Here is a 72,089-nt window from a genome sequence, read left to right on the forward strand (position 1 = left end):
GTTGTTGTTGTTTGTTGTTGTTTTGTTTTTTAATTTGGAGTCAAAACTCTGGAAGCTTCCAAACAATGAGATTTATTTAAGATAATTTTTAAATAACTAATTTTTAAAACACTCAATTGTCAAGAAAATAAATAGGCAGTTAATATAGAAGTACAAATAGTTTATGAACAGGAAATATGCTTAGCTTTCATCATAATTAAATATATGCAAATTAAAACAGAATGAGATACTATTTTTCACATATTAGAATGGTAAATATATAAAACAAAATTAATAGTTCAGAGATTTTTTTGTGGGTGTGAGGAAACTGGTACTTTCATACTATGTTGATTGACCTCCACTATAACTTATTGGAGGTCAATTAGACATTACAGATCTACATTTTAGGTGCAGATCCCCTTTAACCTAGCAATTCCTTGCCTCAAAAATTATCCTAACAATATGTCCACATGTGTGTGCAAATCTATTATGAACAAGGATTTTCTTTGCAGTAAGGTTTTTAATAGTAAAATGCTGAAAACAATTTCAATGTTCACCAATAGGAGACTTGTTATATAAATTTGGTTCAAAGTAATACTATATGGGCACTAAAAATGGTGGTAGTTAGGGAAGTTGCTCATGGGGCTAGATCCTTTATACCTTACATACAAAGAAATAAAGAAGGTGTAGACTAACTCACATTTAATGATCACTTACTGAGTGACTGACTGGTACTGGCCCTTTATTATTTCATTTAGCCTTTACACCAAATTCTATGAGGTAGTCTCTATTATCATTCCAATATAACAGAGGAGGAATTTGAAATACACAGAAGGATGACCAAGTGCAAACAGCTAGTATGTGACAGAACCCAGATATAAACCCAAGTTTGACCTGTATTATCCCACTATTCTTTTTTGCTTCTTCTTATATAGTGCCCTCTGTATTTTCCCATTTGAAGAAAGAACAAAGAAAATATGTACATATGCCTGGATATGATTTTAAAAGTCCTGATAAGATACCCAAGTAAATGTTAGCTCCAGTTGACTATGGAGGGTTGGGGAACTGAGCCTCCAGATAGAAGGAAAACTTGCTCTGGGTCATATACACTGAGTGGCCAGATTAGTATGATCTCTGAAAGCATAATAATCTGGCCACTCAGTATATATATTTCAGAGGCCTGGTGCATGAATTCGTGCATGGGTGGGGTCTGGCCAGCCTGGCTAGGGGGAGGGGACATGGGCATTTGGCCAGCCTGCCTGCTGGTTGAACTCCTGGTCTAGGGGACAATTTGATATTAGCCTTTTATTATATAGGATATACACTGAGTGGCCAGATTATTATGCATTCAGGGATCATAATAATCTGGCCACTCAGTGTATATTCCTTTGTTTTTGTTTGTTTTGTCTTGTCTTTATCTTTTTCATGAATTAATTTTCATTGAGTGATAACTACCAAAGCAACTAGCTTTTTAGGCTAAAAATTTATTTAAAAACAAAACCTAATACTCTCATCATTCAACAGATTGGGAAACTAAGACTGAAAGAGGGGAAGGGATCCAGTGAGTTCAAGGAACTAGTTAATAGATGAGTAAGAACAACAATCCATGGCTATTTGTTTGAGTTCTCCTTTAACTTTCTTATCCTTCTTATCCCTGACCCTCAGAGACACTGTGGGTCAGAGATAAAGGAGAGATGTCAACTTCATTGTTAATTTTTTAATTTTGTTAAAAATTGTATATATTTTTAATTAAATATTTTGACTAAAATGCCATCATAGTACTAGCTAGCAGAATTCAACAGCACATTAAAAGAATCATTTATGTCATGACTAAGTGGGATTTATTCCAGGGATGCAAAGATGGTTCAACATATGAAAATCAATTAATGCGATATACTACATTAACAGAATGAAGAATAAAAATCTCATGATCATCTTAATAGATGTATAAATAGTGTTTGAATCAATTCAACACCCTTTAATGATAAAAACAAACAAACACACACACACCTCTCAATAAACTAAAAATAAAAGGAAATTGCCTCAACATAACAATGCCATGTATGACAAGCCCCAGCTAACATTATACTCAACAGTGAAAAGCAGAAAGTTTTTCCTCTAAGATCAGGAACAAGGAAAGGATGCCCACTCTTGCCAATGTCACTTTTTATTCAACATAGTACTTGGAGTTCTAGCCAGAGCAATTATCTAATTAAAAGGCATAAAAGGCATCCAAATAGGAAAGGAAGAAGGAAAAATGTCTTTGTTTGCAGATGGCATGATCTTATATATAAAAAACCCTAAAGATTCCACCACAGAACTGTTAGAACTAATAAATTCAGTAAAGTTGCAAGATACAAAACCAACATACAAAAATCTATAGTCTTTCTTCATATATTAACAATGAACTATCTGAAAAGAAAATTAGGAAAAGAATCCCGTTTACGATAGCATCAAAAATAATAAAATTCTTAGGAATAAACTTAACTAAGATGGTAAAAGACTTGTACATTAGCCCTAACTGGTTTGGCTCAGTGGATAGAGCGTCGGCCTGCGGACTGAAGGGTCCCAGGTTCAATTCCAGTCAAGGGCATGTACCTTGGTTGTGGGAACATCCCCAGTAGGGAGTGTGCAGGGGGCAGATGATCGTTGTTTCCCTCTCATTGATGTTTCTAATTCTCTATCCCTCTCCTTTCCTCTCTGTAAAAAATCAATAAAATATATTTAAAAAAGACTTGTACATTAAAAAAATATTGATGAAAGAAATTAAGGAAGACACACAAAAAATGCAAAGTCATCCTGTGTTCATGTATTGGAAGACTTAATACTGTTAAAATGTCCATACTACCCAAAGTGATATATGGAGTCAATCAATGTCTATCAAAACCCCAAAGGTATATGATTTCACTTATATGTGGAGTCTAAAAAAACAAAAACAAAACAAAACACAAAACCAAAACAGATTCATAGATACAGAGAAGAGATGGATGGTTGTCAGAAGGAAGGGGGTTGAGAGGTTGGGTGAAAAAGGTGAGGGGATGAAGAACTACAAATTGAGATTTACAAAATAGTCATGGGGATTTAAAATACAGCATAGGGGGTACAGTCAATAATATTGTAATAATTATGCATGGTACCAGGTCGGTACTGGAAATACTGGGGGGAGCACTTTGTGAATTGTTTGATTGTTTGACCACTATGCTGTCCACCTGAAATAATACGAAATAATATTGAATGTAAACTGTAATAAAAAACTTAAAAAAAAAACACAACTAAACTGGAACTACCATAATAATACAAATAGTATTTCTGAGAGAAATAGAAAAAAAAATTCTAAAATTTATATGGCATCACAGAGGATTCTACATAACCAAAATAATTTTTTATAAAGAAAAACAAAGCTGGAAGCATCACACTTCCTTATTTCAAAATAGATTACAAAGCTAAAGTAATTAAAACAGTATGTGACTGGCATAAAGACAGACATATAGTATGATTGTGCAGAATTCAGAGTTCAGAAACAAATTAATGCATATGTGATCAACTGATATTTGACAAGGGTAGCAAGACTTGTGCTGGGAAAACTGAATACCCACATACAAAATAATGAAACTGGACTGTTAACTTACACCATAAACAAAACTCAACTCAAAATGGATTAAAGATTTAGAGGTAAGACCAGAAACTAGAAAACTTCTAGGAGAAAAAATAAGGGAAAACATTAGGAGATTAATGTTGTCCATGATTTCATGAACATGACACTATAGGTATGGGCAGCAAAAGCAAAAATAGGCAAGTAAGGCTAAATCAAACTAAAAAGTTTATGTAGAGCTAGGGATGCAGTCAACAGAGTGAAAAGGCAATCTATCAAATGGGAGAAAATATTTGCAAGCCATTTATCTGATAAGGGATTAATTTCCAAAATATATAAGAAATTCTTATGATTCAATAGCAAAAAACAAAACAAAAAAAACTATTAAAAAATGGGGAGAGGGCTTAAATAGACATTTTTACAAAGGAGACATACAAATGGCCATCAGGTATCTAAGAAGAGTCTCAGTGTCAATCACCATGGAAATGCAAATAAAAACTATAATCAGATATTACCTCACACCTGTTAGTATGGCTATTATCTAAAAAAAACTTAAGACAAGTGTTGGTGAGGATGTGGAGAAAACAGAAGCCAGTACACTTTGGGTAGGAATGCATAATGGTGTAATTACTATGGAAAACGTGTTGAGATTCCTCAAAAAATTAAAACAAGAACTACCATATGATACAGCAGTCCTACTTCTGAGTATTTTTTCAAATAAATTGAAATCAGGTCTCAAATAATATCTGTATTCCCATGTTCATTGCAGCATTATTCACAATACCCAAGTGGTGGATATAACTTAAATGTCCATGAACAGATGAACGGATTAAGAAAATATGATATATACATACAATGATATATTATTCATCCTTAAGAAGGAAGGAAATCCTGTCAAGTGCTATAACCTAGATGAACTTTCAGGACATTAGGGTAGGTAAAATAGGCCAGTCACAGAAAGACAAATATTGCATGATTCTTCTCATATGAAGCATCTAAAATAGTTAAACTCATAGAAGAGAGGAAAATGGTGATTGCCAGGTGTGGGGGTGGGGGAAATGGAGAGTTGTTATTCAATATGTGTAAAGTTTTAATTATGCAAGATGAATACATTCTAGAGATCTGCTGTGCAATAGTGCCAGTTTGGCTTCTAAGTTGTCTGAATTTATAGAATCCTTGGTACCAGAGTTATATAGCCTCTGCAACTATCCCATTAAACTAGACTTTTCTAAAGTTGCTGATATTCTTTATTACCTTGCGCTACCAATGTTGATAAAATTGCTTATTTTTCTCAGGCATGGGAATTTTCCAAGAAGTTATTAGCCTCTTTGATATGCTGGGATTTCCTTGAGTTGGATAGTTTGGTATACTTGATCATGCTTGTTGTGTGTGTGTGTGTGTGTGTGTGTGTGTGTGTGTGTGTGTGTGTGTGTGTGGTGTGTTTTAGCAGCACTCCTGTGGAGAGGACAAGAAAAAAGATATATCACTAAATGGAGACATTAGCCACACTTGACCTTTCAAGTATTATATTATTATCTTCTAGGCCAGTGGTCGGCAAACTGCAGCTCGCGAGACACATGCGGCTCTTTGGCCCCTTGAGTGTGGCTCTTCCACAAAATACCACAGCCTGGGAGAGTCTGTTTTAAAGAAGTGGCATTAAAAGAAGTTTAAGTTTTAAAAATTTGGCTCTCAAAAGAAATTTCAATTGTTGTACTGTTGATATTTGGCTCTGTTGACTAATGAGTTTGCTGACCACTGTTCTAGGACTACATAGGGAATAACTCTATTGGTTAGATGACAGCAGCTTTGAGTGTAGACACACTGCATGTATCCAACAGTGAAAGCTAAAATAAAACCCAGATAAACAAGCAACAGTGAGAAAGGCTGAAGTGATTTTTGGTTTATATATAAGGAAGTTGAGGGTGGAAGTAGGGAAAGGGAGAGAAGAAAAAATTCAATTTCTTGGGCCTCTTAAAATTTTTATCCAACTATTCTATGATGGAGTTATTTTACTTTGTTTAAATCAACTCATTTGTAATCAATCTCTTTGCAAATTAATTTGCTCCCTTTTTTTAACCTTTCCCTGTGAGAAAAAATTGAATTCAGTGCCCTATGAAATGTCTAAATTTTTGCTGTGTAAGTGGGTAATGGTGTTTAATGCTGGAAAATGTTGTCATCTTTCTACCTGTTGCAAAAAGTTTGCAGCCCTATTCTAGGCTGCATGTAGAAGATCATTACTACTATAAAATAATTTTGAGTCCTACCACTAGTGACAGGCAAATCTATATATACAACAAAGTAAATAGAAAGGACAAACACAGCTGGCCTGAACAAGTCAAAAGATCTAATGCTTTTAAGTTTTTTGTTGAAAATTTTGCAACTCTTTAAATTCGCATGACAAAGGGCATAGCTACTATTTCTCCTCCCTCCATTACAAAATAGGGAGGGAAAAAAGAAAATAAACCTAGAGGTTTAGCATAGTGAAACTATGGCGCTTCAACAAATGTGTTCAGAGTCTTCCTCACTTGTCATTACAGTCTGAGATCCAAAACCAGATGGCTTCCTTAGGACTTTAGATGGTTGGGACTCTATCCTCATGGAGAGGACCCTCCTTCCCAAATCTACTTCCCATGGAACAAGATCAACTCAACTTTATGAACAGAAGAAACACCATGGAAAAAAAGGCTAGGTAGACAGTGAGTCTTCCTTAATAAAAGTGCCTTTTGGGAACAGTTTTATTTGGTACCACTGGAGGCCAAAATGGAAATTCAGCTTCAAGTTAGAGAGAGATTTATTCTGTTGATATTTGGTCCCTGGGGTTCTAATTATTGAGATCCAAGTGTAACTAAGTAGAACACCCACCCTGCTGACAAACAACAGAGTCACACTCCAAATGTGAGCTCTGTTCACAGAGAGGTGACAGCTCATCAAGACCCTCCTTCCTCAAACAGCAGAGCAGACAAGCACACAAAAAAAAATGAAAACTGATTCTTCCTTACAGAGTAAAAGAAAAAAAAAAGAAAGGTAGACAAAGAAAGAAATAAAGAACAGGCTCCCTATCACCTGAAACCAGGGGATAGGGCAAATTGGAAAATATAAAGACCTCATGTAAAATTGCTAGAGGGGTGCACACTTTGCTTTGAATGGAATAGTTAAGAGCTGTTTATGAAAATCTACATTACTCAATTCTTTCATCCTTTAGATGCCTGCAAAGAATTAGAACATCACAAATCCTAGCAAAAAAAAGCTTCATTTGAGTTTAGCAGAGTACACCCACCAATAGACGTAGCAGTAATGCAGTGCCTGCCCAGCTTTCAAGGTTTTATTTATTTATTTATTTATTTTTTAACATGGATGTCTTCCCATTTATTATGTCTTTAATTTCTTTCAGTAATGCATTATAGTTTTAGTTGTACGTTTTTCATCTCCTTGGTTAATTCCTAATTATTTTATTCTTTCTTTTTTAATTTCCTTATTGATTATGGTGTTACATATGTGTCCTTATTCCCCCATAACTCCAAACCCCCCCCCAAGGGCTATGCTAAGCTAAAATACAAAGTATAGCACTTGACTGAGAAAAACACCTGACTTCAGTTATTTCTTATTCAGATTGGAGATAAATCACCAGAAATACAGGCTAATGCATGATTTAGCCTAATTCTGTGGTATAACTACAAAGTGATATTTTTACCTAATCAATGTTAAACTTCTGTGTAAAAAAAAACATGCTGGAATAAACTAGCTGAGCTGCAGGATCTTTGAAGGAAGAAATATGTTTTATTCTCCTTTGTCTTTCCAAACATATACATCAGCATGTAGTATGTATTCATTCTTGCGTTCATTCAGCTAATATATAACAATGCCTGCTAGGGCCAGCCTGGTGCTAGGTACTGGGGGTATAGCACTGAGTTATATGTGGTCCTGTCCTTAAGAAAGGCAAAATCTAGTGAAGCTTGTCAAATAAAACAACAAATCTGAACTTTGGTAAGTAGATAATTTATTGGAAACAATTATTGCATGTAGAGTGAAAGGGATAATTGCAATAAAGGGAAATTATTGCAATAGGGTGAAGACTTTGATCATGAGATCTGCAAGTGTCTCAATGGTCAGGAATGAAAGGGCTTTTCTTTTACAGGGAAAGATAAACAAGGCTATGAGCAAGGATGGCATGAATGTATGGAAGGTTAGAGAATGTTTTGCTTTCAAGTGGAGGCTTTAGGCTGCTAGTTCAGGCTAAAGGCAGGTCAAAATTCAGAGGTCAGGACAAAGAAAAGAAGGCTGACAAAATATGGTTGATTCTATATAGTGGGCATTTTGTTATGATTTTTCAATGGGGATAAACATTTCAGCTAATCATTGTTGAGATAAAGGATGGGAATTTGGAGGATCTATGTCTGGCATTGTTATAAGAATTCAAGGGGCTCATTCATAAGACTGAACTAAGTCATGGGGAAGAGTGGTTCTTGGCATAAGTTATTTCAGGGAACACAAAAGTGTTGGGGAATTATTTCTTTTTAAAAAATATATATATTTTATTGATTTTTACAGAGAGGAAGGGAGAGGGATAGAGAGTTAGAAACATCGATGAGAGAGAAACATCGATCAGCTGCCTCTTGCACACCCCCAACTGGGGTTGTGCCTGCAACCAAGGTACATTCCCTTGACCAGAATCGAACCTGGGACCCTTCAGTCTGCAGGCCGACGCTCTCTTCCCTGAGCCACACCAGTCAGGGCAAGGGAGTTATTTCTTAACCGTTGCTCTTTTTCCAGGAACACATGGCTCAGGCAATGCAACGCTATCAAGGAATAAGACCTGTATATAATTGAAAATGAACCAAAGCCATGGTCTTATAGAGGACTATTCAAAGAACTTTTATAATAGAGGAGAGGTCCACTAACTAGGGATGAGGGCAGGTGACCCAGTAAAGTTGATATTGTGGTTGAGCCTTGTGGAGTGATTGATTTGTCTGCCAGAATAGCACTTCCCTTCTAGTTTTCTCTCTCTCCATACCCCATGGCCCTCATGCACATACCCTCCAATCAAGAAATTCAAAAGAGAACTGTCATCTTATAGTTTAATTCACTCATTCAACAAAATTATTAAGTACCTACTTCTTGCCAGGCATTGATCTGGGTACTAGGAATATAGAGTGAACAAAACACATGAACTTTCCTGCTCTTGTGTACCTTATGTTCTAGAGGAGGAAGATGTGAAATATATGTCCTGAGTATATCTTGAATGAGTGAATTTCTTTCTCTCGAACTCTATCTCCCTTTAAGCCATTATTTAAATGTTATTGATCATTTGGTCACTAATACTTTGGGATCTCATTCTTCTTCTTACTCTGCATTCAATTATTTGTATTTTTTGTGGGTTTCTCCTCTCATCTTCTAGGCCCATATTATCTACCATGTACAGCAGTGCTTCCCAAGCTCTTTTTCCATCCCACTGGACAGCTGGGTTTTGATATTTCTATTATTAATAATAGCTCATATTAGTAATGATTCTGAAAAACAGGGGTGGAGGTAAGACTTTTAATAAATATATGTGATTACCCCTCCCTGAAATTTTGTTTTACATTTTAAGGCAGAACATGCATCCTTACTCCCTGGTTGAAAATCACTGATCTAAACTACAGTAATAGTATCCATGGAAGATTAGGTTATTGTTTAGCAAATAATCATTTCCTCCCCTCTAACCTCCATCAGAGGAGTATTTTTCCATCTCCCATTGATGTTGGGCTTGCTTGTGTACTTGCTTTGGACAATGACATGATGCAAGTATGGGCTTGATATGTGCTTGTGGGTTAGTCTTGCCCTTTGTGCTCTGACACTGCTATGAGGAGAGCTTCAGAATGGTGTTCAGAATGGTGTTCAGTTGGGCCTAAAAGAATGAGAGACACATGAAGAAGACAGAACTTAACCTGAAGATTGTAGACAAGTCCACCTAGACCCTCTAAACTGAACATCTGCAGTCTATAGCAGCACCTCTGTAGCTCATCCACAGACCCATAGCCTGGAACTGAGCCATCCTAGCCAACTCATGATGCCTACTTCTAGGTTTTTTTGTTTGTTTATTTTATTTTATTTTTTAATTAAATTTTATTAGGGTGACATTGGTCAACATGAACATATAGGTTACATATGTGGATTTCTAAGTTACAAAATCTGTATATAGCACCGTGTGCCCACCACCCAAAGTCAAATTTTCTCCTGTCACCTCATATTAGGACCCTCTTCTCCCCCAGAGGGAGGGAGGTGCTGCTGAGTTTTGAGGTCATTCTTTTATGCAGCAAAAACTGACTGGTGCCCTAATTTTATAATTATCTTAGTAACACCTTCATTATCTTCTTGCCTTCAAAATTACCTCTCCAATCTCCACAGAGTATCAGACTCTTCTTCCTAAAATAAGCAAAGTTTAGATAATATCTCTCAACTTCCCAAAAACCCTCGATGGTTCCCAATTGCCCACAGAACAAAATACAAATATCTTCACATGGAACTCAATTCCTTAATAATTGACTCCAAACTACTTCTCTCAGACTTCATCTACTGTCATACCAATTACTATATTTATTGATTTAATAAATAGCTGTTCATCACCCATTATTTTCCAGGTACTATGCTGTGTACCAGGGATATAAGATGAACAAACTATGGATCTCACACTTCAGGAGCCCTTATTTTAATTGGAGAGACAGATAAGAAAACATGCAGTTTTGATACAAGGTGCAAGTGCTAATACAAGGGTTAGCACAGGGTACTATGGGGATGTATAAGAAGGACTTCCTGAGGAAGGTAGCACTAAGATCTAAGATGACAATGGAAGTCAATGTAGCAAAGATAGGAACAAAGGATAGTTTAGGCAGAGGGATGCAGCTGTATGTTCAAAAGCCTGAGGATAATAGAGCATAGCATGTTCACATAATGTCAGCCATTTAGTTCAGTATGCCACATAGAATATTAAGGGAGAGAAGGTAATAATGACATGAAGTAAGAATAGAGAAAACAAGTAGAGGCCCAGACATGCTGGCTATGTTATACCATCCATGGTAAAGAATTTACATTTTGTAGGAGCCATGCAGTGCAAAGTTTGGGATCTATAGCCAGAATGTCTGGGTCTGTTTTCCAGCTCTGGTACTTACTAGTGTGTAACCTTGGGAAAGTTTTCAAAATCTCCCATTGTCTCTATTTCTTCATCTGTAAATTGGAGATAGTAGAAACTGTAAGGTCTGGAGAATTCTCCAAGACTCCCGCATTTGTGCCTCATCTTTGTGGGGCAACACCACTGAGCATAAAGCTTCTCAAAAAGTATTGGAGTTTGGTGACCTTTCATCACAGCCCACCCTGACACCCTCTGGTGTTAACTCTAGAGTCTAGATGCTCACTTTGACCTCCTGCCCTATGTATGATCTTATGATTGGCTTTGCTGTTTCCATGCCTCTCCTCTGGACTCGTAAGGTCTTCCTTGCACTGACCTTTTGCTTTCAATTTGTCCAGTATCCTAGTCCTGATTCTTGTCTCATTTCTTAGACTGTCTTCATCTGTGAAATTTTTACCTGTGATTCTGTCTTCTGTTAGGACATGGAGTCCCACAGTTGTTCCAACATCTGTCTTGAAGGCAATCCAAATAGACTAGTACCAGAAAAGCCTAGTGATATAGCAATGATGTCTCTCAGCAACACTGGACACAGTTGACCTCCATTCTTCTTGTAGCACTCATTATCATTGCTCCCAGGACCCCAAAGCCTCCTGGTTTTTCCTCCATCTGTCTGGTTCTGTTTTCTGTCTTTTGCAGGTGCTTTCTCATTCAAGTTACTTCAACAGCAGAGATTCTCACAATTTAATGTCAATGAGAATAGACTGGGAAGCTATAAAATGCACATTCCTGGGCCCTGCCCACAGATATTCTGATTCAGAAGGGGCCTGAGAGTCTAGATTTTAATAAGTACTTCAGGTGATTCTAATACTGATGGTGCACAGATAACATTGAAAAAACAAAGCTCAGAAACACCTGCACTTATTGCTAGGCCTTGTTTTCTCATTCTGTGATCTCCTTCTATGACCTTCAGTGTCAGTGATGATGATTCTCAATTCTATCTCTGGCTTAAACTGCTCCTCAGAGCTCTTGCTAGACAAAGTCAGCCATCTATCCGACAACTTGAAGACTTTCAGCAATTTCAAATTTAACATATTCAAAATGGAACTTGTACTCTCTTCATGTCTACCCTTCACAACCACTTCTTTCTTAGAGTTCCTCATCTCAGTGAATGATATATTCATCAGCCCAGTTGCTCATGGCAGAGAACTCTGAGAATCCTCTTTAACTTCATGTCACTCTTAACCCTCATATCTAATCTATTGGCAAGATCTTCAGAGTATACATTCAAAATATGGTTCATAATTATTTACTTCCTTCATCTTTAACAGTTTAGATCACTTTCTTTTTTTTCAGTACTACTGCAAGAGCTTCCTTACTGGTTTCTCCCATATATACTCTGATCTTCTCTTCCTCTGGTTCATCTTCAACATAACAGTCAGAAGCCTGTCTTAAATAAGCATAATCATGTCACTTCTCTGCTTTTGAAACCTTCATTGAAATCCCAAAGCATCTGGAAGTCAGAATCCCTTCACAATCTAGCCTAGGGGTCAGTTGGCACTGATTACCTTTGGGACAAATCCATTCCACCATCTTTTTTATTTTTTATGAAGAAAGAGGGACAGAGATTAATTTATTGTTCCACACTTTCATGCATTTATTGTTCTTTTCTTGTATGTGCTCTGACCAGGCATCAAAACTGAAACCTTGGTGTAACCCTCAACCTTGGTGTAATGCAACAACTTTCTAACCACTGAGCTAATGGACCAGGGCCCATCAACTTTTTGTTAATAAAGTTTTATTGAGACACAGCCACACCCATTTGTTTACTTATTATCTATGGCTACTTTGTATGCTGCAATAACAGAATTGACTAGTAACAAAGATCATATGGCCCACAAAGTCTCAGGTATTTGCTATTTTGCCCTTTGCAAAACAAGTCAGACAACTCCTCTTCTAGCCCCTACTTATCTCACCAGCAGCACATAATAAGTTAATTGTGTTTTGGGGTCTTTGCCCATGCTGTTCCCTTGGCTTCATATACCTTTCCTTAGCCCCACTCTTTAACAACTAATTTGAACTAACTCTTCAGAGCTTTAATTTAAATATAATTTTCATAGGTAAGCCTTAGCTAACTTCCCTCCCCCACCTTCTCCTCACTCTAATATGCATAAGGTTGGATTAAGAAAAACATATTAGGGAATCTAACCTTGGCGTTTAGGAGTTAAGTGAGTCTTCCAGTTCCAGTTGAACTGAGCTACACCAGCTTCACACATGGTATGATTGAAGGATACCAAGAGAGGCTTCCTGGTGCACTGCTTATCATACACCTGAAATGCCCACATTTGTTCTACTAACTTGGTATCCTCCTCTATTCCTGATATCCTCTCTTAAAAATGCATATAACTCTAAGAGCATTGACATATTGATGTGCATGTGAATTATCTGCCTGTGAATTTTGGTATGTGAATGCAAATCAGAGAGAAAGAAAAACATTAAACAGAATCACCATTGTAATGGGAATGGGGCTGCACAGGCAGTGAGTAGGGTGAAGTGGTGGCCTCATTGGACACATAGATAAGGAGAGAGGGAAGCCAGAGGATCAGTATGTCTTGCTCTAACAAACATTTTACCAATCAGCAACAAATCAAAGTAAATATTTTTATTTCTTTCTATTCTTCTCTATTTAATAGGCAGGGGTTGTTTATATATTAACACTATACTGTGACTATTTATAAGTGAAGTACGATAAAGGTAAACTGCTAAAGGTAAAACTGCTAATTTTGAATAAGTTACTAAGTAATACCTGAAGGAATACTCTTTGTGATTAAAAGGGTCAGTGAATGCACAGTAGTCAGTTTGAGGGGGTTCTAGTTAAAGTGTTGAATGAAAAAAAAAACAACACCACAATTGCATTTCAGAGTGATCTTGGATGTATTCAGAATCTTTAAAAACTAACACCCAAAATAATCCCAAACTCTTGAGGTCTGAAGTTTTTTTCCCTTTCCTTTTTTTAAAATATATTTTATTGATTTTTTTACAGAGAGGAAGGGAGAGGGATAGAGAGTTAGAAACATGGATGAGAGAGAAACATCAATCAGCTGCCTCCTGCACACCCCATACTGAGGATGTGCCCAAAACCAAGGTACATGCCCTTGACCTGAATCAAACCTGGAACCCTTCAGTCCACAGGCTGATGCTCTATCTACTGAGCAAAACCAGCCAGGGCTCCCTTTCTTTTTTTATGAAAACTTCTATCTCTATGGAATGCAATTTGAATAGGAATTTCTGAGTGCCTTTTAAAAATAATTTAGATTATCTGCAGTTGCTATTCTTAATATAGTCTGCTGAGCTATAACCTGAACTAAAATTCTTTGGAATAAATTTCAATTCTATCTAATTGAGGGTAAATGAAAAATAGACTCAACTCCAATTAGGGAAGATGATATAACAACTAACCTTTATGTTTCATTTGCCAATCTCAAGAAATAACCTCAAAATTAAAATGTAAGATTCAAATAATAAATATAAGCATGCCTTATCATTTCTAGTGTGAGGTTGTTACTAGAGTGCCATCTTCAGTGCAATGTACAGAGGAGGTTTCTTTTTTGTTTTTTGTTTTTTGTTTGTTTTTTTTTGTTTGTTTTTTTTTTTTTTGCTTTGTACAAAATTAAACATTAAAGACTTCTTTTTGGAATGCTGACACATTGAAAACACTAAAAATTAAAGGGAACTTTATGTCTCTTCTACTTTTCTAAAATGATGCTTAATATATAACTAGTAAGCATAATTTTGGATCATTGATTTGTTATTCTAGTATCTAGTAGGTATCATCTATTAGTAATTATTAGATTTAATATTTAAATGTTTGGGACAAATGTATATTTGATAGTTTTGACTTGCTTAATAAATTATTTTAGTGTATACACCAGAGAAACCTAGGAGCTTAGAGTTAGAAGTGTCTTCCAAGATCTAGTCCAAGCTTTCATTCAAATAAATTTTCTTGAATAATATCTACCCTTCTTGTCAGAATCATTCTCACTTTGGACACTTCCATTGATAAAGAACTCTATATGTTGTATCTAGCTCATTCCAGTTACAGGCTGCTATACAATCTTATGGAAAATGTTCTTATGCTACATTAGACTGTCTCCCTGAAGTCTCACCAACAGATCCTAATTCTCCCCTCTGGAACTTTCAAATAGAGCAGTGTAATGGAAATAGCACCATCCTGTGAGTCAGTAGAATCAGGGGGTAGACCAGAATGGCTATAATATGTTCTTTGACCTTGGACAAGTCACTTTCCCTCTTTAGCCCTCGTTGCTCTTTCAAAAGAAAGGGAATTGGAACCAAATGGTCTGATTTGGAAATTCAATGAGTTGTGTATACTCCCATCTTCCTATGATGTTGCTTAAACATTTATGGTAACTTTTCGCCAATAGACTTTTGGTTTAACAGTGCTCTGATAACCTTTGAGATGGAATAAAGACCATTTAGTTCAGCCTCACTTGGCTACAATAAGAATATTATCTTAGAATCTGGTCTTCTCCAATGTGATTGTATTCAAATGAGCAGCTGAAATCAGATAGGCATGTGGGATTAAATAACCTAGTTAATGTTCACGTTCTACTGTATAGCACAGTCTAGGCAACCAAGATGACTGTGCAGAGACTGGAAATGCCTGTGAACTCGAGTCCTACTTCCTTTAAAATGCACATGTTGAAACCTACAAAAAGTCAACAAGTTCAAAGGATGGTGATCTACCATGACGTAATTTTAATAAAATGCATCATTTTGTCTCTCTAAGGACACTAATTTTCTTAATTCTGATGTGTTTTTTTAAATATTTTTATTGATTTCAAAGAGGAAGGGAGAGGAAGAGAGAGATAGAAACATCAATGATGAGAGAGAATCATTGATCAACTGTCTCCTGCACACCCCACACCGGGGATGGAGCCCGCAACCAGGCATGTGCCCTGACTGGGAATTGAACCATGACCTCCTGGTTCATAGGTTAATGCTAAACTACTGAGCCACACCAGCCGGGCCTGATGCTTTTATCCAGTTTCCAATACACATTTATATGTAACAGCTAAGGTACATATAGAAAAAAAAAATGTTTTGTGAATTTTCAGGGTAAGAATTTGATATAGCAGCTGTTTCAAATCTGAGCAAAGAAATATTTTCTTAAATAGAGTTCGAGGAAAAAATAATAGCCATGTTTGATGGTAACACATGGAAAACCTGCCCACATGTCAGCAATAATATACTTATTTAATTATTGCAGGGATTCCGGAGTGAAAACTGATTTCTTTGAGTCCAGCTCAGCAGGTAAAGCATTATACTCCACTTCCAATGTAAGAATCTAAAATACAAGAAAGATCTTCCTAAGGTTAACTTTTTTACTGATAACTCTCTCTTCTTATAATTCTTTCTGTGTCAACAGGATTTCCTTTTAAATCAATCACTTAAGTCAGTGGTCGGCAAACTGCGGCTTGTGAGCCGCGGTTTGCCGCTCTGTTGACTAATGAGTTTGCCGACCACTGACCTAGACTCTTGATTCCAATAATTACAGGCTGTTGTTGTTCCTTGTGATTAAGCCCCTATCCCAGTGGTCAGCAAACGCATTAGTCAACAGAGCGTCAACCCGCGGCTCGTGAGCAGCATGTGGCTCGTGAGCCGCAGTTTGCCGACCACTGACTTAATGTATTAACTTTTCTTTATTTCTAGAAGGTACAGAAGGAAATGAGCAGAGAGAAGTGTCCTGATTCTTTCTATAAATAACTTACTTCCCCAGGTGGAGATTGCCTTCTACTTTGAAGGAGAGCTATGAGTAAAACAACTTGTAGTTGTGAGCTAGAAGATAACCAGTAAATAAAAACAAATATAGCAATGTAGAATACATATGCAATTGAAATGTTATTTGATTGTGATAGTATTACAATGGCAAATATATACGTGGACATAGAATCTTACATTTTTGTGTGTGTGCTGCCACCGAGGATCAAACAAATGTGAAAATCTTCTTAAGCTAGCCCATGCCATAGATGACAAGGTTGTTTATACCACCAGAAGAGAAGAATTTCCAGCAGAGAGAGCTTGACAAATGTGATACATCCTGCTATGAAATAAGGGGACCCATGGCAGAGACATGGCTTCCCAGGGGTTCTTGCAGGAAATTGCTTCCGAAATATGCTCTTGGTAATTTGTATAGAAATACAATTTCTGAAAACAAAACAAAAGGCCTAGCTGCTTGTTACCACATAAGACACCCAAATGCTTGTATGTATTTATTTTGCTCCCTATCAAAATTCATTATATGCACTCAGTTGGTGTAGCTCAGTGGTTGAGTATCAGCCTATGAATTAGGAGGTCATGGTTTGATTCCTAGTCAGGGCACAAGCCCAGGTTGCAGACTTGATCCCCAGTAAGAGGATGTGCAGGAGGCAGCTGATCAATGATTATCTCTCATCACTGATATTTCTATTCCTCTCCCTTCCTCTCTGAAATCAATAAAAATATATGTTTTTAAAATTCACATATATGCTATGCATGTTTCACCTTTTGTTATCATTAAACACAATGCTACTTATTGTTTTTTGCAGAAAGAACTGTATCAGGATGCCCTGACAATCTGTCAATCCACGATGTTAGTCATCCCAGGAAAAAAAAAAATCTTTGGGGGCTGGAAAGGTAACTAGCTATTTTAATTGACCAATGAATTATTTGAAAACATATGAATTACTAGTGTTGTGTTGATATAGCCTACATGTCATATAATATATTTAAAAGAAATAAAGCAGAGAGAATAAGGAAAAAGAAGTCTATGATTTGACATATTTTATCATAATTTGTATCAGTAATCAGATTCTTGAGTTCTGTCTGCTAAGCAAATACCTTTTTTCTTTCTTAATAGTCCTTAGGCTTTATCCTCCCCAGTCTTAGCTTAGGTACAGAGCTATTCAGTCAGTAATCTTCAATATACTCTTTCTTCTCTTTTTTAACCTCCATGTTCCAATAATTTCTAATCTAATTCTCACCATGGGTTCTTTATTTTGGATCTAGATATTCCTCCATGATTCTCTGAATAATATTTGTGAAGGATGGTAGCAGGTTTCAATTTAAAGTGAAGCAAAAAGATATCATTTTGGCCTCCAAATACCTACTTTTGAAAAATCTAGGTAGTCGAGGAAGAAATGTTGTATTTGTTTACATCAATTGAATAATTCCTTTTGTGCATAATTCACTGTTTCTGTGTATTCGTGTGTGTGTGTGTGTATGTGTGTTTATAGGTATACCTAGACTATCCTGTAAACTAAGAAACAATTGCATCAGCTAAAAATCAGATTATTTACATTTCTTTGGATGTTGAGCTTCACTAATTTCATGCTAATGAACACACTGAATGGCTACAAATATGACCTATAAGAAAAAACTTTTATTAATGAAAACAGCATTAAAATTACTGATTATCAACTCAGAATTTTACCACAATGGTTCAGTTTACATGGAACAATGATTGAAATATACATTGCAATTCTTATTAGTGAGAGCAGAACTTATTCTGATTTCCAAAGGTTTCCATGAGCAGTTTCCACTGTACAGCATGGCTTCCTTAGGCTGTTAACTAGCAGGATAAGAAATTATCTGGTATCTGTGAGCTGCCAACTAAGAGAAATATATTGCTCAGGAGCTTTAGAAGACTATTTTCTTCCTATAGCTAATTTAAAAGTGATATTTTATATTTTTTCATTACATATTCATATAATTTCTCTGAAGGCCTTGTTCATGAGTTTTTTAAGTTAAACACGTATTTCTCACTTTTGATGTATTATTAAAATCATCAAAATTTCTATTTAGTCTGTGTGTCTACAAAAGCAAACTAAGGTGGAGAGCTGAGTAATTCTTTCCTAGTGCTGGATTCTGTAGCCAGTGGATCTGGTAATTATGATTTAATAAAAAATTAAAATTGTTTTATTCTCAAAAGCAATTATTTGGCTCAAAGTATTGAAGTAGTGTCTCAGAGTCCCACTTCATTTTCCCTCTGTGGACATAAGAACAGCAGTCTAAAAATAATCTTTAAAAATTAAAAAGTCATAGTGTTTCATATCAGATAGGCGATTCAGTTTGCTTTACTTGATTTCTCTTTCTAAAATGCAATGTTATCAACCAGTGGAAACTAAGACAAAATGAAATTTGAAAGTAGATTGAGGGCAGTTTTCTACAAAATAAGCTATTAAAATTCATTTAACCTCCCATTTGCTTTTAATTTAACAAAGGACAGATCCCCAGCAAATCTGTAATTGAGGGTTAACAATTATCAGATGAACTGGATATATGTCACCAGTAATTCCCGGTAAGTGAAGCCACAAACAGGATATTTTAGTTCAGTCCATCTGACCATAGTGACTAATTGAATGAGCACTGGAAATGAAGCCAAACCTTCATTTGATTTCACTTGTCTACATAACTGAGTGGCTGGACCCAAAGCCCCCGTGCTCAGTACTCAGAAAGAACTAAAAAAAAAAGTCATATATGCATGTGATGTATATCCTGTGATACATAAAACTTTTAGTCCAAAAGTATTTGTATAAGCTGCCTATACTGTTTACATTTTCAGCCTAGCTAGGTACAGACATAAGGCCACAGCGATATTAAATTATATTATCTCTCTCTGTTTTCCTCTCTCTGTATATCTCTTTCTATAAGGAAATGTGCCTATAACCCACTTTATTGGTCAATACAGTCTGTTTATAATCTTTGCTACCCTCAAATGAACCATAATGCAGTTGGCTCATGTTTCTCAATCATAATAACCCTGGTAACTAATGGACTGATGATTTTGGTCATGTTTGAAACATACAAATCACAATCCACCCCTTAAATAGGTAAGTAACCAGTCAAGCTGGCCATGAATTATAGGGATCATGAAATTTTTCAATCGATAATTAAGACAATATTATATTTGCTTGTCTGCAGTTATGTCAGATTCCAACGGATTAATCAGAATGAGCAAGAATCAAAGCATGTTGATCTTGGCACTGTCTTACTCTTCTCCAAAGAGGCTGCCAATGGAAGGGAACACAGATTGCAAAGATGTTTGAAAAGAAAGCATCTCTTTTCATAGATTTAACAATTAAGTTGAATACAAACAGTATTCTATAGCTCTATGCCTTACCCTCAAATCTAGATGAAAAGATCATTTCGGTTACTGCTTTATTTCTTCTGAAAAATAATGGAAAGATAAATATATTTAACAAACTATGGCTTCAGAAATACCATTGTAGCAAACAATTTTATTAATACTTTCATAAAAATGGCATTTAATAAATTTTCTCTAATACCTTGATGTTATTAAAAGCAAACAAAAGTTATTAAAACAGTTCATTTCTGTGATTACATTAATGTTTATAGCATTACTTGATTTTGTCATATAAACTAACCAAAAATACTAATAATCAAATCAGGGTAAAAACAATACAGTGTGTTTTCTTTACTTTATTTCAAAATAGTGATTATAAATACATTTTTAATATATTTTCTCCCCCAGCTCTTTGGATGTGACAACAATAACAAAACAAAACAAAACCTCACTGTGCTCATTTCATACATTGTCAATGTACAAATCATGCAAAAGGTATTATAGATTACTGCCATACATTTTTAGATGTGTTCTCTTATTTCAGCAATACCTGTTGACATTACTCATGAGGCCATGCCCTGTATAATTTATGCATTCTTGTGGCTTAAAGAAATGAATTGTTTTTAAAAGTAACAAAAGAAAGCTGGTCTTAAATGATTTTCTAATTAATATATTTATTGAGTTTATTATGCAGAATGGAAAACTAAATATAGAATATAAATTGCCTTATAGACTTCAATCACTGTATTTTAATAGCTGCTTTCTCATAAAATTACACAAAGATTTACTTTTAAATAATTGAATCATCTTTATTGATTTCATAAAAAAATAATTTAAAACTTGATTTATATTACATGAACATAATATATTGTCTCAACCCCTTCACTGATTTATATGCTCTAATTTTCTTTGCAACTATTCTAATAGAGTCCAAGCACATGATACAGTGCCAAGAAGCCCACAATATGTCAGACCACATTAGAAATGAACACTTCTTGGATTTTCTATATTTGAATCAAAACCAAAAATGCTGTATTGACATATATAGCACTCCTGCAGGGGTTAAACTAACATCAAGGTTATAGTTGAAGTCAACAAAATGTAGATACAGTATTTTAACTGCTCTTGTACTCAACTAAAAATTTATGTCTAACAACATTATCATAAAATATACAAGTAGAACTAATGAAAGACAGGTGCAAAATAGTATACACTGTATAATGTAGGCACAATGACTTTAGTTAAGGAAAATATATCAACCTTAACCAAGGATTTGTTACTGTCATTCACTTACAATTAGATCCTCCAAATAACCACATACATTTAAATTACTTTTTTAAAAGTTGAACATTTACACCTTTCAGCAGAATAGTTTGAGATAGCCAATATGCTACAGGAAGCTTTGAGATAGTGGCAGGTACTCTTGCCATTGACAATTGCAGAAACCTTGAATCATCTTCAAAGCATCACCTGAATAAAAAGCATCATCCCAATGACCTATGAGCCCCAGATCATGGATGGAGCTTTCCGGTTCCTCCCTTAAGTGTCTACTTAAGATTTTTCAATCCATCCACACTTTATTGACAGGATAAACGAAAACGTTTTATTTGAAACCTTTTCATCTTTATCCTGTCAGTATGCTTTAGGAGCCCTTTAATCCATGGATACATGCAAGCATTGTAATGGTATATTAAAAGTCCTTATGAAATTATAGATGAAAACAAGCTGTTGGGCACATATCTTCATGTCCTTTCTTTCAAGGTCAGAAAGTATTTGTTTGTATTTTTTAAATATTCATATAAAGTTTTCACAAACATTGTCATGAAAATTAAAACTACACATTAAAGTTTTAAGAGCACCAGCACATACATATGGAGACTATTCTTTTTGCTATTAAAAAAAAATCTCCAATTATCGATATGTATACATACACACACACACACACACACACACACACACACACACGTCCAAGAATGCCAAGTTGTCTGTTTCTTTATCTTGGAACAAACATAGAAAGCCCTGAAATTAGTAATCAATAAAGGGACTGCTGTTACAACTTTAATCATAATATCATTTTAGAAGCTGTACTAAAACATTTGCCACTTGAAATTCATGAAGAATATATATGTTGTTTACCTTCTTGGTCATTTTACTTATGAATACAGTAGTTATAAGAGATGGAGCACAAAAAATATATATACACAGGCAGACCAAGAAAGCAATGTGTTTCAGGATGTCACTACTAATCGGGAGCTCCTAAAAATCTTCAAATCTCTCCCATTATCAAGTATTTCCTTTCTTTGACCAAGTTTGACTCAGCAGTTAACAGCACAAGCAAACACAGTGGCATATCATTTGTAGTTGCAGAGTGTAAACTAATCTGAGATCAATGAAAGCATTTTACAGTGTGGCTTTGATAGCCAAGATAACCATGATGTTTACTGTTCTATTTGATTATCTGATAGTAGTCAGAATGATGAAAGAACAGGAATACTGATGCATACGAGATATAACTATTAACCTTACTCATTACTTTTTTTAAATATTTGTCGTTAAAACTATTTGAAGTAAGCTCATAGAATCCTGAAAAGCAAGACAACTGATGGCGAATAACAACTGCCCCAGACACGATACTATAAAAAACTAAGGGATCTATTTTAAAATGCACAATCGGTAACAAATCTGAAGAGATAATATGCTAAATTCTCAAGAATAGCACAGAACTTTTTTTTAAATATTTTTGTTGCTTTTTTGTTTTTTTATTTTGTTTTATTTTTAAATTATACCTGATCACAATGTCCAGAATATTTCTGTACATATAAGCTTCAGTTTCAGTTTGGTATATTGTCTCTGTCTAAATTTATACTTATTGATAAATTCCCTGTGATCAGGAAAACAAGTCAGGCATATTAAATACATATTAAGGAGTACATATTTTCCTATTTAGTATACAAAGTACTTCATAAATATGAATTATGTTACAAAAATAGCTTTTGGTGCGCTCACACGGTAAGCACTTTGCTAATTTTGGACAACCTTTAAGGATTGTGGGTATTTCACATAACTGAGAACAAACTCTAATGTTAGTTTAAGTTGAGCCATGTTTAATTCTGATAAACATCACATATTTCTTCAGATCACCACAAATGCTATGTAACTCATGTTGTTTTTTTCTCTCTTAGGTTTTATGTATAGACAGGTAATGCTTAAAGTGTTCAAATTTATTTTATACTTATGCAATGCATATTTTAAACAAATATTTTCACAATTTAACATTATAAATCCAGTGCTTTCAAGATGCAGGCCATAAATGTTATCGATTTACAAATACTATCGAATGTTCTCTCTTTGCATGCTTTTTGTTTTACTTTTCAGATAATCTTACATAGAGTTGTTACAATGCCACAAATCAGAAGGAGTATTCCAGTTCCACCAACTTAATCTACGTGCAAGATGAAGGACCCATCTGAGGTGTGAACACTGGTACCAGTTTTCTTGACTTTGCTTTACAAAGCACAAAGAGACGAAGGTTTTGCATTGGGGTACAAAACAGATTTGCCTCTTGAGGTTAAATTCAGTGTATTATGTATATAAAGCATCCCTTTGGCAATAGAGTTTGCAGTATCCCCACAGAACTCCACAGTATAGGTTTTATGCAGTAAAATCTATTGGAGATTCTCTTCTACTGGACACATCTTTGCAGCTCAGTTAATGAGACACCCTTGGAAACACCTGCCTCTATGCCTATTGATAACATAGTATTTGGAAGTTAGAAATCAACAAAAGGCACTTTCATCATTAAATAAATGTCCTCTGCATGAAGTAAAATTTCGTGACCTAGATCTTGTTCAAAGCTGTCTGCTCCTCAAGGACTTGTAGGTAGTCGGGGGAACTCTGGAGTTTTGCCTTCAGTTCGAAATACTCGCTGCTCTTCCTTTGCTCCACCACAATTTTACTGTGGTTGCCACCTATCAATGACTTCTTGTTTTTCTTGTCTTGTTTTTCTGGATAACGGATCTCAAAGCCACTGACACCTATGCTGTTGTACTCCTTTTTGCTTTCGAGAAAATTCTGAATAAACACGTTGGAATCCCTGCTCGGGAATAATTCATCCAGCTCATCAATTGTGCTCAATCTCTTCCTGCTATCCACATGTAACAAATCTTTCTCCTTGTCGGCAACATTTCTCATGATGACTTTCTGTCCTGGGGGATCTGAAAACATGAAGCCAGTTTCAGACTCTTTCAAGCCACAGGTGTGGCTCTTGCTCATCTGTTCTATGGTTTGTGGAATGAAAGCTTCTGTGCTCAGTCCATCCTTTTTATTGGTTTTGTGGTCATGCTTCCTCAGCTGTAGCTGCATGGAACCACACTCTGCATTCCCCAGGCCTTCATGCTTCACCGTGGGTTTCTTGTTTCGTCGCAGCACAAAAACAAGAAGGCAAAAAGCAACAAACACAGTTAAAATGAGGACCACTAAGATACTTAAGATTAAAATAGACAGAGGCACTGGGCCTCCAGGAGGACTTCGAATGGGACCCAGTGGGGTGGTGAAGGTAATGGCAGGTGCAGGGCTCGTGAATGGTGCAGATGGCTTGTTTAAGAGTTTGGGACATAAGATTTCATTTTTGAGGGACTTCAGTTCAATGTTGGCAAACTGAACAGGTGTTTCACATTTTAGTTCTTTCACAACAATCCCGTCATTCAACTTCTCCAGCCACAGCTTTAATGCCACTAAGTCACAAGTGCAGTCCCACGGGTTGCCCTCCAAGTCAATCTGTGTCAGAGACTGCAGCTGATCGAGAACTCCACTGACAGGTAGGTACATGAATTTGTTGTTCCTCAGGTTCAGTCTCGCAAGGGGTGCTCCAGAAAAAATGTAAACGGGAAAGCTCTTTAAGAGATTGTTGTTTAAGTATAGTAGCTGCAAATTTGGCAGCGAGTCAAAGGTGCCCGCTAAGATTTCTTTAATCAAATTGTATTCCAAGTACAGATACTGCAGGTTATGAAGGCCTGAAAATATTTCAGGATAAAGTCTTTCAATCTGATTGCCATTGAGATACAGCCTGCGTAAATTAGTGAGATTGTGGAATACATCTCCCTTTATCACTGTAATTTGATTACTGCCTAAATGGAGCAAATCCAGTCCTTCAAACTCGGCAAAGTCTGAGATGTCCACATCTTTGATGCTGTTGCCATTGACATGCAACTTCTTGGCATTTAAAGGTTTCGGTATCAGTTCAGACATGGACTGTATATTTTTCTCTTGGCAGTTGACACTCAGTCCAAAATCTGAAGGATGTGTTTTGCAAAAGCAAGGCGCTGGGCAAGGTGTAAGAGGAGGCACCCTTGTTTGATAAGACACAATCTGACTAAGATTGCGGTTGGAGAGGGCTTTGCCTGCCACGATTCCAGAGATCTTGGAAGGATTTGTAGTTTTCGGTGGTTTGGTCACTAATCTGTGGAAGGATGTTTGAGTAGTGTGACCACTGGGAGTGGTATAGCTGGTTTCCAGCTGAGATGGAGGCAGGATCCGTACATCAAAATCACTGCCTGTGCCCATGGGGCATAATTCTTGTTTGTTGGTTTCTTTTAAAAGCCTTCCATATAAGTCACTGGGAGTTTCACAGATAGCTTCTCCTATGTAAATGTTATATGGCATATTCTCCAGCCAAGCTTTTAAAGGCAACAAATCACAGCTACAGTTCCAGGGGTTATCTTCCAGTTGCAACTCAACAACTCGGCCTATGTGTTCCAGAACTCCGATATAGGGGAGCTTCTGGATTCTGTTTCCTCGTATATCCAGATGGGTCAAAGATGCGAATCGGAAAATATTATCAGGAAGGAATGAAATCAGATTGTCATTAAGAATGAGAACTTTCAGTTTGTGGAGCTTATTGAAGGCTCCTCGTTCAATATACTTGATTAAATTGTAGTCAGCCTGGAGATACTCCAAGTTCTCTATGCCAAGGAAAGTGTCAGCTCGGAGAATCTTTAATTCATTGTTGTTCAAGTGCAACTGCTTTAATGCACTGAGCCCAAGAAAGGCTCCTCCCTCAATGTTCTGCAGTTTATTATTTCCCAGCTGCAGGGATACTGCGTGTGAAAAATTCAAGAATGTATTTGGATAAAGAATATTTAAAAAATTGTTTTGGAAATTGAGGTGATAAAAATTTGACCAAGGTGGTTTCAGCTGGTTTGGTCGGTAGACTGAAACCTTTTCACAGTTGACATAGAGCACATTCTCCACTGACACACAGGAGCACACATTGCAAATTTCCACTGATATGTCAGAATCTGCATTTGTCGAAGAAGAAATCAGGACTGACAAAATCAGAAAGAGCCAAAGAAACATCTTCTTGCAATCGGCATGCAATTTTATGCTTCTGAATAAAGAGAAATAATCTAAAAAATAAGAAGAAAACATTTTTCAATGATTATTGCTAGAAAAATTACTTGTATTTATAAATGCAGTTAACTGAAAATTTGGCAAGCCATAGCAAACACGTGACTATAATTATTAGCTTTGAATTTTTAAGGTACCAAAAGCTCCGAGTATTCTCATTTAGCCAACACTAACCACCTAAAAAGTGTTACATTTTATTTCCATACCTGTAGTTTATACAAAATTTACATGTGCACAACACATGAAAAACAACAGGAAAAGACTGTTGATCTTACTTAAACCTTAAAAATCTGAGATATTTTCTCTACTTGGACCACCAAACTGTGCTCTTGAACAAACACAGACCTTAAGCTTTCTATTTGCAACTCTAATGACTGATCTGAGCCCATCAAGTCAGCCATGTAGTTTGCATCACAAAGGCATTTCAGTTTGTAGAGGTCTGCTCTCTAGGCTTCAGCGGGATAAGAGGCTGAGCAGAGAAAATATTAGGTCCCTGAGTTCAATGGAGGATGCCAATGGGAGAATTGGGTTGCTGTAAGGGGACAGTCCAAAGGCCAAGGTGGACGGAGCCCTGGGAAGAGATCTGCCTGAACTTCAGCCCATTAGAAAGCACATTGCCATAAATCAGTTCATTCCTGTACACTGCTGCCTTAAAAAACCCACAGATGACCCTGTGATGTTTTGGAAAAGAACCGAGTAGGGAAGGCCAAGTTTTAGATTCCATTTTGATAAATAAACAGTATCTAACTTCCTATCAGTGATCTTCCAAACCGTGAAAAAATACCTTTTGTCTTTGAGTCCCTGAAAGCAGGAGAGAAACCTATTTGCTCCTGCACTGTCTAGCTGACGTCCAAACAGCTTTCCCTCCCTCAAGAACCAGCTCTCCTGCCTACCTTGCCCTCTTCCATTCCTTCTCGTGCCATTTTGAACCCAGGTCCCACAGGCACTTGGCTCAAATGTTTATCTCCTTCACTTTGACCACAGATTGCCACTGCTGAGGAAGATGTAACACACTATGATTGTTGAGTGGCTCTAGTTGCAGCCCCAAATACATTTATTACAGCAAATGTTTGCCCTAAAATCATCATTTCCCAAACACAACCTTCCAAATATTACTACCCCATGTCTCTGTTTCTAAACAAATCAAAAATCAATTTAGTGGAGTTTAATGCTTAGCAAATTAACCTGTTTTAGCCAATTCCTTAAATACCACATGCATACACAAATATATGCAAATGCTACATGGAAAAGATTAAAAGAAACAACAAGAATTCTTGTTTTATTGATGCCATTTTAGCCATGTAAGTATTTTCCATCTTGAATGGAAAGCTGGCTGCAATTACAATATAGTTATCACCAAATATTAATTAAATTACCCAGGAACACACAATGCAGGAATAATACAAAGCCAGAAGTGTCACACAGAAACACCTTTGTGTCTTTTGCCCATGAGGAATCAGCTAGTGGTAAAGTGAACATGTCTCAAGGTAGACAACCCAATAGGCAAGACCCAGAAATATTTGCATTTTAAGTAATTTGGTTCAGCATACAGACAGAACTGCCTAGATGTTCCTTGGCTGATGTATGGAAATGCATTCCCCCATTCACCATGACAGCTTGATTGATAGCACAGAAAGAAGTCATAATTCTTACGTATGACATCATTCAAACCAACTTGCATTGTAAAAGCAAATTTTCACCACTTGATCTTTTTGCTTTGCTATAGATGTGTTTTTCAACAGCCATCCAGGTTTGGTTGAGTCATTTCTTGTTATACCCCCCCATCCCCCCCCCAAAAAAAGTAACCAAGTTAAAAACAAAACAACAAAGAAAAGAATAATCTGAATTCAGTACACAAATAATGACAAGGAGCAACAACAGATCTGAAATTGCATTAGAAGCTACCCTTCTCCTCCCAATTTCTACTTTAAGTGAGGGGGAGGGGGGAGTGTGAAAGGTACAAGGACTAGCTAGGAACTTCCCAAATGCAGGTCTGTGAAACAGAGGCAGCCAAAGCAGCTGGAGAACCTAGCAAGAGAGCTGAGGAGTCGTGGGAGAGAAGGGGAGACAGAAAGGGCAAGAGAACATGGAGAAGTGGAAAGGGGAGAAGGGAGCAAGCAAGAGGGAAGGGGGCATTGCATGTAAACGAAAGAAACGTCACATTCACATGGTACCACTAAAACATGCCCACTTAAAAAATAAGGAGGGGGAATGAAGAGGGGGAGGCAACAAAAAAAGAAAACACCAAGTATAAGTTGGGTACCAAAGTCATCTCTTGGGCTGCCAAGAGCTGCCCGGTTCTCTCTCTCTCTCTCTCTCTCTCTCTCTCTCTCTCTCTCTCTCTCTCTCTCTCCCCACCCCCCCCCCCCCCTTGAGGACCCTAGGCTTCCAAGGCTGGCCAGGACTGCATAAACCTAGCCTTACCACAAATCCAGTATCTACCCCAGTGCTGCGCCTGCCGCTCCGCGATCCTGTGGAGGCAGCTGGCCTGTGGGGGATCAAAGGAACCAGGAGGGTGGGCCGAGGTGGCACCCCTGGAGCTGGCACAGGAAACCTCAGTCCGACTGCCTAAAGCAGAGGGGATGCTCACTGTTCCCTACCTGGAGCCGGCAGAGACGCGCCTGGAGGGGCCATTGGCTATAGCGTGTACTGCAATGTTTTGCCGCATCCCTTTGCCCGGAGCCGGCACCAGCCCCCCTCCCGGGTCCGGCCCGAGCAGCGGCCTCTAGGGTCAGACAGCGGAGGTGGGGACCGCTGGGGATGTCGCGGAGGGCTTCAGCCCCTCTGGCACACATTTCTTAGCGCGCTCGCGTCCCACAAGGGACAACTGCTGGAGTTTCCATGGGCCTCTCTAGACCTGGGCGTGCGGTGGTTGAGGGAGAAGAGATTACTAGCTCGGGCCAGGGGGGCAATAGCCACTGGGGTGTCATTGGCCCGCTTGTCACAGGCATAGTGACCCTGTCCTTCCTTAGCCAAGAGCGGCGGTCCAGAATCCCCCTTGCCCGCCCCCAACCCCCACCCAGCAGCCAGGCCAGCCACAAAATGCTGCTCTCACCAAGCCAGAAATCAGCTCAACATTTGGGCATCTTGCAAAGTCGCGCTGCCAGCGCTTGCCCAGCTTTGCAGGGCTTTTAGAGTTACGCACCGGCTTCTCTCATATCCCCTTTCTTGCAGGGTGCCAGCTGTCTTCGACCAGCTCCCGGGCCACTGCCGGAGCTCCAGATCCAGGTTCGCCTAGAGTACCTGCGACAGGGGCACAGAAAACAAAGCCCAACGCACCGGCCCTAGACTAGGACACTCCCCGCTGTCCCAGCCTCCCTGGGGGCAGCGAAGCTAAGGACATCGGATTCCTTCGGCCCTCAGGGACTTGTGACCACTCCGTGGACAGGCAAGAGGGAGCGGCGGCGGAGTAGCCACTACGGCCGCTTTGGCCACTCAGCCGGCCCCAAACCAACACGACCCAAACTAAAAATAATAAGCTCCTGGCCTCCCTCCACTCAAGAGCGCGCGCGCGCGCACGAACACACACACACACACACACACACACTCACACTCACAGGCACTAGCCAACTGAGCAGGGAAGAGGCAGCGTGTGTCGGTGCAGTTATCTCAGCCCCCGCTGGAAATTCACCCACCTCCGGAGCCTGGTGGCTCTTGTAGGGCCTGGGGCTCCGCGATCCGCGCTGCAGTTTCAGCGATGGTCACTACGTGATCCCAGCTCCAGCTCGTAGGCACCCGCTCTTCCGTCAAACCCACGGAGCAGTCGGGGCAGGCAAGCTGGCGGGCAGCGGCGCGCGCGCACACACACCCGGCCAGACACCGCGCGCGCACCCAACGGCTCGCACAAGGGCTGCACCTTTACATACACTTGCTTAATCCCCGCCCCCGCCACCCCCACTGCCCCCCCCCCAGCACCCGCTCGGCCCTCCCTCCCGACACTCAAGCACCTCGACCCCCGCACATTCCTTAGCTCCTCCGTCCCCCACCTAGACACCCCCACTTGATTTCTACCCATATGCCTGGAAAGAGAGCACTTTCCTCCTGGCATCCGCCCCCTCTTTATGCCTAAAACATCCCCTGGGGAGGAGCGACCCCTTTTCTCTCGCAAAGAGACACTGGTTCCCTAATGCGAGGGCGCCAATCTCCATCCCCCCACCACAAACACGCACACTCCAGTCCTTTCTCCTCCCCCAGTCCCCTAAGAACAAGGCGCGCGCGCGCGCGCACACACACACACACACACACACACACACACACAACGAGCGGGCGTTCTTCTGAAAGAGCAACCAAGAACCCCAGCAAAGCCAAAGAAACATCGAAGAGCCAGAGGGAAGATAGGTCGAGGGAGGTAGACAGGGGCGTCGAGTCTCCGAGAAACTGAATAATTCCAGGATGGAGGGGGGTGAGTCAACAACAATGACATTCAAAGGCAACAATCGCACTTGGGCTTTGTATCACGGGTACAGTACCTTTGGCTAATTGTCACCCGGCAGAACAGAGGGCTCCCGGAGTACTTCTTCAGTAGCGGGAGATCCTGGATGGAGTCTTCTTTGTGGCCAGTTTCCCGGGATCCAGTAGTATTTGCACTCCCCCTACCTGTCTGCGCGTAAGGGGCTGGGGGCTTTAAGGCAAAAGTGTGAAGCTTTAGCCCAAAGTGAGACTATTTCCTGGATTTAGGAGTCGGTTAATTCTCCGTACCTCAGAACTCTGTGAGCCTTTGGTGTTGAACAGCTTAAGCAGGGTGATTAAGGAGCTGGGGTGGGGAGAGGGGGATAGTGGTAGAGGAAAAAGGTGTGGGACTGGGAGAGATGCCGCACTTGCTACCAAAAGAAGAAAAAAAAAATCTGCTTTGGCTACTGAGCATGCCCAGTCCCTAGCTCAAGCCCTATAAGGGAGGCATTGTGTGCATTCCACTTCTCCAGGCTTTGGTGGTGACCAGGAGGAGACTTTGGTTAGGGAGGGTGGTGGTGAATGGGAGACTTTAGGGGAAGGGAAGCAAGGTTTAAAGCTTTGGGGCTGAGCAGATGGGTTTGTGAAGAGACCCTCGGGATACCTCTGGGAGACAGGAAAGGAGACCAAATGGTCTAAGAAAAGTCACTTCAGTAGCCCCTTCACTGTCATGTCTGTACTAAAAAGGCTCTAGCAGTTGCATCTCAAACATCCATCCAGAGTCTGCATATTGCACGTGTGAATAGTCTAGGCCCCTTTCTTCTACCCATTTGTTAGTGCTTCCACAGAGGGTAGGAATATTCCAAGGAAGAGCTAATATTCAAACCAGTTTCGTGCAGAATGGTAATTGAGTCCTTATGTTTGATAAGAAAGCAAATCTAACTATGTTGGTTATCTTGTCTGTATTTCAAATACCTCGTTTTCCTAACAAGAAATGGCTGAATTTATCCTTTAGCTCCCTTTCCCCCTAACCTTGCAGTTTTGTAGGGCTTGGCAAAGAAAAACAACTCTTTTTCTTTACTTTGTGTCCATGGGAATAAACTGGCTTTAGGTAAATAGAGCTAAATTATAAGTGGGAAGTATTTCCCTAGGACTCCTAGTAGTCCATTCTTTCACACATTTCAGGTAATACTGCAGGGTCCATTTATTAAGGATCTAATCCACTTATTCAAATTCCAGTAGCTCTATCTACTATACAGATAGCCAGTACCCAGAAATGCTTTTACTTAGAAATGGAACTCTTTTAAGCTAAAACTAGCAAGAGCTTTGAAACCAGAATTTGGCTGTCTGCCTGAACTCCTACAGTTAAACATTTACCATAATTGGTTGATGTTTAAAGGCCTCAAATTGAGGCAAAAAAAACCAATGAGCAAAGGATTTATTACATTCTTTGTGGATACTGCCTTACCTTCTATATCATTTGTAGTATCTATTCATATAGTTTATTTTTTAATTTTTGTCATTTCAATATGCTACCTTTAGGCTATACTCTTGCAAATGTTTTCTGGACTCAGTATTTATACAGAGATACACATACATTATTTAAATGAATATTTAAATAGATATGTGTATATAGGCATATTTCTTTATGACCTTGGTGAATATTGCATCTTTTATAAAGAACCCTTTCTTCACCTCCACTCTCATTGCTCTTAAAAATTTCATCTTTCTCTTTTAAAATCAACCTAGAGGCAGAAATTGAGTGGGCAGCAATGGTAAAATTTGCTATATTCAATGTGAAATCCATTATGAAATAACATTGCTTAAGGAAACACGAAAGAATCTGTCCATAACAACATATGTAATTGTGCAGCTTCTCTTGGTAAGTGAAATGTGTTTCCTTCATAGGTAACAGCTGCAGTATGTTGAAAAATCCCTCTACAGTTGTACATTTGAACAATACAGATCCTACTAATTAAGAACTCACAGTTGCACTATATTGTAAATGCAATTTGAAAGTGGTAATGGATACCAAAACAAGTTGCCATTTATTCTAAATGCGCAGGTTTCAGGAAGCTACAATATATTTTATCAGGATAGGTGAATTGTTTGTCCTTTGCTATAAATGTTAACAAGATTCAATAGGATGAGCCAAACATTTTTTACCTGAAACTATAATACACATTCCAACTATATCATAGCTGAAAAGGCCAGGTTTGGACAGTAAATATCAGATGATTTAAAAGTTTATCTTTAGCAACTTTAAAAACTTTTGAGAGTTGACTATATTTGACTGCAATAACTGTGGAATGTTCTCCATATGGATCTGGAGACAAAAATCTGAAAAAAGTACACCTAGAACATCAATAAAGTTAAGTTAATAATAGTGCTAATAACCTGGTTAATATCAAATCGTTAAAATGAATGCTTTAATTTGCTGCTTAAAAGTGACAAAGTGGGTACTCATAGAAATAACATAGAAGTAACAGCTTCCAAGCCTTCTGTTTCTTTTGCATTCAAAGTAATTTTAAAAAACCAACCCTTTAGTCCTGCAGTCTCCTTTCTATCTCTTAGTACATGTGATATCCATAGGACAACAGTAAACTTAGGGAAATTGCTAGCTTAAGAAAAGGAAAGGAAATATATAAATAAATAAAAGTGTTAAGGAAACTTCAGCACTATTTATGGCAATCCAAAGCAAAACAAATTGGTGTTCTTCTAAAATGCATGAATGCAAATATTGTGAGCCAGATTTGTAATGGCTTCAGTTTTTCTGCATGTTCCATTGCCCTTAATCTTGGCTTTGAAAGAAGTAGACCTGACCATAGTACTATGCTGATACACTGTGTCTCTCTCCCTCAGGGCTTAAAACAACTGCACCAGGAATTTCACCAAGCTTCTGGGTAGCCATAATTCCAAAGGCAGCTCTAGTAAATTAAACACTAACAACAAAAAATAACTCCAACAAAATATGGCCCTAGTCAGTGATCTTTCACTTTCATTGTATTTTTCATTTACTCTACCTTGTCCTGCTGCTGCTTAAAATCAAATTAGTCTTAATATTGGTATCCAGGTATCACAGATTATTCAGTGTATCTTAATTTCAAAAATTTATTTATACTCTGGAATTTAAAATAATTAAAAACTTGGCATATCTCTAAGTGGAATACAAAAAAAAAAGTTCTTAGGATGTTAATATATCTTCTTCAAAAGATGTTTCTATGATGAAATGAATTTAGGAGACCCTGATAAAGCTAAGCATTTTTTTTTAATTTTGGGAATTCTCAGTAAATTCAATTGTATTGAAAATGAATTCTGACTTAGAAGGGAAAAGGAATAGGTAGAGCATGTACAATTTCTCATACTTATTTGACAATGTAATCCTTTTTTATATATACTTTGAGAAACCTTGTGCTAATTGCTCATTTTTGCAAATTTTATGGAACTTAGAAGCTGAAAAGTAGCTTTCAGATCATAATCTAATTCATACCATAGTTGCTACTATCTATTGAGTGCCTCTTCTTAGTCATGTTGTCCCAAAACATCATTTTGTTCTATGAACAATACTACAAGGGAGAGATTCTTCTTAAAAAAACAAAGTTCAGGGAACTTAAGTGATTTGTCCAAGATCACACAGTGAATAAGTGACAGTCAAGATTTGACCCCAGGTTTTTGAGGTTTTCCTGAAACTGTACAATTTCTTGCCCACAGAGGAATCAAAGCACTTTTAATTTTGAAAGCTTAATATATAAACCAAGCTTAAAGAATAAACCAATAAAGGACATGAAAATAAGTTGTGCACTACAGGCATTACAGGGTCTCTTAAGTCAGCTGATTTTACCCTTCCCCAATAGTGGGCTTATTCAATTCACCCTGCTCTTTCAATTTTTATACCTAAGTTGATTCTGAACCTGTGATGATATCTCAAGTGTCTCCTTTGCTACTGCCAAATAAAGCCATGAAGCTCGGCTTGTGTGGCTCAGTGGTTGAGCCTCGACCTGTGAATCAGGAGGTCACAGTTCGATTCCTGGTCAGGGCATATGCCTGGGTTGCAGGCTCAGTCCCTGATCCCAAGAATGGGGCCGCCAATCAATGATTCTCTCTCATCATTGATGTTTCTATCTCTCCCTCTCCCTTCCCCTATGAAATCAATAAAAATATATCTAAAAAATTAAAAAATAAAGCAGTAGGATTCATCCCTACAGTTATTCCAGAGTTAACATTATATCTGGTAACCTGTTTTGTTTGTTTGTTTGTTTGTTTTATTTTCCAGAACCTAAGATGTCAGCTGTTAATGTATTAAGGTCTGAGTATTCCAGGCATTGGTTGATTTTTCATAGGATATTCCATTCACACATTCTTTCTGGAAGATTAATAAAAAAAAGAATATGCTATTTTGAAGGATCTTTGTAATTTTAGCTCTTAGTGATTACTTGTTTATATGGCTCACTTGTATCACTTTATATTCTTTAGAATATTATTTTTCTTAGCCACGGATGCAGACATAATAGTATCTGTTCTGTTTACCCATTTCTTTCTGAGTATTTTCTAACTTGAAGAAATCTCATCTTTCTAATGTCAGAAATTAGGGCCCAGAAACAAGCACAACTGCCTTCAGACAATGCAAAGATAATAAAGATTGTGAAGTAAAAAATAGGGAGTTAATAGCCAGACAATCTACTGTGAGAATTATTCCTATGGGCTGTACAAGTTCCATAACACCAAGCAGAGCTTTGTCAGAAAGACAGAACGTTGATGAGAATCCTTCCATTTTTACCATGCTCAATTCTATCTGGGAATCAGAATACCATCACCAGCCAGAAAAACATGTTTTCATTTTGAAAAAATATTGAGGGTCATTTTTCCCAATGCTTTTATGCTTTTATCAGAGTATTATTTTTCCTTAGAAATTTAAACTTAAACTTTTCCTTCAAAATTGATCTCGGTTAAAGCCCTTTCCTTTTTGTTTTAGAGATTACTTTTGTACAATTCAAAACGTTGGTCAAAGTCAGGAGCACAAAGCAAGGCAGAAAAGGCATAATATGAATATCTGAGTTATGGTGTGACTGTATCACAATCACTATATCAAAAATAAAATTTAAACTTTTCTGAGGCTCAAAGGGTAAAGTCAGAGGAAAGTAGAACATCTGGGTGAGACAGTGTTATTTGTCTGTGATTGACTACCTTCTTTTTCATTTCAAAATTGAAGCTTGTATTTCCCCAATCTGACTCAAATTGAGTAATGCCTACCCAGATAAGGTCTTCTTGAGAAAATGGTCCTCAGTCACATGCCTAGGGATCATGTCATTTCTGAGAATTCCTGCTATATCTGTAATGTGCATAGTATTGTTGCTAGTCATAGAGTTTCAGGGTTTAAAGAGACCTTAATACTCTTATGGTTTAACCACTCCAAATCAAGCTGAACTCTTTATCAGAATAACACTCAATGCTTGAATATACTCAATGATGGGGAGCTCACTGACGGTAGAAGCTCAAGTGAATCATTTAGAAAATCAATTACAGAATTTTTAAAATCTTTACTGTATTGTAAATGTGAAAGGAACATAAAATTAGATCAATGAGAATTTTAAAGACCATGAAATTTAAAACCAGATGAATTGGGGTGAAATTCTTGCTTCACTATTTAATAATTCTATGATTTAGGTCAGTTAACTTTACTGAGCTTTCACAGCCTCAGCTATATAATGGGTATGGCAAACTCAGTCTCCCTGAGTTTTATGAGGATTAACTAAGATGTTTACAAAATACCTAGAAGAGTGCCTTTCTGTCACAGGACTATTTTCTCTTATTCATAAGTACAATAAATTACTTAGACAAAAAACAAAGTATGTAGACTATATATTTGTTTTCTACCCTAGCCTATCAAAGGATGATGAGTAGAATAATGTTATGTGATTGTTTCTTTGTTTTGTTTATTTTTAATTATTTCAAAAGCTAGGAACTATTATGTAAAAATAAATTCATTGGTGCTTATACTTCATGTTATCTTTTAATCAGTTTTCTATTTTCATCACTTTGTTAAACATTAAATTCAACAACAACCTCTGTAGAGCTGAGCATTACAAACATCAGGATTATTTTTTGTCTTGCTTGCCAGATGAGATTCTAAGAATCTCATCTTCTGCTCTCCAGACCCACAAGAAGTGGGAAATAACATTATTTAAACAAAGTTATTCATAATGGCCCTGGAGAGAATATTAAAAATATATATTCTTGAGTGTATTACTGAATATATTTTTGGAAAAGCAAATAAAAAAAAAGAGAAAGAAACAGGGGGAAGGAACAAAAGTATATATAGCTGTTATTTGTACAATTTATTTGTAGCTTTATTTGTAACGTGCAAGAAAGTTCTAGGACTTAGGGACACTGATTTTATCATTTTTATTTATAGAAAACAGGTATTTTTTAGAAACTTAATGACTTGAAAACCTAGCTTTCTTCTAGTCATAAGATCATTTTGTCACCAGAATGGCATATGTTGTTTTTAGAGAAAAGAAAGTCAGATCTGACAAGATGTGATTAGTTACAACTAAGATCACATTTGTGTGATAAATTATATATAAAGTAACTCAATCTCTACCATCCAATAACTATTCAGATGGATAGAGTATATATATGCATGTATCTGAGCTAATGTTAATTTACTTTTCTTAGAATATTCATTGTTAGAAATGTTGAACTCTAACTTATATTATTTGTATTCTATTTGTAAATCCCTATAGTAAAAATATTCTATTGTAAAAAATGTTCAAGGTTTGAGCTCTAACCAACGAATTTTTCATAGAGTAAAAGTTGTTAGACATTTTGCTTCTTATAACTAAAGCTATTTTTTAAATTTTATCATCTTTATCTGTGAAAGAATATGCAGAAAACCAAAATTATAGGATCCAAGAACTCAGAACAAAGAGGGGAAAAAATTACAAATAGGCCATATAATGATGACTTCTCTCATTTCTCTGTGTTTCAACAGATGTGAGTTTCCTGAGCCTTGAAGGGAGAAGAATCTCATTAATAGTCACTCTGACTTCTTGACAATCTCTCCTGTGGCAAATGGCAGGGCATCCCCATGAGGGGGCAGTGGTCTTAGGAGCCTGATCTCCCATTCTTTCTTACCCTTCCATGTACACTTAAAAAAGACTTCTCGTCAAAAGTATAGGAAATATCATTCTCCAGTCCAAAATCTGGTGAATAGTCAGACTTGTGTTGGTCAGTTGACCGGTTATGTCTTGCAAATCCAAAGAGCTATAGCATTGGTATAATGTTTTTAATTTAGTACTAACACTTAAACTTGAAGTTACATATGACAGGAACTTATAATCTGTTAATAAATGTTTGTATATTAGTTGTACAATTTTGTAAAAGAGAACTTTCTAAAGGGGAGATGTCTTGCTATAAAAGAATTTAAATTTGGTAAGCATATTAGAAACCCTATAAAGAGATAATTTCATATATTATTTCCATAGTAATAAAGGACTGGCAAAAACTGGTGATCAAGTAGATTTCAGATCAAAAGGTAATTATTTTGGGGTCTCCTTTTCAGCATTATATAAGGTATCTTCAATTTATTACAGATTCAGCTTTTATCATTTATTAAGACAAATGGCAAGAACAGATTGTCCTAGAGGAGAAAATGGATAAAGGAGAAACAAATGACATTTTAGCATAGCCATGCATATGGTTTGTAAATTACACATAACTCTCAAGTAGTTTTTTCCCTTCATTCAAATCATTATCCACTTCAAGTAATTACAGTAAGTCCTCACTTAACATCATTGATAGGTTCTTGGAAACTGTGGCTTCAAGTTAAATGACATAGAACAAAACCAATTTTACCATAGGCTAAAAGATATGAACAAGAGTTAAAAGTTCCTAGGGAATATTTCTAGTCACAAAAACATCACCAAACTTCTAAATAAAGATCCCAAATACTTCTAATATCAAACATTGAAATAAATGTAACCTGTACATACATTTAAGAAAGATTCATAAAAACAAGATAATTATTTTTCAATCCACTTATTCAGGGTGGCTGGTGGCTGCAGCCTATTGTAGTTCAGGGAGCAAGAGTGACCCACCCTGGACAGGACACCCTTCCATTGCAGGACAATTACACACACCTACACTCACTCATTCTGGGACAATTCAGACACACAATTCACCTCACATGCAATCTTTGGGATGTGGAAGGACACCAGATTCCCCAAGAAACCCATGCAGACATGGGGAGAATGTGTAAACTACAGTGACAGTGGCCACACCCAGGGAATCCATTTTTTTCTCATTAACATTACAACATTGAACAAAATGACATTCATTATTTGAGAACTTGCTGTACTTTTTTTTTTTTAACCAAACATTTTTCCTTCTTCCCCACTGACTGTAAATTATGTATTTGCACTCAGAGATTTTCTGGGAAATGTCAACTTTAATCCTGAAGAGTTTCTAGAGAGCCATGTTGCATCTTTTTTTTAAATGTTTTTATTGATTTCAGAAAGGAAAGGAGAGGGAGAGAGAGATAGAAACATCAATGATGAGAGAGAATCATTGATTGGCTGCCTCCTGAATGCGCCCTACTGGGAACCAAGCCTGCAACCTGGGCATATGCTCTGACTGGGAATTGAACCCAGGACCCTTGATTCGGCAGGCCTATGCTCTATCTACTGAGCCAAACCAGCTATGGCACCATGTTGCATCTTATACCACATAAACATAAACTTTTCAAAAGTATAACAGACCAGTACCACTCCCTCTTCCAACCCCATCCTAATTGTTGATTTGGTAGCTGCACATTGGAAGTGTCAAAATGTATATTAAAAAGAAATTAGCATGTTTCACTCTCTCTTTCCTAGGAATAGAAAATTGCCTTTTCTTTCAGACTCTGAGAACTCTATGAATTCAAGAACATAGGAAGTTTAGTTAAGGTAGCCTGACTGCAAATAACCTTCTCAAGCATAAAGTGCAATTCATTTGAAATCTTTATTGAATATCTATTAATTATACATCAGGCTTTGAATACCAAGGTGAAAGGCATTGCCTTCCATCAAATGGCAAGGTCAACAACTTGTATGTCCTTCTGGAGATGACAGAGTCCAAAACTTTGGTATTCCTCATAATCTCTGAGTTTATTGAGAAAGCAGATGAGACTATGTTATAATAAAAAAACATTCTATAATGTATTGAATAGAAATGTCCTTGAATCACTAAATGCTTACTTTTAAACTTTATCAAATTTCTGGCTTTTCTGAAATACTGTAGGTGAAGGTAATAATGGTAGGCTTCCATGGCACATATTCAAGGAAATTAAGAAAATCAGAACATTGTCTTCCATCAAATGGCAAGGTCAACAACTTGTATGTCCTTCTGGAGATGACAGAGTCCAAAACTTTGGTATTCCTCCAGAATAGAGAGTCAAAATTTACCATGTGCCAGGCATATTTAGAAAGGACATTAACAGGAAATGTTCTATAAAATAAGAAATTAAATCATTTGAAAGGGCCAGAAATGGAAATAACCAATGTAACCAAAAGAAACAAATGAAAGAAGACACCAAAACAGTAGAAATCTTTTCAAATTTGGTGTCCCATTTATGAAAGCTTCTAGAAGGGTGACATAAAAAGGAAGAAAGCTTATGTTTTTTCAAGGTGTGAACATTTTAGAGGTGTGTTAGGACTTGGCTTCTAAGTGGAACTAAAAGTGAAAAATAGTAACAACTATCTTCTCCACTTAGCATATATATGCATGGATCTAGTGACCGAGAAACAACAACTAAAAAAATCCCAACTTATTCTCAGAAAATAAAAGCTGCTGGCAATAATATCCTAAATATAAGCAGGTATGGTTTTACATCATTTCTCTTTTTTTTACTGAAATGTGCCACAATATTTAAATGGGTCATTTGAAAAATATTTTAAGAGAGCTGAATCTTACCAAAATTATTTTCCTGAAAAGTGGGTTCCTTTATATTTTTTGGACTGTTGTAGTAGGTCAAAACAGACTAGAGATTTATTTTTTAGAGCTGTTTAGCCTTGGGACTCCTACCTCAGCCTGACAGTGATGCCTTCTAATTGTTGTTTATGGATGTCAAGACTTTACACCTTTTTTTGTTTTTTTGTTTGCTCTGATTATTTTTTTTTGACATGGTATTTAATTTATGCTTTTGCTTAGTCCACAACCAATAAACAATTCTTGAGTTAATGTTGCATTTGAATTTGAGCAGAGATTTCATTAGAACTTTGGTAGTCAGGATTTACCATTACTGTTTTCAGTTTCATTGCTTTATTGCATAAGCAACCCACCACCTCCACCCGCCCCACTTGGATAAAGGAACAAAGCCAGAAAAGCAGCCATCCCAAAACATTTGCTGTTCAGCATCCTACACTGAAATCATCTTTTGCTAGTCAATGTCCTTGTAAGTTTTTTTTTTTCTTTATAAAACTATTTGGGAAGGAAAAAAATACACTTTCCCTGCTGTTGCTATTGTGTTATTATTTGACTGATTTTCAGGTTATTCATCATCCATCTGGATTGGTGCCTGTTTATTTTCCAAAGGTTTAATATGGAAAATTATTTCTTTGGCCATATTGAATCTTAGCTCAAAATTTGTCCTTTTCCATATCTAAGAAGCTTCATAGCTATTTTCTTATTAATGCTCACAACACTCTTGTAAATTATTTAAAAAGACATCATAACACAGTTTCTAATGTAAGAAACAGACTAAAGCTAACTTGATTAAGTTAGATTAGTTAACAAGTTAGGAGCTAGGAAAGAACAAAAATAAATAATTTTTAAAATCATGGGTTTCCTGGTTCTCAGTACAATACACTAAAATGTTCTTCTAGCCCAGCTGGTGTTGCTCAGTGGTTGAGTGTCAACCTATGAACCAGGAGGTCACAGTTCAATTCCCAGTCTGGGCACATGCCTACAAGTAGGGGGGCATGCAGGAGGAAGCCAATCAATGATCTCTCTCATTGATGTTTCTCTCTCTCCCTCTCTTCCTCTCTGAAATCAATAAAATATATATATTTTAAAATGTTCTTCTATGACTCTATAAGGCAGGTTACTGTAATATAGTCATCATTGATGAACATAAAACGGTTTGGGGATGCTGAAAAAAACTGCAAACTGGAACCAACTCCTACTGCCAGGGTAAAGTGGAGTTGTTGCAACACTGCTGACAGGATCAGCAAGTAATCAGCAAGGATAAGGTCCTTTTCTCTCTCCTCCAAACTTACAGTCTTCCTCTAGCTCCCCAATTAGCAAAGCTTAATAGGGAGCCAGTTAGCAAAGGAAAATGTGGTTTGCAGAGTCCCAGAGCCAGGATCACAGAACATTGTACAGAAGTGTGCATTTGGACCTGAGAGCTCACTTCGTGGATACTTATTATCCATATCCACCCTTCTACACATATTTAGTTTCCATACAACAAAGCTCTATGTTTTTTGTCCTTTCCCCAAATAAAGATGCTTCTCCCCTGCCCGGCAGGCAGACATGGCTCAGTGGTTGAGCGTTAACCTATGGACCAGGAGGTCACCATTCCATTCCCCGTCATGGTGCATGCCTGGGTTGCAGCTTGATTCCATTTGTGGGATGTGCAGGAGGCAGCCAATCAATGATTCTCTCTCATTCTTGATGTTTCTTTCTCTCTCTCCTCCCTTCCTCTATGAAATCAATAAAAAATATATTTTTAAAAGAAGATGTTTCTCCCTTTCACCCCGAAGCAAAGTCCCGACAGCCACTATGCCAATCTCTAGCTGATATTAAATTCTCTTTTAAGTCCACCTAAACACTATATAATCTAAAGAGTAAGTTGCAAAGTTAACCACTAGCACAATCTTGACATAAAATAAAAAGGGAAAGAGAGAAGGAAGGAAGAAAAGAAATTGTATATAGGAAATTTTGTGTACATATGCATATCATATATAAAAATATTATATTTATAATATATAATAAGTACTATGTAATGTATGTTTTTGTGTGTGTATATATACACACACAAGCAATGGAGGAAATAGGCATAGCTGCTCCAGTATTTTTTCTTTCATGAGGCTGTAAATAATATTACAACTACCCTCTTCCATTTCCCCTTTCATGTTTCCTTTGCATTAAGTCAGGACTCAACTAGTCATTTTTTTTCCTATTACAGTGACCCAAACTTTCGTTCTCAAAGCCTTTGAATGCTCAGTACTTCCCCTCCCCCTTTTTGCATTAGTTTTCCATTAACATTTTCTGTTGGCCAAGAAAGTATTAAGAATCAGCATGGAAGTACTAAGAAGGCAGTTCCAAACATAATCCTCCTTTTTACTTACATTGTGTAACAGCAACCAAAATTATCCTTGCTAATTAGGATTAATTTTCTGAGATTGAAAAACTATAGGTGGCAGGTGACTTCATTGGCATATTGTTCAATAACATCATACTTTATTAAATTAGAACTGTTATTGATGACAGCCTTCCAGATCTCTTTGGGTGTTATGGCCATAAGAGGCAACATGGGCTGTATCCTGAAGAATGGCACAGTGGAAAGACCCATAGGTAGTAGCACACATTGTCCTGGGCAGCCTGGTGGAAAATGTGGAAAACTGAGCAAATTAATTTTGGTTAGAGTTTTATTTTTTTAATATATGTTTTTATTGATTTCAGAGAGGAAGGAAGGGGGAGAGAGAATCATTGGTCAGCTGCCTCCTGCACGCTCCATACTGGAGATCAAGCCCACAACCTGGGCATGTGCCCTGCCTAGGAATGGAGCCATGACCTCTTGGTTCATAGGTCGATGCTCAACCACTTAGCCATGCCGGCCAGGCAGTTATAGGTTTTTTGTTTTAATTAAAATTTAAAGTAATTGTAATGATTTTCAAAATTGCATTCAACTTACATTTGTGATAGTAAAAAAATTAAGGATATGTCTAGTTGATTATGGCACAACAGACAGATTTGACAATTCAATGATGGATTAATTTAGGTGAACTACACTGACCTTCTACAAGTTAAAAATACCTTTGGCCCAGACAAGCTTTCTGAACCTTCCTCTTTTTTTTTTCCTTTACACAGGCTTCACATATTGTCCTGTGTTTCTCTCATCTTTATTATTTCTGTCATCCATTGTAGCCCCTAGGGGTCTTCTTCACTGTAAGAGTGGCTGCAGAGTAATATTTAGCAGTTTCTCTCTTTGTCCCCCAAATATTCTTCTTAATTAAAGTGTTTTCCTATTAATCACTATGAGGAAAAAAAAAGATTGTGGCGAATAGAAATACCATTGTCTCATTCATTCACCAAATTATTTTTTAACACTTACTTTGTGCCAGGATCTATGCTAAGCACTAAGATTTCAGCAGTGGAACTAAACCGTCCCTGCCCTAATGGAGATTACAGTTTTAAGAAATCATGTGATGGTTGCTATATAGACCTCAGGCATCATTCAGTTTTTGTAGTCATTGTCCCTTTTATATAAATTCTTACCCTCTTACTAGAATAAGACAGTATCTGTATTTTCAAAAAAAAAAATCACCCCAACCCGATTTGATATTAAGAGATTATCTGAAATCAAAATTGTTTCAGCAAAACTGCAACTTATGTCATTGAATGCTTGCCTTAAGTTTTTAGACTCTGGTCCAAAGTAGATTCAGGCCTGCACCATCATTATACATGGGAAATTTGGCTATAATTTTGAGTTTGTAGACATTTCTCTCTCTTCTAGGATCATTTTCACAATCTCTAAGTATGTTCCTCTTTGCCACCTAAAATTTACCTTTATGATCTTGCTTAAGACAAGTGGCTTCCAGCCTATCATCGTTTCTTTCATCTCTCCTGGGAAGACTCCAAATCCAAGAAGTCTTACTCTCTTTTCTATTTCTGACCTCTGGCTTGAATTAATGATTTTCTTGAATAAAAACAAAACAAAACAAAACAAAACAAAAAAACAAACAAAAAAAAACATTAACCATATTTTAAGATCGGTTCTGTATTCAAGTAAATTGTGATGTTTTTCACCTATAGTTATAGTTTAATGAACTTTCATCTGTGAGCCTGATCTCTCTCTGTCTCTCATTCATTAATAATCATGGAATTTCTTTGTGTCAGGCACTATTTTAGGTGGTTTTCATATATAATTCTACCTAATCCTCATAACAACCTTTGAAGAAGGCAATTTAATTATCTCCATTTTATAGAAGAAGGAATTTAGGTCCAGATAGGATGAGGTGGGTTATTCAAGGCCACATTGAGGCTGTGTGATCCTAGTGATTCATGTATTCTTTATTTATTTTTAATATGTTTTTATTGATTTGATAGAGAGAATAAGGGAGAGGAAGAGAGAAACATAGATCCACTGTGTCATGCAACCACCCTATTGGGGATCGAGCCCACAACCTAGGCATGTACCCTGACCAGGAATGGAACCCATGACCTCTTGGTGCATGGGACAATGCTCAACCAACTAAGCCACACCATCCAGGGCCTGGTTGGTATATTTTTGTTTCAAGGTCTTGCTCTTAATATCTTGTTAAGATAATCCATAGCTGTAATATATGGGTTCCTGATAAGATTTGACTGAATACAAGAACAATGTGACTTAATAGTGCATGTACAAATAGGCTTCATTAATGAAACAGATTATTTGTAATAAAGAAGATGATAATTTGTTCTATTCTCTGTTGGAAATTCTATATCTGAAGTAGTATATTCTATTCTGAGTACCATGTTTCACAAGTAATATTAAATCTAGAAAGTATCCAGGGAGAAACCTTTAGGTTTGGGAACCATGTCAGATGAGAAACCATTGAAGGGACTGATGGTATTTTACCTGTGAAAAATGGAAACTTAGCTGTCTTGAGTCACTTAGAGAAATACCTTACAGAAAAGAGATTAAACTGCTATACATTTACAGAGGGCATAACTATGCACACACAGTAAATGCATAGTAGAGAAAGAGATATTTGAACTCACATTAAGGTAGAGTTTTATGATTAGAATGTCCAAAAGTGGAATGGGCTACTGCAGCAGAGTGGAAGTTGCCTATTTCTTGAAGGATTCATTTAGCTGAATCACTTTTGGGGAATGCTGAAAAAGAGATCCAGTATCGATTTAATCATGTCCAATTAAATTCATTGATACATGAAAAATAACTAGCATATTGGCATGCAACAAGTGTTACTGTTCAGGCTCATTATTTCAAAAAAGCAGATTCCACACCTTACCCATTCTCATATTTACTTACTACCTGAACCTTTCCTTCTTTTTGGCTAAACCTGACCATTTCTTATAATCATTTTTTGCTGTACCTCTAGTTATTTGCCTCTATTGCTCCCTTTGTCCAGAATCCTAACCTAGTCCCATCCATGCCTACAGAAGTCCTGAAAAAATACTTCAAGCTGCATATCAAATGCCATCTCCTCAACAAAGCCCATAATTGAGCTTATCAACCAACTAGAGGCCTGTTACACGAAGATTCATGCAAGAATAGAACTTCCTTCCCCTGGCTTCGCTCCCGGTCGTTCGGGAGCCAGCAAGTCTGCGCTCCCAGCGGGAGTGCTGCTTCTGTAGCTCCCTCCCCCCCCCGCACTCCCCCTCATAGCAGGTATCCTGCCCTGTTGTTCCATGCCTGTGTATGCAAATTAACCAGCCATCTTTGTTGCATTAATTTGCATACTCACTCCTGATTGGCTGATGGGTGCCATGGAGGTATGGTCAATTTGCATATTTCTCTTTTATTGGTGTAGATTGTGCTTCCTCAAAACAGTGTACTTCACTATCTTTTAGAGTCAATCAATCATACCTAACATCCCTCCCATCAAATTGGAGACTTTTCATGGAACTATTGCCCATTTTTATATTTACCTCCTAAACATACTAAATGAATTCACTTCACAAAGCAGGCAAAACCACTGTTTCTAAGATAACTTCTCATATTTATCAGTAAATCACGGTGATATCAGCATCAGAATTTTAAATGATTTATGCTGTCCCTTAAAATAAATCCCATTTTAGTCCCATGCAAATTACTGTAGAAGGTTTCTGGTGGTAAATTCAAAGCACGTTAATCATCTTTTCTTTAAATAATATTTAATCAGCTAATATTATACAATCTTGCATGCAATGAAAAGTGTGATAGTGGTTGAGGAATCTTTGTTTCAGCATTTAAAATATATATTTTGGCCCAGCCAGCATGCCTCAGTGGTTGAGTGGTGACCTATGAACCAGACAGTCACATTTCAACTACAGGTCAGGGCACATGCCTGGGTTGTGTGTTTGATTCCCAGTGGAGGGGCATGCAGGAGGCAGCCGATCAATGATTCTCTCTCATCATTGATGTTTCTCTCTCCCTCTCCCATCTTCTCTGAAATCAATAAAAATATATATGGCTTACAATTTTTATTTAATTTCTGTGCTATTGTTGTATCATTTATTTCAAACTTATGCTAGTCATCAAGGCAACACCAGTTGAGAAAATTACCAAACGTTATAGGTAAGATAGCAAAGTTAAGGCATGACATTACTATACTGGTATATTCATTTGTATTTACATGTTTGTTTAGGCTTTTTAAGATTACAACTTAATTCAGCAGGTTTTTCACAATAATTAGTTCTATAATAAAGCACAAAATATTCTATTTTTTTTGTATTTTCAACAGGTTTCATTTTATTCTTTATTCTCCATTTTTATTTTTCCCTTATCTAAACTCTTATACATTAAATGTTTGGGGTTATCTAATCTCATTATATACCCTTGAGGTTCCACAATTTTTGCAGAGTTTTCCCAGATTGCTTAAATAAGAGCCAACCTTGTACTCTTCCAGTCCTGTTTGGTCATAAAGCTTCCTCCAATGTTTCATAATCTACCTAATGATGTACTTTTCTAAAATGTCAAGGAGTGGTACTTTATTTGTATTTCTCTCTCTCTTTCTCTATGTTTTGTTTTGATGGTTTGATTCCATTTTTTTTCCGTATTTTTAATTATTTTTATTGCCTGATATAGGTTGCTAGGTTTAAAAAAACAATCTGTGTGATTCACTTGGTAGAAAGCCATGCAAAAAAATAATTAATGATGAATACATCCTTTAAAAAAGGCAAACAGTAACTATGCTTCCTTCAATTTAATATCTGTTGGTGGACAGAACAGGTTTGCTTCATTGCACTGTAATGGATTTGGCTGAATTAATATTTGTTCTGTTATGTCTTGTTACTCTGTGTTTTCAAAAAAGAAAACAAAAATGTCTCCATAGATTTACTGTTTTGTTTGTTTTATGGCTCACTTAATATCAGGAAGCTTGCACTTTAGTGGTATGGATATTACAGCAGTGCTATAAAGTACTTAAAACCTGCCTTACAGGTTGTTGTTTTTTTATAGTAAACACCATATTCTGACCAAAGATTTTATATATATATATATATATATATATATATATATATATATATATATATATGCAGGTAGTAAAGCATGTTATCTTTTAATAACTATGCTCAGATATTAGGTAAAGCTATGTTCAAAGTGTAATCTAATATGTAAACAATGTCATGACCACCATGCTAATAGTTTCTGGTACAGGTGCAAGAAGACTTTCACTAAACATGATCAGACAGTTGTGCACTTGAAAAGAGCGTACCACATAACTTTTAAATATACTTAGATGGTAAAATAAGTCTAACACCTCAATTTTGGTGTGTCGCTATAATCCATGCCAAGAAGGAAAACGAAGTTTATAAAAAGTTCATTTTCACATGTTCTGTTTGAAATCTGCTGGCACTTTCAATTTTCACTATTTAAATACAGCTTTCTCCATCACAGCTGGTTGCCTGTGAATGAGAAATACTTAAATATACTGCTAAATTTTCTAAATGGAATTTTTAGAAACTCCACATTATGCATCTGCATATGCAATTTCGGTTAAATTATAATACAGAATTGTAGTAATATATTTCTTACTTTGATAATTACTTTATTAGCTAATTAGTATTAAAACAGACTGCCAGGATACCTAATATGATTCCTTAACTGCTGCTTAGTGTTAAAGAGTAAAACTGCTACCACTGGTAATTCACTGAGATATTGTTAAATGTTCTTGCCATATTAATAATAATTAAAAATGAGTTGCAGTTAGATTCCTAAAGTCTTAGTGCATGGTGCTGGCTTGGGCCTCACAACTTTTATGAGAATGAATGACTAATATTTAACCTCCCTAACAAGTGATGAATTTGATGAGCCTAGGACACAGCTAGGAAATTCTCAAGCAAGATCAGTACGTCAGAGAGTATACTAAGGTAAACTCAAAGCCATGGGCGTGTTTTTTGTTTTTTTGTTTTTTAGGTTTTTTTTGGTGTTATTATTTTTCTTTGTATACTTCCTATTATACATAGCACAGTTCATTGCACATAACAGGTAGTCAATTATGATTTTCTCAATGAATTAATTGAACTATAAGAATCCAAGGTCTGTCCTGAGTTGGGATAGGGTACAATAGATAGTAAGCACTTACTTTTTTTCTCTTTCCCCTTGGGAAACATGAGCTTTGGGGTGGCTCTCATCCATTTGTACATAAGTTCAAAAACACATCAATTGTGTATGAAGCATGGACCCTCTCCATAAAAATCTATATTTAACTAGAGTGACAAAATATATAGAATGTTTAAAAAATGTAGATTTGTTTGAGTAACAGACACATATGTGTGTACTTATGCCGATTTATATACACTTGTATTTATAATAAAAATATTAGTGTTGGAAACCTTTAACATGTAGCTTAAAGAAATATTCAAAAGGTTCAACATCAGCTTCATTTTGACCTCCACATATTGAATTCCTCAGTAATCTTTCAGCTATATGGGTATCACAGTGTCTTCTTCCCTCAAAATTATCATGTAACTGAAAATGAACTAATTTTGGAGTCATGTAGGCCTGGGTTTTAATCTTGGCCATTCCTTTTATTTGCTGTGTGGCCTTTTGGGGTTTGATAGCTTCACCTATGAAATAGTATAGAAATAGCATCTATACCACAGGCCTATGGTGATAATTAAGTGAAGTCATATATGTAAAGCACCTACCACATTATAGTTTGTCAAGGTATGCTAGTTTACTTGCACCTGCTTACCACTAACTGTCTACATGTGCAGCTGGAAGAATTGCGTATTCAAACCCATGAAACTTTAGCTCAGTAGCATTTTTTCCCCCAAATCACTTTAAAATCTATTTACATTATTAAATACCCCAAGCAATTCTGGTATTCAAAATTTCTGTATTGTTTTCTTAAAAAATAAATTAAAAATAAAATTATGTATAAAGATGTCTAACATGGTGATTTGATAAACTTATACATACATATAGTAAAATGATTACTATAGTCAAGCTAATTAACATAGTTACCATTATTTTGCATGTGACAAGAGTATCTGAAGTCTAGTCTCAGCAAATTTCTAGTATACAATACGGTATTGTTAACTATAGTCATCATACTTCATTAATTAGATCTCTAGACTTTTTCATCCTGCATAACTGCAGCTTTGTACCCTTTGATCAACATCTATTTCCCCCACCTCTCCACCCTTCTACTCTCTGTGTCTATGTATTTAACCTTTTTGTAGAGAATCTTTATTGTCAATTAGGACACTTTGTCAGCTAGGGATCTTATCACCCAACAGTAGCCATTATCACATTTGAATTATGAGTATATTTTATTAAGCCAGTCAAACATAGCAGAAGAACCAAAGGACACTCGACTAAGGTATGTTTTCAGATAATATGGACTAAGCTGTCATTTCCACTACTCATAGGTTGGTCTTATAAACCACACCAAATTGAATTTTCTAAATCTCATGATCACAGTTGGAAGTAATTACATTGTCGCCTTTGGTAAATGCATATTCTTAGGTAACTTCAAGTCATTAACAATTAACACAATAGAAAACTAAGACTTAGCCTTTGGATCCTGCTGCCAGAAGATGTAGTACAGACTTAACTGAGTCATGAGAAAGGAGCAAATGTTTATTCAGTTTAGCGGACTAATGCATTTGAATAATGCATTGTGTAGTACAGTGACTCTTCCAGACATTATATTTTGTAGGGGTCAACTTTGTGACCCTTTCAGGGAGGGAAATATCTATCTAGTGCCCTAGGGTGAATCCTAGGGTGTCGAGGCATAGCCCCGATTAATGAAGCTTCAGCAGGTTCATGATTAGTTAGTTAGTTAGTGAAAGATTAGTGATAGGCTAGAGGCATAGAAGATAATACACAGGGCCAGCCTGAGGAGAAAAAAATACCTGGCTAATCAGAAAGGACACAAATAGGAAAAAAAAAGGGAATGTGCATTTAGAATGTAAGCCACTACAGGGAAATTCTGTGGTTACAAATGGGTGACTAAGTTGCTATAATAGGCTCATGCTGATATGACTGATGAGTGGTGGAAATCATTAAAAAAATTAGAGATGAATTTCTTTGATTAGAGATGAGTGAAAGTGAGGAATGTGAGTAATGGAAGTTCAATCATTGCACAAAGTAACCCACATCCTTTATTAGGGTGAAAGAGGAGGTTAAGAAAACATTGCTACACATCAAAACCAGATTTTCATAACAGTGTTCTATATCCCTTGCAGAAATAGAAAAAAAATCCTAAAATTCATATAGACTCTCAAGGGACTTGAAGAATTACCAAAACAATCTTGAAAAGAAGAACAAAGTTTGAGGACTCACACTTTCTGACTTCAAAACATATTACAAAGCTACAGTGATCAAAATAGTGTGGTTTTAGCATAAATGCAGAAACAGAGAACTGTGGAGCAGAGTAGAAAACCAAGAAATAGAAGGGTGCTAGAATCACACAATATGAAAAGGACTGTCTTCAACAAATGTTTGAAAAGCGGATGTCCACATGCAAAAAAGTGAAGTTACCCTACACCATATTAAAAAATTAACTCAAAATGAATTAAAGAAACTAACATAAAACCTAAAATGACAACAATAGTAGACGAGAACAGAGGGGAAAATCTTCATGATATTGACACCAAAATCCTGAGCGACAAAAGGAGAAATAGATAAATGGGACTACTTTAAACTTAAAAACTTCTGCACATTAATGAAAAAAAAGGCAACCTATGAAATGAGAGAAAATAATTGAAAATTATGTGTCTGATAAGTAGTTAATATTCAGAATATATAAAAAAACAACAAGTAGCATGATTTCGAAAATGAGCAGTATATTTAAGTATTTCTCATTCACAGCCAACCAGCTGTGAATGAGAAATGGTCAACAAGCATATGAAAAGATATTAAACATTATAATCATTAGAGAAATACAAATAAAAACTACAATGAGACATCACCTCACACACATTAGGATGGCTGCTATAAAAAAAAAAAACAAACAAACAAAAACAGAAAATAAGTATTGGAGAGGATGAAACATATATGCACTGCTGGTGGGAATGTAAAATGATGCAGATACTATGGACAACAATATGGAGGTTTCTCAAAAAATTAAAATAGAATTACCATATGACCCAGCAATGTTACATCTAGATATACAGACAAAAGAATTCAAATCAAGATCCCAAGGAGATAGTTGCACACCCATGTTAATCACAACATTATTCACAATATCCAAGAGGTAGAAGCAGTCCAAATGCCCATTGATGAAGGGATAAATAAATGTAGTATGTACATACAATGGAATATTATTCAGCCTTAAAAAGGAAGGAAATCCTGTCACATGATATAACATGGATGAACCTTGAGGACATTGTTGTGAGTGAAATAAGTAAGTTGCAAAAAGCAAATACTATATGAGTTCACATATACATGGTATCCAGAATAGTCAGAACCATGGAAACAGTACGTAGAATGGTTAGTTGTCAGACCTGGGGATAAGATGGAATGGAGAGTTGTTTGCTGGGTTTCAGTTTTGCAAGATTAAAAATTTCTAGGGATCTGTTACACAATAATGTAAATGTAGTTAACACTGCTGAACTTTATAATGAAAGACTGTTAAGAGGTTAAAGTTTATATTATGTGCTTTTTATTACAATAAAAAAATAAAAAAATAGAAACTTAAAGAAAACATCTTGAGCTTCTGTGGCTACAATTATAGCCATAGAAAACAAAATCAATCTCTCTACAACCTTAAAAAGAAGGACTGGCATATGTGATTTATATCAATGAATCAGGTGGTTTAACACTTTCCAAAGGTCAGATAACCAGCTGGGTGCAAGGCAGAAGCCAGATCTGATTGTCCATCCAAAGGTGTCTACCACCTTGCCCTCTGCTATCATGGCATCTGGCACATAGGGACTACTCTCCTAAAAATTCTGGAAGAAATGAATGCTTGCCCTAACCGGTTTGGCTCAGTGGATAGAGCATCAGCCTGTGGACTGAAAGGTCCCGGGTTCGATTCCAGTCAAGGGCATGTACCTTGGTTGTGGGCACATCCCCAGTAGGGGGTGTGCAGAAGGCAGCTGATCCATGTTTCTCTCTCATCGATGTTTCTGGCTCTCTATCCCTCTCCCTTCCTCTCTGTAAAAAATCAATTAAAAAAAAAAAAAGAAATGAATGCTTCCCATATTGCCTCATCACTTCCCTCTTTTGTTAGTTGAAGGAAAAGAAAATATTTTCATTGGTATTTTAGATGTGTACAATACCAAGAAATGCTGCATGTAAGCAACATGAATCCTGCTAAATAAAATGTATATGACATAATAGCAATAAAATATTTCAAAATACAAAGCACTTCTGGAAAGAGATGAAAAATAATGAAAATGGAGTACTGCCAATACGTCTCCATTTGACACAGCCTCTGTTGAATGTCTAGCTTTGAACCTGTAATATTTCCCAGTGTGGTGTGTCTTGCCCCAAAATGCATGTTCACTGCTGATTTAGAAACACATTCAAAATGGTATTTAACTTTTGATTTTACCACAATTTTAGAAATCTATTGTTATATATTTCTTTCAGCCACCAGGTGGCATGTGTTTTGCTGCTGAAATATACAATGAAAATGTATAATAAAAAAATGTATCCCAAAGAGAGAAATTATATCAAGTCTTACATATCTAACAAAAAGATAATGATAGTGGATTTTATCATGAATTCAATCAATGAAAACCTATATGATAATAGATTTGATAGTTATGAATATGTCACAAAGTCCTTAAGAGCTTTAGGGTAGACATTTATCCTAGTAGATAGCTCACAGGTATAATTAATTTATAATTAACTAGAGGCCTGATGCATGAAATTCATGCATGGATAGGGTCCCTAGGCCTGGACGGCGATCAGGGCTGATGTGTGGGGTGACCAGCGGGGAAATAGGGGGGCCCCTGCTGGCACCTGCCTTGGCTGGCCTGGGGCCTGTGGGTTGGGGGCAGTTTCTGCATTGAGTGTGTGTCCCCTGGTGGCCTGCATGTAATAGCGACTGGTCATTGCACCGTTTGGTCGATTTGCATATTAGGCTTTTATTATATAGGATTAAAGATAGTTGAGCACAATTATTTAAAATTAACTAGGGCATTAATTTCATTAATGACCTGGTCTTGTAAAATAGAGGTAAAGTTATATTTTTTTCAATTATAATGTGTAACCTTGATTATCAATGAGAAGTTTACACACACTAAGGATCAAACTAAATAAAGGTAACGATATGTTTCATTTTAAGAAAACTCTCAAATACTAAGAAAAATTAGAAGGTAATTACTCTCCCCACTCCCAAAAAAATCATTCTACAAAAGGATTTACAGCAGCATTGACAAAATAAACAATTTCTTTAGAGTATTTAACTTTTCATCTGACATCACGTAAAATGTAAGAAAGGCCAACCCAATGCTTATAAGGTTGTAAAATTCACCCTGGGGCTGTAGGAGATTTTGGAAATGTGGCAAGAGAATATCACTGTAATTTTCCCTCTCAATGGTTTATTTTTCCTTCTACCTTCAAACCCAAATCCAGTAGCTAAGGCCTTTTGGGTTCAACATTCAGGAGAACCATCTGACAAGGCACAAATCCGAGAATGTAGTATTCATAGCTTTGGTTTCCAAAAATTTATACTCTTAGGGAATGGAAAAAACTACTGACATAGGAAAAAATATGTAAGTGGAAAACATCATTGTATGAGCGAGAGTGGGTTGGGAAGTTAAGAAAACAGATTTGTTTCTGGAGGATAAAATAGATCTCCATGGCTAGAGAGGAGTGAGGCATCTGCAGATCCCAGTCAATACTCTTTCTAAGTAGAACCCTGGGGAGGTGTCAAATCCAAGAGAATGAATGTTTGAGTGGTATGTCTAGCCCAGTCGTTCCCAACCTTTTGTTGGCCATGCCCCAGCTAAGCATCTCTAAAATCCTGATGCAACCCCTCCCAGGGACGTATAATTCTTATTATTCAAAAAAGTAAACTCCTATTCATGTGGAGGAAGCTTAAAAGGCCATTCACTTGATCTAAACAAGCTTCCAAAGAACATGGCATCCATGAAAGAAAAAAATAAAAGAATGAAACGACAGTTAAAGAACTAAGGAAGAAATCACTAAGAAATTGCTAAAAAAAAAAAATAATATGAAGTGATAGGAAAAAAATAGCAAATAAAGTTTAAAAACATATAATAGAGAACTGAAATACATAAATATGTCACAATATATATTTATATATTGTATATGAGGCTCCTAGAACCATAAGAAATGCAAAAAAAATACTGTTAATAACCCATTCTTGAATTGCCCCCCTTAAAAATCAAATTGCCCCCCTGTGGGGCATGTGCCCCATGTTGGGAACCACTGGTCTAGATACATGGGGCCTCAGAGACAGCCTTGAAGAGATGGGTCCACCTTAGAGTAGCAGGGAGGTAGCGGAGAGGGTCCTGTGTGCCAAAGAATGGCATGCAAGTACAGTGCATTATTGACAGACATCAAGGGGCCACATGCGTGGAACAAGGGTGGTCAGCATACCTGTACAGTGACCAAGGGTCACATGAAGTCATAAATGTCTCAAGGGCTATCTGCATAGACAGATGTCATCAAAGACCAGAGTCACCCTCTGCTCTATAATATCTTGGTCAGAAGTTAGCACTCCCTGCAACCCCATGGCAGGGAGGGAAACCCTAACATTCCTAAGATGGTTTATTTAAGGCAAATGAAATGAGAGCTTAAAATTGAAATGGTGTTGAGTCCTAGAAAAATAATTAAGGTTGTATAGCTTCAGATATCTGATGCTATTAGTATTTTCTAAACTTAATTCCCTGAACTTAATTCTCTTTTGTTCTTCTGTAGTATTTGGTAAATTTCTTCTTTAAACATTAGCCTTTGTCAACTCTACAGCTAGGCACTGAAGAAAAAAGTTTTATTTCCATAGGTGGACTGTAGTTTTACAAGAAGGGGAGAGCAAGTTACTTATGGGACCAACCTTGGATCGATGTGGACCCTTAGAGAACCCCAGAGGAAGGTGAATCTCAAGATAGATGTATTCCTACTTGATGATTCTCCTATCTTCCCTTTTACCTATAGCATTAGACATCACTATATTTGCTAGAGTTATAGGAGGAAAACAATATTTTTCTGACATAAAATACTCGTATTCTAAAGGGGAAATAGATATGTCAATCAACATATACAGAACTTGTTATCATTGAGTCTGAGAAGTGCCCAGATAGAGAATGGCACAAGATATTGTTAAGAAATATAAATGAACAAGGAGAACTATGTAGTATATCCAGAGATAAATAACTCTCACTTACATAGGCTTTTATTGTCTGTAATTATCAGGACGTGTGTGTGTGTGTGTGTGTGTGTGTGTGTGTGTGTGTGTGTTTCTTGTGTATGTGGGGTCATTTGCATAGTTTTAGGCTCTCTGGTAACAAATTCTTGATTGTAATCAGTAGGGTCTCCTAAACCCAGATATTTACTTATAATAATAATTTAAGGCATTCTTTAACTTGAGGCTTCATGAAAATGACAAGGAGGTCTATTGAGAATATCTGTGCCCACACTCTGGAATGAGAAACTTATGTCTACATAATTATCTATAATAATCTCTGCAGGGACTACAGATTTTCTGATCTTGCTTTCCAGTATGATGGAGGAGAGAAAAGTTCTCATTCTTTCCAAATCAGTGCTTCTGTCCCATGAGTCCTGGTTTGTGTTGCAATGTCCACATCTTATTGGGGATTCCTTAATTACGCATCTTGGAGAGTTTTTAACCATTGCTCACCAACACCAGGGATGGCTACATAATGCCATGGATCTCCATGTCTCTAGTTTGGGTACTTCAGGATTGGTGGTCCTTTTCTCTGAAACCCGCAATACTAGAAAGGGTTGTCTAACATTTGTTGAGTACCTACTATGTGTGAGAATCTCTTCTAGGCATTATACACATAGTAATTATTTTGATACTCATCACAGAGTGAATGAAGTGTCTCCTTTAACTTCAACTGAAACTGCAAATAGATCCCTGGTTTTGTTCTGTCATGACATTTCATAGTTTACACCGTTCAAAGCTCTCACAAGCAAGTGCAGTTGAGGACTTGACTGTGTTCTTACTTCATTCTCAGTAACATGAAGATGACACCAGGATTAGCCAATCCTGGAGGTGTCAGAGAAGGTTTCAAACACACACACATAAATAAATAAATAAATAAATAAATAAATAAATAAATAAATAAATAAAATAAAAACCAACAACAGTCATGCTTGACTTTGAGTAAATAGGTGACTAGCAATTTGATGTGAAGGGTGGGGGTGAGAATAGCCCAGCAGATAAAGCAGTTACGTAGAAAGAAACATTCCTAGAACAAAAATTCTTGGCTTATTTTAGGAATGACAAAATTTTTGTTCAACACATCTAGTGAAGGGTATTTTGTAGCAGAAGTCTGCATTTGACACAAGCACACCCAGAGGATGATGAACCAAAGCAACTCACTTAGTGATCAAGCCTAGGTGGCTGCCGAGTCTCTCCACTCAGCCTGCTGGTTCCCTACTCATTGCTACTTATACAGCAACTCTCAAAAAGTGGTGAAAATAAAATTTCATTGTGGGGACAAAAGGCTATAAAAGAAAGCCAAATGCTAGATGGAAATGTAGAGTCCAATAAAGTCATGTTCGTTAGTCCAAAAATAGAAAATTTGAGCAAAATACGTAATAGTATGTGGAATTTAGTAGCAAATGGAACTCATAGCATAAATAGGTCCACTAAATATTCAATATGAGAAAAAGAAAAAGTAATTCAATAAACTACTCATCAAGTACTCCAGTAAAAACTCAGAAAAAATTGAAAAATATGATCTTTAATTTCCAATTGGATGTTTTAGTTTTTCTTTACTGAATTTTAAGAGGGAATTATTTACTATAATGGTTTGCAAAGTTGGGATATTTTGAGTCTTAGACCTGATTCATCAAAAATGTAAAGGGCCTACTATAGTGCAAGTTTGTGTCCTACTGTTTCAAAAAATATTAACTTCAAGTTATTTTTCCTCAGATATACACTTTATGATAGCTATTTAATATGCTGCTATATCAATGCAATTCTTGCAATAGACAACAGTTCATTGGCTGATCATATAAATTGTTTCTTTATAATAAGGTAATCATAGACATTTTAATAACACAAACATATTACTTTCTTATTTTGATTAGTTACTTAGAAGAAGTTTCCTTCTGTTGAATTGTTGGGCAAAGGGTATGATTATATTATGTCTTGGTATGCATCACTAAATTATCCACTGCAAGGGCTGCATTAACATCTAGTGGTAATAGCCATAAATAGGCTTATCTCTTCTCACAGTCTCTCCAGTATTGGGATTTATTATTTCACTCATTTAATATACAAAAATTTGCATCTCATTAGTGTTAAATTTTGCATTTTTAAACTCTTTAGCCAAGTTAAACTTATTTTTCATGTATGCTAGTATTTGTATTTCTTGTGAGAACTGATATGTCAAGTCAATTGATAATTTATTGCCTGGGATTTTGGTGACATTGCTTACCTCTCTTCATTCATGTGGTTCCCATCTATTATATTTTGCATTAAAAGAGACAATTTTAATACATAACTTTTCTCCACTGGCTACTTTACCCATTCAGTAAGCTATCCCTGAAATGGAAAAGTAAGTAGAAGGGTGGGTACAAACAGCATACTTTTTAAAAATGCCATCATTAAGGAAGTTAATAAGTGATGAACAATAATTGTCAGCCTTTTGAAATTTAAGGAAATAAAAGAATAGTATGGCGCCAAAACCGGTTTGGCTCAGTGGATAGAGCGTCGGCCTGCGGACTGAAGGGTCCCGGGTTCGATTCCGGTCAAGGGCATGTAACTTGGTTGCGGGCACATCCCCAGTAGGGGGTGTGCAGGAGGCAGCTGATCGATGTTTCTCTCTCATCGATGTTTCTGATTATCTATCCCTCTTCCTTCCTCTCTGTAAAAAAATCAATAAAATATATATATATATATATATATATATATATATATATATATATAAAGAATATTATGGCAGCAGTGTAAATAATTATGACATTACCATAGCAACTGTGATGGACTAATATAAAGTTGAATATTGAGATTCAGTTTCCATAAATATTCAAATATTTGATTACCTACTTAAAGCTTAGCTCAAATAAAGATTTCTTTAGACAATTTGACAATTTCTAAGCATGCTTTATCTGTCATTGGTTTTAGAGTCATGTAGGTATAATTGAAAACATGGATGCTGGCTGTCAATATTTCATAAATGAATTTTCTAGGCTAGTTTGGCAACTGTGGTTGGATAGGATCAGTTAAGATTTCAAATTATGTTAATCCTCATAGATTTTGTAGACTGACTTTAGGTTATCTTATAAAATGTGTAAGAATTGGGGGTTCTTTCATATAGAATATCCTATACTATTACCAATAGTAATAAAATGTAGGAGGCATTGAGTCATGCTATGGTAACTAAAATATTTAACTACATAGAAAGTGCATGTTATAATGATAAGTAAACAACTTAAGATGCTTAAATATACTATTCAGTATGATGGACAGCATTTGTCTAACATTTGTTGAGCATATACTAAGTGAGAAAACCTTTTCTAGGCATTATACATATATTAATTATTTCAAATACTCATCACACACTGTAAATTAGTGTGACAAATGTCCCTCTACTCTTCTGAGCTATTGGCTGACATTCCCTGTAATAGAAAAACAGATTAACAGAGAAAAACAAACAGGAGTTTATTAATATTTATACCTCATGTGTACATGAGAGAGACCCTAGAAAAATGAATAACTAAAAGAGATGTCTTTAGAATCCAGGATTAATACCATCTTAACAAGGAAAGGGGAAGGAAGGTATAGCTCTTTCAGGGAAGTGTAAATTATTTTTAGGAAAGTTGACTAGGACCTTAGAAGAACAGATGGGATGTATGATGGTATGTGACAAAGTTTGCCTGACAAAGTGTTGACTTCTAGTCTCTTCTGTGATAAGAATGTGATAAGAATCCATGTTCTCTGGTTGATGAAACTCCCAGGGAGAAGGGTCTTTGACAATTGGGTTCCTTTTGGAGGATATGTGTTTGGGCAGATCAGGGAAGTTCAGAGAAAGCCTCCCACTGCATTTGCTGCTTTCAAGTACCTACAGCTAAAAATAATCAATATGTCAAAGTGTCATATTTTGGGGTGGCATATTTTGCTATACTTCAGTAAGTTACTGTTATAACTCTGTTTTATAGGTGAAGAAACAGAGGCATGTAAAGCTTAAACTTGAACAAAAAGGTTACAATAGATGTATTTAGGTGTTGGGCATCTGCTGCTATTTCCCATTTTTCTATTACTTCTATATCCTATCTAATAAAGAGGGAATATGTTAATTGACCATCACTCTGTCACAAAGATGGCTGCACCCACAGCTGAGGCCAATTCCCATAAGGAGCCTTAACAAGCAATCAGCAGGGACCTGAGGCTATGCCCTCCCCCACCCCTGTGGGGCTTGACAGGGGACCTCAGGCCATGCCCCCTGCCCAGTGGGGCTTGACGGGGGACCTCAAGGTGCACTCCCAGTCCTGGGTTGGGGGAACTCAGGCCTTGCCCCCGCCCAGCAGGGCTTGATGGGGGACCTGAGGCTGTGCCCCCCCACCTGTCAGGGCTTGACGGGGGACCTCAAGGCATGCCCCCCACCCTGGTCTGGGCTGGGGGACCTCAGGCCATGCCTACCATCCTGGCGCTGGGCCAGGGGACCTGAGGTTACACCCCCTGCCCAGCAGGGCTTGACAAGGGTGGGACCGGCCAGGTCTGGATCTAGCCCAATGCGGGGAGCAGGGGGCGGCTGGGTCTGGGTCTCACACAATTTTGAGGTGCATGTGGGTGACCGTGGACTTGACTCTGGGTCCTGTGGTGAGCCCTAGACTCTGACAGGAGTAAGGTTGTCATATACATTTTATTAATTTTCTTTCATCTCTGAAACTTCTATTATAGAGAAAGGGCAAATAGTAATATTAAATTATTTCTTCTAATTAATCCCCCTTTTTATGTGCACAAATTTCTTGCACTGGGTCACTAGTTTTCTATTATAAACTGCATTCCTTTTATACTTGTAAAAATTGAGTATGCTATTGAAAAATGTTTCATTTTTCATGCTGACTGGGACATATGTTGAGCTTCAGACCGGCTGAAATAGAAGACAAATGTCAACTTCAGCCATTCAAATGGGCATTTTAGTAACCATTCTAAGTGTATTCAGTTTTACCCACAGGGTACAAAGACAGAACAGCCAACATGAGAAAAAGCTTCCCCTTCCTTTTTTGAAATAATAAAGAATAAAAAAGATGTAAGACATGATCAACCTCACAAGAGGGGTGTGAAAACAAATAGCCTCCTGGTGAAACCAACAAGAAAATTGTGGTTAGGTAGAGTTTTTCTTGGAGAAAAGGAAAACAATAGTTTGCTGCAAACCCCAGCTGAAAACATAAGATGTTGCAAAGATTTTTTCAGACCTGATGAGGATGTGAACTACAGTGAAAATACTCCCCCTTCCATTCTCAAACATGAAGGCTTTGAATTCTGAGTCTTTCTTACAATACCGGTAAAGCTAGCAAAGGAAAAGTGGTCACCTAAAAAGGCACCAAATAACATGATAAAAAACAGTTCAATTTCATTCATCCTGACAAGCATTTATTGAGTGCATAATATGTACTGGGGCAGGCAGATCTAGGCACTAATAATATAAAGTTAAATGAAACAAGCTCTTTGGCTCATGGGAGGTTTCCCTCTATTGGACATGCTGGCACGAAACATTTCATTTTAGCACAATGGGGATAAGTGTAAGATGGTTTCAAAGAGTTGATCTATTTGTGACATGCAGGGAAAATAGGATTAAACATATACCCTCAAGGGGCCACAGTTGCTACTTGGTACAAGGACCTCCTTTATGTGCCAGGAGTTTGCCTAGTATGTTAACTCTTAAAGGCAAGGACCATGACTATTTTGCTCTCCACCATATACCTAAAGCTTTAGTCAACTACCTGGCCTTGAGCAATTTTGCCCTCACCCACACCCATCCCCAGATGTTTTTGCTAGAACAGGTGTTGGGAAATTATTAACCAAAATTTGCCCTGTTTTTGTATGGCTCACAAGCTAGGATGGTTTTTATATTTTAAACTAGAGGCCCAGTGCACGAAATTCTTGCACTGGGGGGGGGGTGTCCCTCAGCCCTGCCTACACCCTCTCCAATCTGGGACCCCTTGGGGGATGTCTGACTGCCAGTTTAGGCCTGATCCTGGGGATTGGGCCTAAACCGGCAATTGGACATTCCTCTCACAATCCGGGACCACTGGCTCCTAACTGCTCACCTGCCAGCCTGCCTGATTGCCCCTAACTGCCCCTCCTGTGGGCCTGGTCGTCCCCAAATGCCCCCCCCCGCTGGCCTGGTCTACCCTTACTGCCCCCCCTGCTGGCCTGGTTGCCCCCAACTGCCTCCCCGCTGGCCTAGTCTCCCCTTACTGCCCCCCCCCTTGCTGGCCTGATCGCCCCTTACTGCCCCCTGCCAGCCTGATCGCCCCCAACTGCCCCCCCCTGTGGGCCTGATTGCCCACAACTGCCCTCCCCTGCTGGCCATCTTGTGGTGGCCATCTTTGACCACATGGGGGCAGCCATCTTGTGTGAGGGTGTGAGGGTCAATTTGCGTATTACCTCCTTATTATATAGGATGGTGACATAATGCCCTTGTTTTACTCCTTAGCCTGCAAAGACTAATATATTTACTATCTGGTCCTTTACAGAAAAAGGTTTGCCAATCCCCATGCTGAAGCTCAGAGAGCAGAAATGGTGACTCAATTGTGAGCAGCCCCTATCTACATCACCAGTCCTTGCCACATAAAAGGAAATTAAATCTGTGGTATATTTAGGGTGATCCCTACCAACTGTTAGAGGAATTAATAAGACCAATATTGTTCCAGATAGCCATGAGTTCCTTAGAGGTCATTGGCTTAACATAAGGCCACAAGTAGACTGAACTATGTAAGTGCAAGAAAGAGTGTGAGTTATTTCTTCTCTATAATCCTCCACACACAGAATAGGGTCTGTGACATAGTAGACACTCACTAAATCTTGGATGAGTGGATGAATAAATGAGTCACAGAGGAGAAGATTGCTTTACATTTCAATTTGGGCTACACTGAAGTAAACCACAGAGCTTTATTAAATTTCAAAGCAAAAAATGTTAGTTCTGCAGATTTCACTCTAGCCTGGTATGACTGGTTGTGGCAAATCAGACCCCTCCGCACACACATTTTCCCCCATGTAGTTATGTCCATTGTTTCCATGGTCACCAGACTTCTATCTCCTCTCTGTCTCATGCAACTTTAATAGAAACTATTTAAGTCATTTTGGTTTTTATTTTTATTTTCTTAACTTGTCTTTTAGACCTGAAATTCTCACTTCAGCACCTATGATTCTTTCAGCCAGAATGCAATGAAAAATATTTTGTGTCAGAGATGAAAGATGAAACTAATGTGGCTCAGAAAGCAATACATTAAGTGTAGTAGTAGAGGGCATTGCAGAGGAGGACACCTTAATTTTGCTTGGGTGAGTCAGAAAAGGCTTCAGAGAGGAGGTGACAATTTAGCTGAATCCTCAAGAAAGAGTTTCCATGTGGGTGGGAGGAGAAGGACATTTGAGGGAGAGGAGAGAGTGTTTATAAAGGCACAGAAGAGCCTGGAGATGTGGCTCAGTGGTTGAGCATCAACCTATGAACCACATCAGGGTTTAATTCCCGATCAGGGCAGATGCCTGGGTTGTGGGCTTGATTCTCAGTAGAGGTCATACAGGAGACAACCAATCCATAATTCTCTCTCATCATTGATGTTTCTAGCTCTCTCTCCCTCTCCCTTCCTATCTGAAATTGATAAAAATACTAGAGGCCCAGTGCATGAAATTCATGCACGGGGGTTCCACTCAGCCCAGCCTGTACCCTCTCTAATCCGGGACCCCTCAGGGGATCTCTGACTGCCAGTCTAGACCGGCAGTTGGACATCCCACTCACAATCCTGGACCACTGGCTGCTACTCGCTCACCTGCCTGCCTGCCGGGTCGCCCCTAACTGCCCCCCCACTTACCTGATAGTCCCTCACTGCCTCTGCATGCCAGCCTGAACACCCCTAACTGGTCCCCCCGCCCACCAGCCTCATCACCCCTAAGTGCCCCCCACTGCCAGCCAGGTCGCCCCCAACTTCCCCCTCCCTGCCGGCCTTGTCATGCCTAACTGCCCCCCCACTGGTCTGGTCACCCCTAACTGACCCCCCCACCAGCCTGGTAGCCCCACATATCCTGCTTGTTCAGTCAATTGGTTGTCCCTCGGGCCTGCCCTGGGTGGCTGGGCAGCCACCATCCAAGGATTGCCTGTGCCTCGGGTCGGCACTGGGCAACTGGGGGGCTGAGGGGACTGGGGGACTCCTTAGGCAGGTGGTGCTGAGGGAACTGAGCACCACCATATTATGGCTGTGGGCACTGAGATCTTTGAGGGCAAGGCAGTCAATTAGCATATTCTTCCTTATTGGCTGTGGGCGCTGCCATCTTTGTGATGGTGTGAGGGTCAATTAGCATATTCCCTCTTTATTAGATAGGATATTTGAGAAAACACCTGATCAACTTACTAAAAAATAAATAAGTAAGTAAATAAATAAATAAATAAATAAATAAATAAAGGCACAGAAGAATGATAGCCTATGAAGTGTTCAGAAAGTTCTAGTAGTCCAGGGCTTCTTGAATAGAGAGTGTATGTGGAGGCCAAGTGGCAAGCAAGGCCACTTGGCCTCCACATAATATAATGGAGTGAAGACTTTATTCTGAGAGTGGTGGGGAGTCATGGGAGGACTTTCAGAAAGGGCTTAAAAAGATAAAATTTGTAGCCCTAACCGGTTTGGCTCAGTGGATAGAGCATCAGCCTTGGGACTGAAAGGTCCCAAGTTCGATTCCGGTCAAGGGCATGTACCTTGGTTGTGGGCACAACCCCAGTGGGGGATGTGCCAGAGGCAGCTGATCGATGTTTCTCTCTCATCGATGTTTCTGACTATCCCTCTTCCTTCCTCTCTGTAAAAAATCAATAAAATATTTAAAAAAAAAGATAAAATTTGTATTTCAGAACAGGGGTCAGGAATCCTTTTCTGGGAAGTGTCAGATAATAAACATTTTAGGCTTTGTGGGCCATATATCAGTTGCATATCCTTTTCTTTGTTTTTCTTCCTTCTCCTTCTCCTTTTCCTCTTCTCCCTTCTCCTGTACTGCATCTTTCCTCTTCCTTTATATGCCTTTGGGAAATGTAAATACCATTCTTACCTCAAGGGCCATACAAAAACAGGCAAAGGACTGGATTTTGACCTACAGACACAGTTTGAGGACCTCCATTTTAGAAGAGTGGTTTTAAAGTTTGAAGCCATTGCAGACATCCTAATATATAAAAAGCCAGGGGCCATCATGACCAAAACAACCAGATGTACGTCCAAACAGCAAGCTGCGTGTGACAACGAGGCAAGCAGGGGTGTTAGTGAGGGACGACTGAACAACTGGAAAGCAGGCTGCGTGGGGTGACCAGGTTGGCAGGGTGGAAGTTAGGGGTGACCAGGCCAGCAGAGGGGGCAGTTGGGGGCAACCAGGCTGGCACGGGGGGGCAGTAAGGGGCAATCAGGCCAGCAGGGGTCAGTTAGGGGTGACCAGGCTGGTGGCGTGGCAGTTAGGAGTGACCAGGCCAGCAGAGGGGGGCAGTTGGGAGCGATCAGGCCACCAGGCAGATGTTGTTAGGGGTGATCAGGCTTGCAGGGGGGGGGGCAGTTAGGGGCAATCAGGCAGGCAGGCAGGTGAGTAGTTAGGAGCCAGCAGTTCCTGATTGTGAGAGGGATGTCCGAATGCTGGTTTAGGCCCAAACCCCTGTGTCAGGCCTAAACCAGCAGTCGGACATCCCACAAGGGGTCCCTGATTGGAGAGGGTGCAAGCTGGGCTGAGAGGACCCCCCCCCACACCGTGCACGAATTTCATACACTGGGCCTCTAGTTGTTCAATATTTATCTGTTAGAACTGTTGGGAGTAGAGGAGTGGAGACCAGTGAAGTTGTGGGTCTGACTGGCAGTGTTGTCCTCTCAGCACTGTAGCCTTCTTTTGAGGCACAGGTTGCTGAGAGAATGCTCAAAGCAAAGGCAGTTTCCTAGAAGTTTGCAGGCCAGCCCCACTGTCAATGATAACATGCAGTGGTTCAAAGAGTAGAGAAGGAAAAATGAGGCCAAAGATTGACAGGAGTTCCATGAGGTATTCATAGAGCTTTTTATATAAAACCCATGGCTTCAGTGGGGGTGAGCTGGCAAGCAGTGGAAAGGGCAGATGCAGAGCAGAATGTTACAGAAACAAATCATTAAATACCAAATTAATTAAACTACATATGGAACCACTTAAAAAAAAATAACTCTAGCCCTAGCAAGTTTGGCTCAATGGTAGAGCTTCAGTCTGTTGACTGAAGGGTTCCGGGTTCAATTCTGGTCAAGGACACATCCCCAGGTTGCAGGTTGGATCCCAAGTAGGGGGCGTGCAGGAGGCAGCCAATCAATTACTCTCTCTCATCATTGATATTTCTATCTCTCTCTCCTTCCCTCTCTAAAATCAATAAAGATTCATTAAAAATAACTATCTTTTTATGACTTAAAATTTATTTCATTTTATACATCACTAGTGGCCTGGTACATGAAATTCGTACACGAGGTGGGGGTGTCCCTCAGCCTGGCCTGCACCCTCTCCAATCTGGTACCCCTTGGGGGATGTCTGGAACCGCTCACTCACCTGACTGCCTGCCTGATCACCCCTAACCACTCTGCCTGCCAACCTGATCACCCCTAAATGACCCCTGCTGGCCTGCGTGCCCCCAACTGCCCCCCCTACCAGCCTTCTCACCACCAACTTCTCCCCCTGCTTGCCTGATCTCCCCCAACTGCCCCCTGCTGGCCTGCTTGCCCCCAACTGCCCCCCTGCCAGCCTGCTTGCCCCCAACTGCCCCCCCTGACGGCCTTCTTGCCCTCAACTCCCCCCGCCCCTGCTTGCCTGATCACACCTAACCACCTCTGCCTCGGTCCCACCACCATGGCTTTGTCCGGAAGGACGTCTGGAAGGTCTCCTAGGCTAATTAACATATTACCCTTTTATTGTATAGATAATATATGTTTAAGCACTAATGATACTAAATTACAATGAACGAGAAACCACAACGTGTCAGGCACCATTTGAAGTATACTATATGTTTTCTTCAAACTTCTTCTGAGCCCTGTAATTGTTCAGAGACCCTTTTCATATGTGCACAATTAGGATAAAAATGGAATGTGCAAGAATTGTTCTTAAGCATGCCCATTTTATAGATGAAGACACTGAGGTAGAAAGGCATGGACTAATTTGTTCAAGGTGATACCCATGGGATTTAAATGCAGGTACTCTGTTTGCAGAGCTTTTCTCTTCACCACCATACAGACTGCTCATCTAGGGAGAATGGAAGATTTGATATTATAGTTCTTATAAGTTATCTTCTACAAACACACTTACCACTTGTGTGCTTCCATATCTTTTCTCAGCAAGATGTTTTTAGATACTGTATTCACATCTACATTAATTTGCATGCTGACTTAAAGCTAAAACTATCTAGAATGTTTGTCCACTGCCTTTACCCTCAGGAAACAAATATCTTTTAAAGTTCAATCGCCACATTAAACATTTACCATTTACCTATCATACTCCCTTCTCTGAAGTGAAATTTCCCTACCAGTCTCCTGCTCTGAATGCTATTTATATATGCAATTTGTTGCATTAAAACTTTTTAATATTGTTGAAGAGCTCAGAAACCATGGCAAATTTTTGGAGGGGAAAAATTCAAGTTTATAAATTCGGGTATTAAGCAAATTAGACCATATTATGACAAAGAGACCTTTGGTTTTCATGCATGATGTGATATGAAAAAGATAACAGGAAAATGTCATTCAAAGTTAATCTGCACATTCCATTTTTATCCTAATTGTGCACATATGAAAAGGGTCTCTGAACATTCAGAAGGGCTTTTCACTACTCATTAACCACACATAAATGCATGGACAGTGGTTTGCCCCAGAAAATTGCCTGGAAGGTGACTTGAATGTATAGCTTCTGGTTAAAGGGCAAACCTTTCCTCCTGGCCTCATCAATTTTTTGGTTCTCTGTAGTTAGAATTGCTAATAATTGTGGAATTTATTACCAGCTCAGATGGGGTTTGGGTCATAGTCTGTGCACCAGGGTCAAAGTAAAAAGAATACTGCCATGTGATTCAGTATGAGACTTCAAAATACATTTAAATGGTTACAGCCCTGGCTCTTCAGAGATTAGATTCTAGAGAGCTCAGACTCATTTCCACAAATGTATCTTTTGCCTCAGCCACATCAAACTACCTGAAAGCACTCATGTTTCAGTTTTTTGTTTGTTTTGCCTCTATACATGTATATTTCCTCTCATTCTAAAACTATCTTTTCCACTTAAAATTTATACAAATAATTTTTGGTACTTTTTCAGTTTAAACAATCTGTATTAATATTTAAAAATAAATTACATATATGTGATACATGAAAACTGTGTATTTTCTCTGTAATAGATTTAAACAACATGGAAATATACAGAGCCAAATATGAAAGGGTTTCTTTATCATTGGTAGACTGTTTTGGGATATTTTTTGTTATATATACAATTAGAAAAATGCACAAATATGTAGATATGATATTTTTGTTTTTCTTTAAGATCTAACTTTCTATGTTTGCACACCTAAATGTATAGTTTAGTTTCTCCAGCTACTGGATTTTACTTAAATGAAATAGTATATGACATGTCTTAATTTCTTTACCCTCCATTTGGTTTGTGAAATGATTCATTAACTTTGTGTGGTTGCAGCCTGTGCCGTATTCTGCTCTGTACATATAGGGAGAAGAGGAGAAGGGAAGAGAGAAGGATACAATTAATTTTTAATATTGATTTTTTTTCCACAACCTTGCAACACTCTCATTAATTCTAATAATTTTTCTGTAGATACATTAAGATTATCTAAACTAAACACAAAAGTGTAATAAATTTGTTCCTTTTTCTACACTCCTCTCATCCTTTAAATCCTTTTTTTAAAAATTGCTTTCTGCACTGCTTAGAACACCCAATACTATATATATATATATATATATATATATATATATATATATATATATATATATATATATTTAAAAGCCTAAGCGACTGTCCTACTGTTTGACCTCTGACCAATAACTATAATGCACACTGATCACAAGGGGCAGATGCTCAACGCAGGAGCTGCTGAGCTGCAGTGACTTGGCAGCTGTGGTTCTTGGGTGATGCACCCGGAACCAGAGAGGAAGGAGCCCGATTCCTGGGTGTGTCACCTGAGAACCGCCCACTCACAATTCGGTACCACTCAGGGGATGTTGGAGAGCTGGTTTCAACCCAATCCCTGCAGGCTAGCCAAAGGGACCCCACCTGTGCATGAATCCATGCACCGGGCCTCTAGTGTTGAATATAAGTGATAATAACAGGCATTCTTGTCTTAATCCTGTTCTCAGAGAGGTTCATTTCACCAATAAGTATATGTTTACTTTCATTGTTTGAACATCCTTTCACAGACTAAGGGGATTTTCTTGTATTCCTAATTTGCTGAGAAGTTTATTTATTTTAAAATCATGAGTGGATGTTGAACTTTATCAAAATTTTTTCTTAATCTACAAAAAGGATCCTAAATTCATTTTTTATCTGTTGGTTTACATTTGAATTTCTAATGATGGAGCAACCTTGCAATTCTGTAATAAATGCAACTTTGATGTGATGTATTATCCGTTCTCTTTATTGCTTTATTCATTTTGCTAATATTTTGCTTATGATTTCTGTATTATGTTAATGAATAAAACTGACATTTTTTGTTTCCCCTTTGCTTATTAGAATTTGGTATCTATAGTATACTGGGCACATAAAAAAGAGTTGGAAAGTGCTACTTTTACTCTGTTTCTATTTTCTAGAAGAGCTTGTGAAATATTGGAGTTATTCTGTCTTTATTATTTAGTAGGCTGATAATTCAATATATTTGATTATTTCAGGAATATTCAAATTTTCAATTTTTTAGTCCATATGATTTTTGTATTTTTCTAAGAATTTTTCCATTTGTTTACCTTTCAAAAAGATATTGGCATAAATTAATCAAAATACCACTTTATCTATAGAATTTGTCCCCTTCTCATTACTGATAGCTGCTATGAATGACTTCTTTTTAAAAATAAATGTATTCATAAATTTGTCAATTTTATTGTTTATTTTCTAAAAAGAAACTCGTGATTGTGTTGATCCTCTCTATAACAATTTTTCTATTTCACTTACTAGCATTTCTGCTCTTAATTTTATTATATTTTACATCTATTTTATTGAGTATATTTTGCTGTTTTTTCTCTTACAAACTGTTTTCCAAAGCAGCTTTATCATTATACATGCTTTTTTTTAAAATATATTTTATTGATTTTTTACAGAGAGGAAGAGAGAGGGATAGAGAGTTAGAAACATCGATGAGAGAGAAACATCGATCAGCTGCCTCCTGCATGCCCCCTACTGGGGATGTGCCCGCAACCCAGGTACATGCCCTTGACCGGAATCGAACCTGGGACCCTTCAGTCTGCAGGCCAATGCTCTATCCACTGAGCCAAACCGGTTAGGGCTCATTATACATTCTTACCAGCAATGCACAAGGGCTCCAATTTCTCTACATCCTCACTAATACTTATTATTATCTGTATTGATGATATTGGTCATGCTAGTGGGTAGGAAGTAGTATGATACCGTGGTTTTGATTTGCATTGTCCTGATGTCAATTTATGGTGAAATTTTTTCTTGTGCTTATTAGTCATCCTATCTAATAAAAGAGTCATATGCAAATTAACCATGACTCTGCTACACTCACAAGCCACGCCCACCAGCAAATCAGGAGCGAGTATGAAAATTAACCCCAACCAAGATGGCTGTGGCCATGGAGAGAGCAGGAGGCTTGGGTTTCCCCAGCAATGGAGGAAGCCAAGCTATCCACACAGCCTGGCAGGCCCAGGCCTCCAATCAATGCTACAAAGTTTCAATTATAGAAGATAAATAAATCCCAACAAAAATGGCTGTGGCCACCAAGCAAGCAGGAGGCTTGGCTCTGCTACAGGCTACAAAGTTTCAATTATAGAAGATAAATAAATCCCAGATACCAGGGCCTCCACTTGGGTTGCCGGGGGGTGTGGCCAGCCTGCAAACCACCACAGGCCCCTCGCCCAGGCCACCCCATGCCCCAAGGGAACCCCCACCCTGATCCAGGACACCCTTCAGGGCAAACCAGCTGGTCCCCATCCATGCTCCAGGCTTCTATCCTATTTATTAAAGGGTAATACGCAAATTGACCATCACTCCAACACACAAAATGGCTGCCCCCATGTGGTCAAAGATCCTGCCCCCATGTGGACACAAGATGGCCACCACAAGATGGCCTGCAGGGGAGGGCAGTTAGTGGTGACCAGGCCTGCAGAGGAGGGAAGTTGGGCTCAACTGGACCTGCAGGGAAGGGCAGTTGGGGGGGACCCAGGCCTGCAGGGGAGAGAAGGGGGGGACCAGGCCTGCAAGGGAGGGCAGTTAGGGGCAAACAGGCTGGCACAAGAGCTGTTAGGCATCAATCAAGCTGGCAGGGGAGTGGTTAGGGGATGATCAGGCTGGCAGGAAGAAGCGGTAAGGAGCAATCAGGAAGGCAGGCAGGCGAGCAGTTGGGAGCCAGCAGTCCTGGATTGTGAGAGGGATGTCCTACGTAGGATCGGGCCTAAACGGGCAGTCAGACATCCCTCAAGGGTTCACAGATTGGAGAGGGTCCAGGCTGGGCTGAGGGACACCCCCATCCTATGCACAAATTTTGTGCACTGGGCTTCTAGTTTGTATATAATCTTTGGATAAATATGTATTCGGATTCTTTGCTAATTTATAAAA

General features: G+C 37.9%; 1 protein-coding gene across 4 annotated transcripts; it reads right to left on the reverse strand.

The window, feature by feature from the left end:
• Window positions 1-18,095: 18,095 nt before the first annotated feature.
• Window positions 18,096-31,079, reverse strand: SLITRK4 (SLIT and NTRK like family member 4). 4 transcript variants are annotated; one of them, XM_080653740.1, is made up of 2 exons: window positions 30,687-31,079; window positions 18,096-26,216 (listed from the first exon to the last, which is right to left on the reverse strand). In XM_080653740.1, the coding sequence occupies exon 2, from the start codon at window positions 26,164-26,166 to the stop codon at window positions 23,650-23,652; it is 2,517 nt and encodes an 838-aa protein (XP_080509866.1). In that variant the 5' UTR covers window positions 26,167-26,216; window positions 30,687-31,079; the 3' UTR covers window positions 18,096-23,649. The 4 variants fall into 4 exon arrangements, with proteins under 4 accessions (XP_080509866.1, XP_080509868.1, XP_080509865.1 ...); XM_080653742.1 differs by lacking the exon at window positions 30,687-31,079 and adding an exon at window positions 29,853-30,075; XM_080653739.1 differs by lacking the exon at window positions 30,687-31,079 and adding an exon at window positions 29,363-30,035.
• Between the last annotated feature and the right edge of the window lie 41,010 nt (window positions 31,080-72,089).

Source organism: Plecotus auritus (genome assembly GCF_963455305.1).
Source record: "Plecotus auritus genome assembly, chromosome: X".
NCBI lineage: Eukaryota > Metazoa > Chordata > Mammalia > Chiroptera > Vespertilionidae > Plecotus > Plecotus auritus.